General features: G+C 37.6%; 2 protein-coding genes across 3 annotated transcripts in view; both read left to right on the forward strand.

The window, feature by feature from the left end:
• The first annotated feature begins 2660 nt into the window (after positions 1–2660).
• On the forward strand, positions 2661–41699 carry KPNA3 (karyopherin subunit alpha 3). The gene is given in 18 exon segments (XM_087919419.1): positions 2661–2802; positions 14642–14686; positions 24347–24370; positions 24372–24437; positions 25587–25616; positions 25701–25753; positions 25846–25941; positions 27186–27271; positions 28348–28434; positions 28766–28935; positions 29783–29827; positions 30547–30678; positions 34396–34524; positions 35464–35568; positions 35662–35733; positions 35827–35989; positions 38152–38246; positions 38993–41699. Coding segments are annotated over 18 exon segments (1572 nt in total). The 5' UTR covers positions 2661–2727; the 3' UTR covers positions 39092–41699.
• Positions 41700–55066: 13367 nt separating this feature from the next.
• RCBTB1 (RCC1 and BTB domain containing protein 1) overlaps positions 55067–72089 on the forward strand; it is a 32986-nt gene continuing 15963 nt past the window's right edge. Inside the window, exons 1-6 of one of the 2 annotated variants that reach the window (XM_026707659.2) lie at positions 55067–55188; positions 59840–60027; positions 65005–65155; positions 66246–66412; positions 68538–68696; positions 70478–70585. In XM_026707659.2, the coding sequence (XP_026563444.1) occupies positions 59902–60027; positions 65005–65155; positions 66246–66412; positions 68538–68696; positions 70478–70585 (711 nt within the window). In that variant the 5' untranslated portion in view covers positions 55067–55188; positions 59840–59901. Of the gene's footprint in view, positions 55507–59839; positions 60028–65004; positions 65156–66245; positions 66413–68537; positions 68697–70477; positions 70586–72089 lie in introns of both variants that reach the window. The other variant, XM_087919439.1, reaches the window with a different exon arrangement.

The raw sequence follows: 72089 nt of genomic DNA on the forward strand, positions 1-72089 counted from the left end.
AAAGGCAGGATATAAATAACATAAAAGTAAATATTAGCCAGAAAACATCATTCTCTAGAAAATTAATAAACCAAATTTTTTTAGAATTACTGTATATCACTGCTAGTTGTTCAACTATCTTCCTGCAACTAGCGTGGCTGCAGTTGACTGATAGGTATTATGATTTTCACAGTCTAGAGTCTCTTGGAGATTGATTGTGAGAGCATGCCTTTCAAGATAACCGAAAACTTTAAAAAAAACAGTTCCTGGACACAGCCAATACTTTGATAAATGTAATTAACCTAAAAGAACAGCAATCATAATCATAAAAATATCTACATTTTCCTTCAAAGAACCTCATCCACATCTTTGGTATAGTTTTATCTCTTACTGCCATCCCATGGTTGTCTGAATGTTAGCTAAACAAATGAGGGAGCCTTATTTCTGTGTACAATAGTTGAAAATCTGAAAAAAAAAAATAGTCCAGATGGTGCTTTGAGGGACCACCTCTCCCTAGGTATCTCTACCCATCCCACCAGGGGTGGGTTTCTACTGGTTCTGTCCACCTCTGTAGAACCGGTTGCTCCAAAGAGTAGCAGACATAGATCCAGTTCTATGTCTGCTGCTCTTTTGGCCCACCTGCTCGCCCAGGCTCTTACCTGACCTTTATTTCCTGCTTTTTCAACTGCAGCTGCTTTGCACGACACAGCTGCGGTTGAAAAAGCAGGAAAACAGGGCTTTCCCAACCGCTGCGCACTTGCATGCAGCACTGCTCAGCTGTCCGGGCAGCTTAGCAGGTTGTAAATTGCACTCGCACGACTCACGCATTACGCTAATAGACAGAACGGGTAGTTATACCAGTCGGATCCCATCTCTGCATCCCACCTAATCTGGCAGAATGAACTGGTCCCATCAAGAATGGGACCAGGAAGAGAGTGGTTTGGTTATTCTGCCTGTTTTTTGGGACATCATCTCCACAGAGATTAGATTAGTCCTGATTCCTGGTTTGTAAGAATCTTTTGCAAGACCTTGAAGATGTGGCTGTGTTTCTGCATTGGGGGTTCGGAAACCAAGCCCACAAGTTAATTTAAGTTGATTGCTCTTTTATCTTGGCAGCTGATTATTGCTTTTTCTGTTTCTAACTGTTGTTAGCCACCCATAGTCACTGTGAAGAGATGGGCAGTTATATAAATTAAAATATATTTTAAATTGTTTGAACTGCAGCATTTAAGATCGTAATTTTATTCGGTGAAAAATATCTCTTGGCAAGATTTTGAAAGCAATATTAAATCATGCAAAGAAGAAGGAAAACCACACTTTGAGGATGCTAATATCACTATCATTAAATCAACAGAAATCCCTTAGGATCTACCAGTTTCCAAGGATGGATGGTCCTAATCCTCCATTTGCACTAAGTATGCAAATTTTGATCAAACTTGGAGATTTTTTTCAACTTGCATCCCATCTGTCTCATTTATCTGTTTATTCTCCATAACTCATAAAGCCAACTGCTGCCTTTGTTAGAAGAAAATACTTAAAGGTGGTTATATTAACTATCCATTGGAATTTCTGCATTCGATACACTGTACCAGCTAAGACCAAAAATTGGGAAACTTTTTGAAAGTTTCAGAAATCCCTTAGGATCTACCAGTTTCCAAGGATGGATGGTCCTAATCCTCCATTTGCACTAAGTATGCAAATCTAAGTTTCAGTTTTAAAAAAAAAGTCTTATCTTGGTATTTGGATCAGAGCAAATTTCTACACTTTCCCTTTTTATTGCAAACATAAACCCATAAGCCCACAGTCACATCTCAGGCATGGCTGTCTTATGGGGCAACCTCATGCCAGAGCATGAAGAATGAATTTATTTATCCAAGGCAAAACGCCTTGTGATCCCCAAGGTAGATTTTGAAATGGTCACATCATGGCTGTTGACCCATGGGATTCTTTAATAGGCTTCCGAATATTGCCAGGTATCCCAATATGAGGGGCAAAGACTAATTCCATTTCCAACTCTATTGAATACTGTATTCATGGGAGGGAAAAATCAAGCCTTACAAAATTTGTGGTTGAGCACAGCATTACTTGCAGTGAACGTTTTTAATTGTTGCTTTATATGGCAAGCTAAACAACCAGAAACATCAAATATATTTGTTTAGCCACGGTTTCTTCAATAAGACAAAATTAGTCGGGTTCCTACCTTGGCGACAAGTGATCGCCCTCGACTTATAAGACACAACGACTAGGTTCACCAAGTCTATATAACTGCTTCGCACTCTGCTGACCCCTCAAAGCCCACCGCCCGTCCCTTTAAGGCGGCTGCTAGCTAAGCTCTTCCCTGGGAGCCTCAGTGAACTTCAGACCAAGTCTTAGCGGACTTCGGCCCGGTTAAGAGGAAAACTGAGCAACTCCTTTCCCTTCAGCCTCTACTTTCCCGCTTATTCAGCCCGGCGCCAACCCTCCATTCCTGCGCCGCACGTGGGCAGCTGTCATTTCCGCTAAGAAAAGCGAGTGGAAACCACCCTAGCAAAGGCCGGCTCAGCCTCCCGGCCACTGGCGCCTGGAAATACCTCTCTGCTCCTGCAACAGGCCGGGCGGCCGAGCGCATGCGCCGCCCTCCGCCGTTTCCCGTTTGTTTCGTCACTGAGCGTCTGCCTGCCCGTTCCGCCCCCCTCCCCTTTCGCGCGCGCGCTGTCGTCGCTGCTTCAGCCGAGAGCCGCTGCCGCCGTCGCTGCCGCCGCCGTCGTCATGGCTGACAACGCCGCCGCCGGCCTGGAGAACCACCGCTTCAAGAGCTTCAAGAATAAGGGCCGCGACGTGGAGGTCTGTGCCGGCCTGGGACAGTCCTTTTCCGTCTGGTGGGGGAGTGGCTGGGTTTTACTTTCTCAGCCCGCGGGAGGCTTGGTGGCTGTGCGCCCGGTGGTGGGACCGTGGAGGCAGACGCACCGACACACGCACCGCCTCCGCCATCTGCTCTTGGGCCCGGCCTGCTTCCCTCGGCTCACCTCGACCGGCCCGGCATGGGGGAATCCGGCCCTTAAGTGGGCGGGCGGGCCGGCAGCGGGGTTTCTCAGGCTCCCTTTGTGATTCGGCTCTTTCCCCAGCCCAGACGGTGGAAGGGAGCCCGGGCTGATCGGGCTGGCTTTCAGTGCTTGTCCATGAGGCACAAATAATAAGGCTGGCGGGGCGAGAGCCTGATGAATCCTATCAATCTTGCCCACCTTCTGGTGGTGGGGAAGCAGGTCGTAATCTTTATTCCGACTCTTCACCAAGGACGCTGAAATGTGGGGCTTGGCCGATCTTCTTTGTCCTTTTTATCATTCCCCCAGAATAGTGTACATACTGGATGAATTCCGAATGAGATATTTAGGAGAGCTCTGACAGCCTATTTCTGTCACTTCTTTAGCTTCCTTATTAGTAAGGCTTTGGGAAGAGATTTACAATTTACTGTTTGCTTTCCTAATTACTTCTGATGAACCCGCTATACATCTCTCTGGAATTCCTATCAAATTTGATCTTGCTTTTAACTGTATTGTAACTCTGGATATATATATATATAGCCCATTGGGTTGGTTTGGGTCATTCTTATTTTTTGAAGAAAACGTAATTTTACCCCATAAACACATGCTTAATTCACCGTATGAGCCACAGAACACCATTTTATGTTGGTGATATCACTTGCTGCTTAACGAAAGTGAGCTTTTGTATTTTTTACCTGGCAGCAGTGCTTCACAGTTAATTACAAGTGTAAGAAGAAAGAAAAAAATCAAGTTGTTCCATGTAAGTTCAATTTTCTGAGACTGTATTCTGATTTAAAGAATAGCTCGAGGAATATGCAATATGGTAATATAGTCATAGGCTGAGTTCTTTGGTTTTGACAGTTTATGCACAAATAACCAGTGCTTAATATATTGTAGTAGTCGCTGGTCAGTTGTGGCTTGTTTAAGAAAAATGGTTAAACAAACCACAGCAGGAGCATTGCACACACTGCCTTGAGCTGTGCAGGTACAGGTAGGATATAAATCTAATAATAAATATAAGAGAAAATATATATATATATATATATATATATATATATATATATATATATATATATATTTATTTATTTATATATATATATATATATATATATATATATATATATATATATATATATATATATATATATAAAATAGCTGATTTGTTAGGCTTTATAGGCCTGCCATATAGTAGTGTATGGCAGTATACCTGGAACGCCATAGAATTCAGTTCTTTTCTTACACAAACATATTATGTATTTTTTATTTTATACTTCATCTTATGAACTAGCTACTTTGGAGATCACTGGTCCAATCCTTCAGAGATAATTATTTTTAAGGTCTCCTATTAGTAGATATTAATATTTCCCATATTTGTTGATTCTGAATCTTCCTGATTAGAAATTATAGATTCCTATAATAGTTAACGATTTTAGTATCAAAATAAGTAATGACATGACTCAGAGTTCAGAATACCCCTTTCCTTTCATTATTTGGTAACTTCAGATATAATATTGATTGATCAGTACTTTTCTCTGGGCTCTAATGATATGTAAAGTTTCTATTTTTTTTCAGTTATAGTTGTGGTGGCTAGCTAATCAAACCTTTAAAGAAATTATTGCATTTTCACATCTTAAAAAGAAGTAAAATTCTGCTTTGTACTGATATATATGTTTCCCAAGTTAATCAAATTTCACTAGGACAACTAGATGGTGCTATTCCATTTAATGTTACAGTTTAAGTGCTTAAAACATGTCCCCATTTCATTCAAAAAGCTTGACAGTCAAGATTAAAGGAGCAACTAGAAATGTTTATCCCTAAAATAGTTGAATATTGGCATAAATAAAAGAAAGGTGTATCAGTAATGTTTCTAGTGTTGTAGAGACAGCAGTAAATCATATATTTCATTGATAGTGTTTCATACTACTTAGGTATTTGGAAAAATTTTTTTCTTATTGTATCAGTCTCATTTCGATTGATTCATACTTTGTGGGCTTAAAATGTAAAATGTTGATTTTTTTAACCCATTGAGATTTCTCTCCCAAGATTTGGATTATATATCAGTGATGAGATTGTAATAGGCAAGCCATGATATTTTTTTAAAAAATAGATAGCTTTAAACTCCAAACCAGTATTAGGGAATGAAGTTAAAGAAAGCCTGAAACAAATCAAATTTTGCCTTGGAAGAAAAAAAAAAGACAACTTGGAAGGATAGAAAATATAGAAATTAATTTCTTACTGCACTCTGGGCAGAGTGATTTAAATTATATAGTTTTCAGTAATGTTCATCATATAAGCACTTTAATTAATTTAAATACATTTGCTACAGCCACTCATTCCATTAGGCTCTAGGTGGCTTGCAAAATCCAGAAATAGTACTAATGGTTAAGTATACATAAACAGGCACAGTAAAACAACCAAAATAATAAACTATACAGATTATGACTGGGGACCACAAATATCTCAGTAAACATATTAACCCAGTCCTGGGATCAGAGCTGAGTTTTAAGAGCTTTCCAAACCCCCAGAAAAGTAGATATTATTCATATTTTTCATATTTTAGGGAGTGGGAACACTGTTCCAGAAGTCAGGGGTACTGATAGGAGACATAGTTCCTTGATTCCAATAGTTGACAACATTTGATAAAGGGAACCTGGAATGCATCTAAAGGGCTTTATAGAAGATGACTTTCACCTTGAATTGCACCTGGAAGCCTACTGACAATCCATGCAGCTCATCCAGTGCCTGTTATACTGTTCACAGGACTGATTTGCAGCAGCTGAAGCTTCCAGGTGATCTCCAAGAGCAACATCATACATTGCGCATTGCAATAGTCCAATCGTGAAGGAGTTGAGGGCTCTGAAGGGCTTCTCAGTTGAGAATAAGACACAGTTGGTATATTTTCAAGCAGGAGTTGCTTACAAAGGAAGATCCCCAAGTTGCTATTTTGAATTGGAAAGTACAACCCATCCAAGACCAGTGATAAAAATATTCCCACCTCAGTGAGATCAAAAAGCTATAGTCTTGTCAGAATTGAGCCAGTCTGTTCTTCCCCATGTAGATCAGTACAGCCTGCAGAGACTGGGTCAGTACGGTGACAGCTTCATCTATGGAACCCATGGGTAAGATGTACAGCTGGATATCAACATACTGATGCCAAAGCCCAATAGTTTCATGTAGTTGTTAAACAGAAGAGGGAAGAGCATTGAGCCATCAGACACTCCACAAGTGATGAGACCAGGGCACAATCTCCTCTCCCCGATCAACACCAACTGAGACTGATCACTGAGGATTAAGGCAAACCATTCACTACAGTGTCTCTCTTTTCCAGCCCTTGCAACCAGTTCAGAAGGATACCATGGTCAATGGTATCAAAAGCCAACCTAATTTTCAGGAAATAGACCAAATATAAATTATTGCAACAAGAATATTGTTCATTGGAAAAAGCAAACTTAAGAATCCTACTGGTGCTTCCAAGTTGTAAATAATTCTGTTTTGTCACTGTGTACGTGAAAAGTGATTTGGAATCTTTCTTATTGGTTCAGGAAGTCAGGTCATATTTTTAAATAAAGTAAATTTTTAAGAATATTGATGATACAACTAGGAAATGTTTATCAAATCCCCAGTGTATTCCCCTTTTGTCCTAATTATGATATAATAGACACTATTGGATAGGAAATTGGGGTACTGTTTATGTTCAGAAAAAGAAAAGCAGTGTATTAAATTAAAAAAATCCTAAGTATCTTGGCATTCACATTATATACATACCTATGTGGAAGATTAGTGTCCAACAAGGAAGTTCATACTGTATAATAAAGATACTTCTTTAAGTATTTTTACTAACTTTTCTTCTGCATTCAGAATGCTTAGTGTAAGGATATATTAACTCTGAAACCATCAGATTATTGGCTCATTTCACACATTTTGTCCAGTAATAACCGTAGTTATCTGGAACCAGAGGCAGAGCTTTGTGGAATGATACCTACTGAAGATGCCGAAAATCAGATGAGGATTCTTTTCCTAAATATCCTGTTTTTTTCTTCATCATGTATTTGCTTCTAGTACACAATTATTTAGGGGGAAGAGGGCTTTTGTAAATCAGTGGCATTTCCTTGTTGCCCTAGTTAAGAGAAGAGTAGTACGGAGTGCTGCTTTTGAACTGATGAGAAAAGAAAGGTTGAAAAATACTTTTTCCTTTTCATCTTATCTCTTCTAGGGTAGATCACTTGTTAGTATATTCTTGCCTGAATATACAAGAAACAATTAGCAGTACAGAGTGTAGTGCATTTAATTATAGAATTTCAATCCTAGTATTTCCCAAAAAATTGTTTGGTTTTTTTTGCATATTTTTGCCTTTTAATGTGAGTCCTAATAATATATGTAAAGGGAGTCTAAGTGGAAAAAAAATAACACCAAATGTGTAGTTCTCATTGCATTTGTTTCATACTGAAGGTTAACAACATATGATGTGAAAAAGTAGTCATCCTCTTAGTGCAGTTAAAGAGATAAGCAATCCCAGCTGGGTCAGTATTTCATTACTGTAAACAATCAGAATCATAACCTTGGTGACACAATGGTTAGAGTGCAGTACTGCAGGGTACTTCTGCTGATTGCCTGTTGCCTGCAATTTGTCACTTCAAATCCCACTAGGTTCAAGGTTGACTCTGCCTTCCATCCTTCCGAGGTGGGTAAAATGACCCAAATTGTTGGGGGCAATATGCTGACTTTGTAAACTGCTTAGAGAGGGATGTAAAGCACTATAAAGTGGTATATTAATTTAAGTGCTATTGCTATTTTGATAAGTCCTGCCCAAACTTTGGTTTTCCTCATCACAGTAAAGTTTTCATTGCAACATGCCTAATTATTCAGAAGGAATCTTTGAAAATGTCAATAAAATAGTCATTGATACATAAGGTGTTGGCCTCGAGACCAGGAGGCTGTGAGTCTCACCTTCAGCTGGGTGACTTGGAGCCAGTTGCTCTGTCTCAGCCCAACCCACCTCACAGGGTTGCTATTGGTAAAATAGGAGGAAGGAGTAATATGTTTGTTTGCTGCCTTGAGTTACTTATAAAAGTAATAAAAGTAGAATAAAAACAATCTAATAAATAAAGCAAGTAAGCTCTGATCCACAGTGGCAGTGTCTTGTAATAGGGAAAATTTGAGATAATAATGAGCAAAAGAGAAATACGAAAATATTGGCTTTCTCCCATTTGGCCTCTAGATCTTTCATTTAGCTGCCATAGTTAAAATGACTGATTTATTGTCTAGGAATGTGTCCAGTCAAATTTAACGTCATCCTCATTAGCATCTTTTAATTACAATACATTACTTTGAAAGTTATCATTTAATATAGTTCATTGGCAACATCCACCCCATATATACATTTTAACAAACTTAGCAAACTCTTGAAGTTTGGCAGATGTGTTTTCATTACTTTGGACTTCTGATAATAGTTGGTTAGGGTTACGGTTTTAGCAACCATTTTCTTAATTATTTTTAAACTCCATTTTACTTATTCTGTTTCTCTTATACATATATACAAATATATACAGAACGATGTAATACTTCTTTTATTCAATATCTTGTCTGTATCTGGTCTCAGGGCTGTGATGAATAAATTTGAATTTGATATGTTTCAGAAGAGAGGGGAAAATATAAGCAAATGTAATTCATTATTACCATACTGCAAGTTGGAAGATCCTATGACTTGAAAAAGAAATGTATTATGATAGTTATGAACTGCAGGTTAGGTTCTGCAATATTGCTGCATTTTTTGTGAATATAGTGTATATGTGCATGTATAGGCAGGCATATGTATTTTATACTTATGCGTATAGCTTAATATGTATTAAGGTTCTATTGCAGCAAGCTGAAATTACAGTTTACAACATTTTCCAGTAACTACCCTTTGTTATGTCTGATAGATGGGTTAGGCTGATTCCCAACCAGCATAATATTTTGAAGCTGAAATCACAAAACATCTCGAGAATACCAGATTGAAAAAGATTGGCCCATTTATTTCCACATTGTGAATTAGGGTAGGAGAATAATACATAATAATTCCTCAGTATAGTTTATTAATGCACATCTATTGCTAATATGGTTAATCATGAGGTGGGTCTGAAGCATTTTCAATAGGAAACCCATCTTCAGGATGCTTAATTTTTTTCTTCAGACTTTCTGCAGCATCAAATTCTTGCATGCAGAAGGACTATGCTCCATTAATTATATCCCAACTGATTACACTCTTGGATGTTCAGAAATAATAACAATTAACATCTCATATAGTAAGACACAAATTAAAGCAAAGATATAGATCCCAACATTTTTGATCCTGACATTTGGTTTTTCAGCTCTTGAAACTTAACTTCAGTTATTACAACTGCAGTGACAAAGATTGTTTGCACATCATTAAATTGATACAACCTTCTTATTCACAAGAAAGAAGTCAACAGATATGCAGCATCCCAGAAGTTTACATCTGTACCCTCCCAGCCAAAAATATTCTGTAATTCTGTATTTTGCTGTGGCTGAATGCATTCAAATTGAACAATACAGAAGGGCTCTTGGAGGTCTCCTAGGCCAACCCCTCTGCTCAAGCAAAAGAACCTATACCATTCCAGACAAATGATTCTCCAATCTCTTAAAAACCTACAGTGATGGAGCACCACCTTCTGGTGGCAAGCTGTTCCTCTGATTAATCGTTCTCACTGACAGGAAATTTCTCATTCTGGATTGGATCTCACTTTGTTAAGCATTCATCTGTTACTTCTTGTCTTGCTCTCAGGTGCTTTGAAGAATACTTTGAGCCCTCTCCTCCCTGTGGTAGCCCCTCAAATATTGGAAGACTGCTATCATGTCACCTGTGTTCATTCACTTCATTAGACTAGACATTCCCAATTCCTGCAACTGTTTGTTATACGGTTTAGCATCCAGTCCCCTAATCATGTTTGTTGCTCTTTTCTACACTCTTTGCAGAGTCTCAACATCTTTTTTGTATCATGACCAAAACTGGACTCAATATAAGAACTAGATCAAATGTATAGAAGTTGACTCATTGACTCAAAGAGGACTCTGAGATTTTGTTGTAAAACATATATACAAATGGTAATGCAATAAATACCGTAACATTTCACAAAACTGTACACTTTTTCATAAAATTAATTTTACACCATTTGTGACTAATTCAAGATCAAAATAAATATTTGCTTAGCTATTCGATAATAATATTGTAATATACTACTCATGCATTGCTATACGTAGCAGTTTTTATTTTGTTTAAATGGTGGCCTCCATGCAAAGAGGAAAATCAAATCCATAGGACCTTTTGCCATAGGAGAACTTCAGGACAACTCAAAAAAAGCAGAGCATGTCTAGTTATCACAAAATGGTGACTTTTTTCTAGGGTAGAGGGGAATAAATGAAATTGGAATGCCATATTCAATAGAAGAGCACATTTATATTGCAACATATTGAGCTAGTGCGTATTATTGGCTTTTGTGACAATGAATTTTGTAAATTATGTGTTGGTAGAAGAATTACATCTTCTTGTCAATCTGGAACATAGTGTCATATAAATCTTATTTAATTCTAATATTGCAGGGTACAGAAGCCCCTTCAACATGCTGTTTTATAAAATACTACTAATATAAATGCATGTATATCTCTCTTTAGATATCTTTTCTTATTTGTAAGACAATCCCAAATATATCATCTTGACCTCTTGGTACTTTCATTGTTTATCGTAGTTATATACTAGAATTAATATTTATTTTTAACAAAATAAAAAAATGTTCTCACAGCAGTTAACAATCTGTATCAAAATAAATACAGAAAAAGTGGCATTGGGAAATTCATTGCAGATTATTTAAAAATTACAATCTATAAAAATGATCATTAAAGGAATTCCTGTCAAAACAAGTCCTCCTCCATAGTAAAGCTAGAAGGAGCCATGTAAATTCAATTAAAGAATCCAAATTAGAGCATCATTTCTAGGGAATCGTTACCTGCACTATCAAGCTGTTTTTAGGATTTTTTTCTGGTATTTAGTTGGAACCATCTTTCCTGTTAACTGAAGTTCATTATTCTATACTGTAGGTCTTGGCTGTCATCTATGTGATATTTCTTAATACTCTGCTGTTGTATGCCTTTTCTATATAACTCAGTTCCTTTATCCAATACTTTTATATTTGTTCCAGCTTGTTTAAATTAAACTATGTGTATACATGTTTCAAAGTGATTGTCCATTCCAAAGTGCATGAGAATGTTCAGGAATATGAACACAGGACATCTTTAAAGGAACCACAGAATTAATGTGATTCATTAAAACAGCAGCAAGCATGGAAAAGATGTGGCTCATTTAAAGAGCTCCTGCATAACATGTGTTCAGTGTGTGTTTCTGAGCTCTTATTGTCAATAGTTTATACTGAATCCTATGGGACTGGAAACAAAAACCTTGAAGAACTTCAAATAAATATTTTGTATTGTAGAAGAAAATAAGAGCAGCTATATGAAGTTATTAAATCTCCCCAATGAAAAATTAAGAAAAATATTGATTCAAAAAAGTAATGGTCTTCATGGTGTATATAATAGTGCTCAGAGTACAAGATGTTTTAGTACAAGAAAATAGATACTGTTTTTAACACATACAAAGAGATCTGGTAGAATTATTACTACGACAGGAATACAGCAACTATAGTGTATTTCAAGGAAGAAGTATAGCAATAGAAAGGGAAATGGAATCTACATTACGTTGTTGTTAAAAGTATTTGGATTAAAATAAATAAAAGTACAAGTAGTACTTGTAATTGAGCTTGGCAATTATGTTCATGACAGTCGTAAAGCATCATATTATTGAACTAGTTTTTACCTTTTTTGTGAGAGTCATTAATTGAACACATGGTTGTTAAGTGAACCCATTGTTTGCTGTGGACTAGGTTTTGCCAAAAAGAGAAGTATACACCTGTTTGTGGCAAAACCATCATAAATCATGGTCATGTGACTGAGCTGCTGCCAGTTCCCCAAAGTGTAGTCAAACAACTGCCAGAGGCATCCAACATCACAACTTCAAAACTGGGCTGTAAGTAGGCTTTTGGGGAGTCTGTCATAATTTTGAATGCTTGTTAAATCAAAGACAATCTGTATATTATCAACCCCCCAATCAAGAAAAATATGGATGATGTATCTGATGATTTTTGGAAGAAAAATTTCAGGCATTTGGCAAGTGGCTTGCATTTATGACTGATTGCAGCATTCCAAAGTTACATGACCATGACTTGTAAAGTTTTTTGGCCAGATTCTGGTTGGGTTTTTGCCAGTTTCTCACAAAAATGGCAATTCAGTAGAATGCATTCATGTAACAACCACATGATTCATTGTTCAGTGAGGACAACTTATACCATAAAAAAAAAATAGTAACTATGAGAATTTCAGAGGTAACATAAGGCAGTAATGAAATATACAATGCCATTTTTAAAAAAAGAAATTGATAGCTTGGCATATCTGTATAATCAAAAACATGGCTTATTTTTCATTACTAAACTGAAACATACTGGCAACAAAAATATAGTCTGCTTTACAAATGAATAGGAATGCATTCACGGTCAGCAAGAATCTCAGCTTATAATACGCAGAAACATTGTATCAAAATTATACTTCCATAATTTGTTTTGCTTCCCATTGAGTAGTCCAGTAGAAAATTATAAGCAAGACACAGGGCTATTAACCTTTTTTGCTATTTTTAAATTTTTTTATTTAATTTTTTTAATGTTTTGTTACTTTCAGTTTTTTTAAACGAATGAAATTTCTTTTGAAATGGATGAAAATCTTCTGATTTCTTGCAATTGCTCTGTAGCATTTCTTTTCTGTTATATAGGTATATTTTATGTTGTTTCCTGTAGTTGCGTATATACTATTGATCTCAACTTAAAGTTGCACTGTCACAATGAGTGTTTAAAATACAGGCTGTTTCCATCAGGTTTTGTGCAGTAAGTACATGTCATTGCTTGAGTAGGACAGATACCAAGGCTTGCTTTGTACTTTTTTTTCCTCAAAACAGCTTTTTTATCTTTGTTAGGGAATCAAGTCTCCATGTATTGATTCTTTGTCAGAACAATTTTTTCTCAGGTTTCTGGAGAGAGAAGCATAGGTAGTTCTTGTCTTATGACTACTGTTGGGATCAGAATCTTGGTCATTCAGCAAAGCAGTTGTTAAGTGAGACTCTCACATGACTGTTTGCTCAACAACCTCAATTCCAGCACTCCTGATTGCGGTTGTTCAGCTATCTCCTTGGTGGACAGAATGAAAGAGTTGCCTGCCAGGTTCAACTCTCTTTCATGTGCAGGACCCGAACTCTTCTGAAGAGCTTCAGGCAAGGAGGTCAGATCTTGGGATCTGATTTCTACTTCTTCTGCAACTCAGTGGGCGGGCTCATTCGCTCTTGAAGGGTTCCCTGTGGGAAAGCAGAATCAGTTCACCTGGAGAACTGAGATTACCCCCTGGCTGAAATTTCCCCCCTCCTTTTTATTCCCAAAGAAATGCCTGTCTTGAGGGAATTTCACTTCTGTGGTAGGCAACGGCAGCTTGCTACCTTCCTTGCTTACTTATCGAATTTCTGGGGAAACCGACAGGGAAGATTGCCAATAGCAATCACACAATTGCGAGTCACTTGGCAACTGGTCATAAGTGAGAACAGGTTGCCAAGTACCCAGCTCACCTGCGTGTGACTATGGGGGTTGTACAATAATTTGGCCAGAAGTGCTTTATGGGCTGTAAAGCACCCATTCCGTGACTGTCCTAATTTTGGATTGTTAAACAAGCAAAAGTCTGTATAGAGTAGAGCAAAGGTTTTGAAACTTCCAGACTGCAGAATCTGTTGTTAAAGGAATCCCGGAACCCACAGTCAAGAAGGAAAATTGTACTGATTGAAAATCGGTTTAATTCTCATGGAGTCTTGTCAGCTTCTTGGGATACCTTAGAGTCCCATGGAACAGAGTTTGAAAAATCCTTGATTAAAGGATTTGCACTTTAAATCATTTTCCATTTCACCATTCAAGAAAATCAACAGACCTATATACTGTAGCATGTAGTTTGATCATATGTAGTGCAATTGTGAATTTTCTAACTTTTCCAAAGGATTACATTGAGTAATTAGTATCCTCTGAGTCTGAAGGATTACTTCAGACACTGGCCTTATGGAAGTTAATTCACCCAGAGCTGCTTCTGAGAGCTTTTGGAGAGTAAATAGCCATCCTCATGCCTGTTGTATTATGATACAATTGTATTTTATCTTGATTTTAGTTTTTTCAAGTGTTTCATGTTTTTGTGATATAAATCACTAGGAAGCATTTTTTCTATCTGATGTTTTTTTTTTCCATGCAATTGTGTTGAATTCTCAGAGACTGCTTGGCGAAGTTTTTTAGAAGTGATTTGCTCTTGCATACATTCTAGGGCCAAGAGAAAGGGACTGACCCAAGGTCACCCAAGCAGGCTTTGTGCCAAGCCAGGACTAGAACTCACAGTCTCACAGCCTGATATCTTAACCACTATACCAAACTGGCTCCCATCTGATGGTTTACAAATATAGCAAACATACAAGTGCCTTAATTTCTGTACTTCATGTTAGTGACTTTATTTTTCTTTTTCAGACCATGCGAAGACATAGAAATGAAGTGACAATTGAACTTAGGAAAGTAAGTATATAATAAATTCTACACTGGGTGCATTTTCATGTTGTTGTGTTGTAGAAATATATCATTGTGTTGTAGAAATATTTCACAGATATTGTTGTTTTTTCTAATCATGGATTATTTTCCACTTAGCTAAAATGGTTCACATAGCTCTAAATATTGGCAGAGCCTTAGCTGAACCTTTGAGGTTACTGGAGAAATAGGGTAAGGAAATGCCTTCATATTTTTCCCAGTGGTACTAAGAACACTAATAGTGTCTCCTCAAAAAATAGTTTATTTTCCATAGGTTTTAATTACAGCTTCTTGGGGAGTCAGTATTAGTACATTTAACTGCAGCATTTCTTAACCCTTTATATGATAGTGTTGATGTTTATTCTAACTGTGTTTTTTACAAGTTATTAATGAGATCAATACCTAAAGTTTACAAAACCAATCAGTCACTGTTCTGGTCACTCTTGGAGTTTGCTTTTTTCAATCTTTGTTTTTACACCACCACCATTTCTGCTAGGGAACTGCAAAAATTAGGTTCCTAATGCTAACTGTTTTCAAAGCTCTGGACTGAAACACATTATTTTTCTGAAAATTTTCTGAATAAAATTTGAACTTCTAACCTGACCTAAACATTAAATATTTTCTGAATAAAATTTGAACTGCTAACCTGACCTAATGGTGTTAATGAACCTTTTCAGCACTGAGTGCTGAAACGGGACCATGCATGGGTGGGAGTGCCGAAAACCAGAAGAGCTAGTCTTCGTGCACATGGGAGCACCAAAAACTGGAACAGCAGCTCCCCCGCACATGTGTGTGCCGGGAAGCTGAGCTTCCCGTTTCTGGCATATGCATGCGTGGTGGCCAACTGGTCTTCTGGTTTCTGGCGTGCATGCGCATGCAAAGACCAGCTGGCTGGCACACATGCGCATGCCAAAAATAAGAAACTCAGCTTCACGGCGTGCACATGCATATTAGGGAGCTGCTCTTCCAGTTTCCAGCGTTCCTTACACTTGAAGATCAGCTGGCCAGGGTGCATGCACACGCTGGCACCCGAAAGAGCAACGGGCGACGGTTGGCGTGCTCAGAGAGATGGCTCTGCTCGCCACTTCCAGCATGTGTGCAATGTTCGCCATCATGGGCATAGATGAAATGCAGGTTTTAAGCACTTTGTTAAACTAAGTAATTTAATGTCAAGAGTAGAAAAGGATGAGGTAGTATATGAATAATCTGATGACCTGATATTTGTTTGAACACAAAATAAATTAAGAAGGGAGCAGAACTGTAAGACAGCAACCATTTGTAAGTCAAAGCTATAACTAAGAGAATCAGAAAAGCTTAGGCCTAGATTGATCTTGCTTCCCAATATAAAACAGCTTGCAAGTTTAGTGGCAGTGGAGACAACACTAGTCATTCTCAGTTGAAACTGCTTTGTTCTCCAGATTCATCTTAGAAGCCTTGAGAAAAACTTTGTGCCAGGATTAACCCAGTAAAGCAACTCATGAATTTTATTTTGTACAGTGCTCCTTCCTCTATGCCAGAGACACACTTTTTTTTTAACAGCTTGGTTATTTATTTATTTAGTGTATGGCACGTGTTAGCCAGGGATCACCGAGGTGGCTGGCTGCCTCTGTGAAAGGAATTTGGGGATGGCGATGTTATCTTTACCCGTAGGATGCCTGAATGCCAGTAGGCAATTGGGGGAGGCTCCTTTCTTGTCCTGCCGCAGTTTATTTTCTCACAGGAATCGAGCCACCGAGATGCCTACCTCAGCGATACACAGGCCCAGCATGTTACCATGTGATTCACCACAGCCCCTAATACAGTTGGTAATTTTAGTGTAAGCACTAGAGTGGAGGAGAAAGGTGTCTTTTCCTAAATAAGTAAAAGGCAAAAAAAAAAATGCTGAAGAAGAATAGGAAAATTGACTCAATAGATTTGCCAGGTAGTCTGTACTAACAACCATTAGAAAGAAAAGGAACACAGGTCAGTTGAGAAAAGGGTTAATGAGACAGGATTACAGCAGCTACAGTTGGGCTACTTACCTCATTCATAACACCAGATTGGAAAAAAGCTTCTTCATTTGCTTTGTGGTTCTAAGATCAAATAGAAATAATAGAAGAAAGAGTGTGGAACTCTTTTTTAATTTTCTATGCATTGTTAAAATTTGAGATGAGAGAATTATACAAAGTATTAAACTAGAAATTGGTTCAATTACGCATATAGACAGTACCCACTTCAGCATTTTCAATGATTATTTTCTTGCCATTATTTACTACTACCTGGGTTTTTTTATTTTGAACTGTACAATTCTGTATAAATGCTCTTAGAAGTAAACTCTATTGAAGTCACAGATACTTATTCCTAAGTAATGTATTTAGAGTTTAGTACAGAAATAGTGAAAAATACACAAAGTCGCCAAGTGCTGTTTTAAGTAGCAGCTGTAGCTTATACTCAGTATATTAAATATATAAGCGTGTTAAAATATGTTTAGAATTAAATAGAAGAACAAAACATTCAGAGTACAAACTATTCAGACATAAAACGGGTCTTCGTAGCCTCACTAAAACTATTCTAACCCTAATTAGAATGATTTTGATCTCAGAACAGTCCTGTAAGATCTGTTTGGCTATTTCAAGATTGGAACACTTCTGGTAAAGGTAGAATAGTGTTGAAACAGTTCTAGTGAGACTCAAAACTTTATTGGAGCTATGGACTATTTCGTCTTGAAATATAATTGTTTCTACAATAAATGCAAATTTAGCTTAGAAATGCTCCAATTTGTAAATTGATTTAAATCTATTGTAATCATTTCATTACTGTCTAAGAATGTTTAAAAAGATCTTGTTTTAACTGAATTTTTATCATCAACAAATGAAGACTCTTTATTAGCAAATCTGATAATAAAGACAAACCTTTGGGTGCTTTAGCTCAGTGGTCGCCAACTGGTGGGCTACGGCCCACTGGTAGTCTGCGAGAAAATTTTGGTGGTCCGCAGAGAAATGTCATCCCCAGAGCATCCCCCAAAGCAATTAATCCAGGCTGCATGGGAACACAAGGCTGCGCCGCCCACATGGCCCGCGGGAACCTTCCCTGCCCACTCACTCCTTACCTGGCAAACTTGCCTGCTAAGTTGCTATTTTTTCTTTTTTTTTCTTCCGACCATCAGCTGTTCTGCTGTGCTGGGAGATTTAGATTAGCTAGAAAGCAGGAGACCAGGGGGAGGAACTGGGGGGAGCCAGCTGCCAGAGCGTGCTGCAGCAGCTCCTCTTGGTTTTATTTTATTTTACAATTTTTAGTACTCCCACTGGATCCTTTTTATTTAAATAATATTTTCCGGAGAAGATAACAGCATAGACCATAACACAGACAAAAGTTTTTGTTTTACTGAGGACTAACAAGGCATGGGGAAAAGGAAGAAGCTCCATGGCACTAGCCCAGGATCTCTCCCACCAGTGAAGACTGCAAAACAACCAAGAATTGAGGAGCACTTTGCTGGCAAGAGATCTGTAAGTAAAACTAACCCCCCTCCATTTCCAACAACCTTGAGAAGTTAGAATGGGACCTGCAAAGAGATCTGACAAAACAGCAGATATTAGACTTTCCCTATCTAGTGGGGGAGGAGCAAAATGACGGCCAGATTTTTTCACAAACAACTAAGCCAGTTACAGCTGATATGGAGACTGTGATAGAGACTAAAAAGATTAACAATAATCTAATTCAAAGTGAGGAGAGCTTACCATGGGAAAATACAACAGAGTTTATGGCAAAACAATGCCTTCTCACAGCGCAAACTGTTGTCTCAATATTTGAACAATTAATGACCATCCAACACGATGTAGAGACACTAAGAAAAGATATCACTGTCTTTCTGCAAGCACAGCATCGGGCTACAGACCCCACCTCCAACGTGCTTATAGCAGCCCTGGGTAAATCCCATACTCAGGATATGGAAGAAGAAAAAGAACAAAGACTCAGGGAAACAGTTAAAAAACCTGTTTAAAAGTGGTAGCCCTCTCAAAAAAAAACAGCCGTTCTCCAGACAAGGCAACAAGAGGAGGAGGTATCAAGAGAGAAGTTTCATTGGAAGCCAGGAAAGCATCTCCCCTACAATCACATCGCTCATTGCAAACAACAGATTGCTTTGAGAATCCATATGAACAGACTTAATTACAGACGCTGGATTACTAAGAGTGCTATACTAAATTCCCTAAGCCAGCTTCTTCACTGCCACCGGGGACAGATTGATCTTCGAGCTGTGGAGAGGCTTCCTGAGGTCCCAAATTGGAAGCGGGTATTCCTGTCTTTCAAGCAGCCCACCATACCACTGATGCTGTTGAAGATGAAGGCACATCTAGCCTCCTTCCAAATTTTTCCCATCAGAGTTTTCTGTGAAAAAAAGGTTAGAGCTTTAATTGTTAACATGCAAGCTCCCACCGGCTGCTGTCTCTTCTGCATTCTCAACCTTGGAAAAAAGAGAGAAAGAAAATAGGAGTCAGCCAGCCTTGGTCAGTGAAGATCTACTTAACAGTACAGAAACGGGCCTCATTAATGCTTTTGGAGCTCTCCCAAGAAAAGAACAAGATAACATTATTCAAGCTAGAAAATTTAAAGAAATCTTTGTCACAGTAGACACTGCTGAACCGCTTATAGATCTGGTCTCCCCAATAATTGAACCTCTTCTCCCCCAGAGGGCAAGGGACTACACAAATATGAGATGGAAAACAGAAGCCAAGATACACAGGGACCACTAGAGGCTCCAGTAGAGATGGAGATACTATCATCCTTATGTGAATATCCTATGACACCTTCAGCACCACAACAAGAGATTGGGAGAGGTCCCATGACAATACCATCATCTTAATGTCGAATGAAGCATGATCTAATAACCCCTTGCTCTATACCTAGAGAAGAAGCATAGGAACGGCAAGCTCTGCTAGCTGGTGCTAAAACCCCTTATTCGGACAATTTTCCCAGGAGTCTACATAGGATTCAGATGGGTCTCCCTTCCTTTTAGAGAAAGCCTATTTCGTGCGTGATGACACCTCAGTCCATTGCAACAGCCCTTCAACTTCCCTTTGTATAAATCAAATTTCCTGATGAGCGGCAAAAGATAATCCCCTCTCCATTATAACCTGGAATATAGCAGGCTGGACTGTCCCATCAAAAAACCAACTCTTTTTTGACTACATATCACAATTTGACATCCTCTTCTTACAGGAAACCTGGACCCACTCTATCCCGGCTGCCCCAAGTAAGTTGGGTGGGAGAGCTAAAGGGGGTATTGTGACACTAGTTAATACAGACCTGCAATTTAAATGTGTATCACTGCCACCTTTTCAGCCATGGGTTGTGACTACCTTACTTTTATATAAACAGGTGGAGATCTTGCTTTTTAATATCTACATTCCTCCACTCAATAAGAAGGATTTGATCAACAAGATTTGGGATGGCATAGAAGATTTTATTCTTGGTTGTTCAGACAAATACCCCACAGCAGCAATAATTATTGGAGGGGACTTAAATGCTAGGATGGGTCCAAATGATCGAGCATTATTTAATCAATTTAAGATCCATTATGATGAGAATGTACCAGAAGAACCCCTGCCTTCCAGACAATTTAAAGACCCTAAAGCAAATTGGGCAGGTTTATATGTAAGACAGATGACTTTACGTTTGGACCTTTGTATCCTTAATGGTTCCACAAAAGACGACTACTCAGGTACCAATTCATGCCTGGGAAGAATATTTTAGAGAGCTATATACAGACCCTGACTATGTAACTAAGGAGAGCCAAATTAGTTTGGACCAAACCCTTACTGGCCCCCTGTTACACCAGGAGAGATATCCTGGTTGATCGGAACCCTCAAGGCTAATAAGGCACCAGGTGCTGATAATGTCCTGCCAGAAATAATGAAAAAGAATGCGATTTGGTGGGCTCTACTCATCTCTGTTTACATTTATAGATAAAACGGGCCGTATGCCAAGAGATTGGGGATTAGCAATTATTATACCAATTTATAAAAAAGGTAATAGAAATGACCCAGGTAATTATAGACCTATTAGCCTTCTGAGTGTTATTAGTAAATTGTAGGCCAAACACCTAAACTATAAACTTCAGGATTGGCTAATTTCCGGGGGGATAATCAAAGATGAGCAAGCTGGTTTTAGAGAAGGAAGATCTACAGTGGATCATATCTTGGTACTTCACCATCTGGTTCAAAAATACACGAACAAAAAAAAAATCCTCTCTTTTCGTGACCTTCCTTGATTCAATATCCAGGAACACCCTCGCACTACCATCAATAAACGCCTCCTTTTCCTCATATAAAAATTGTATGCTAATTCCACCTTGAAAGTGAGGTGCAATCCTCAAGGGACTTTAACGGGCCCAATACAAAAAGGGGTACGGCAGGGTTGCATCCTATCCCACTCCCCTTTTAACTTCTGCATTAACCCTCTGATCAACCTCTTACAGAACCCTGATTTACATCCTCCTAACATAGCACAATGTAAAATCCCGATTCTCCTATATGCCGACGATGCTGCTATAATTTCACAAACTCCAATAGGACTGAAGAGAGCAATTACGGCAACACTTGAATTTTGTAAACAGAATAAGCTGGTGCTTAACTTTGATAAATCAACAGTTTAGTTTTTGCTAAAAGACCTAGACAATACTCCTGGAAAATAGAAGGGTATAGTTCAGAACAGGTTAGGACATTCAGATATCTTGGGGTGGTTTTCTACTCACGAGGGGCATGGAAGGCACACCTGGATCACACATTGCAAACAGCCTATAGGTCCTCAAATGCAATGAAAAAAATTTTTTACACCAGTGGAAGGCAATTAGTACCTGCAGGCTTAAAGCTTTTTGAGGCCAAAACATGGGCACAAAATTCTGTATGGGGCACAAACAAGAATCCTTGCAAAAAAAGACTTGCTAGAACCTATATAAACCAAATTTCTGTGAGTCATCTTAGCTGCACCCAAAGGAACTCCAAATGTAAGAATTGAGACAGGCATGCCTCAAATTCAGGTAAGGGCCTGGAAGATGATGATCATTCATTGGTTAAAAATGCATTTCTTCCCAGAGGGACTGACCCCTCTAGTACTGACTGATAACTACCCATCCCTCTGGAAACAGGCAGTAGACCACAAACTGGGCTCTTATGGGCTCTCATCAGGATTCTTAATGTCCCTAGGCTTTGACCAAGCAAAGCAAGTAGTAATCAATAGAATGAAGGACATGGAGTTCCAAGAAGAATTAAATGGGTTGGCTCGCCATAGCAGGGACAGAATTAAACAGAGAGTATGGGAATCAGCAAGATATCTAAATGATCTGATCTTCCCCAAACAAAGAATAGAATTCTTCAGAGCCAGATTTAATATTCTCCCATCAGCACTCCTTCAGGGCAGGTATAAGAAAACACCAATAGCAGAACGGGTATGTATATGTGGTAAAGGAGAAGTTGAAGATATCTCACATGTTTTATTGTACTGTGAGTTATACAGAATTTATAGGTCATTGTATATTCTCCTCTAACTAGAGAGATTGCCAGGGAGGACAGAAAATTTTTATTTGATTTTCTCCTCCAGGATTCAAACCCAGCTATTACACGTGCAGTGGCAAAATTCTATGTTGCTGCAATGTCCACCAGAAAAAAATTGGTTACAGAATTATAGCTGTCAGTTTGTGACAATTTTTGGAGATAGAACAAACTTTGGAAAATTATATTTACGCACATACTTTTTGGCTGTCCACTCATATAAACCAGGGAGTGCCCCTAACTGTTTGAGAACATGTATTTTCTTAACATATGTTTTTATCCACTATTAATGTATTTTAATGTGTCAGCATTTTTTATATACATTGTTAATAGTGATGTCTATTGCTGGTCTAAGACCGTAATAAAGTTCTGTTCTATTCTACTCTACTCTGCTCTGCTCTGCTCTACTCTATTCTTGCTTTCTAGCTAATCTTTAGATCTTCGGCTCTGCTTTTAAGCAGAGCCTAACCTTCCTTAGGACTGAAGCTTCTATTATTCAGTGCAGGCTCAGGTAGCTGATGGCAGAAAGATAGATCTCTGAATGAATCTGTGATTCTGTGAGCAATTCAATCTGCCTGTATTTAAGATATTAATGTACAAGTCATGCCCAACCAGTCACATAACTACCAAGCCACACTTACAAATTAGGCCATGCCCACATGTTAAGAAATTTGAATCCCACACCTTGCCTCTGTGTGTGTGTGTGTGTGTGTGTGAGAGAGAGAGAGAGAGAGAGAGAGAGAGAGAGAGAAGTTAGATCTGGTTGTGGCTGGTTGTGGCCATGCATAGTTACTGTAGTAATGTGGCCCCACAATATAAATACATTCTCTCTCTCTCCCTCTCCCTCTCTCTCTCTCCCCCTCCCCCCTCCCAATGTCAGCAAGCCACCATCAGTCAAAATTCATATTAGTGGATTTAACATTATGAGTTTGATGGTCCCTGAGGTCCAAAATTTGGCAACCCCTGTTTTAGCTTGTCAGCAAAGGTCAAAAGAGAGGAGTAAACAACAACCTTATTTCTTATCACTTTGAGTAGTAACAACTTTTACATAAAACAGTGAGAATCTTTACCTTCTGTCATTAACTTTTACAGTGACCAAAAGTGAAAAATCTTGTCTTTTTCATTTTTACACACTTGTGATGGCTTCTCCAGATGTGGACTGAAACATGTGCTTTATCATCATTTCATCCAATATATTGCTGAATTAGTTTTGATAACATTAATGTAGGACTTGATCATCATTTTCTGTTCAGTTATAGCTCTTACAGTCATGTAATGCAATCTTTTGAGTTCTTCTCTCTCCACTCAGAACTACTAATTGAGTACTGAATTGTATTAAATTCAAAAAATATCCCAGACTGTCTAGATTTTTCCTACCTGCTTGTATGAAAGTACACAGAAGGTAACATCTTAAGCATCTGCTAGTATAAGTTCTTCTCCAGAATATTTGTCAAGATATATGCTGCAAGCTAGCCCTTGGTAAAGCAGCCATGAAGGCTTTGGAAATTAGATATAAGTACATTCTATACCCTACCTATAAAAATCAGAAAAGTACAAGTAATGGTATTCTATGTTATACTCAATTAAAGTGAAAGATGGACATTGAAAATGCAGGATAGGAAGACTATTGATACTTTCGAACTTTTGTCTTGGAGAAGACTCTTGAGAATATTGTGGACAGTCAAGAAAACTAACAAATGTGTATGCATGCTCGCCTACTGTTTCCACAGCCCAGTTGTAAACACCTCACAGCCCACTGAGGGACCATGGCCCAGAGGTTGGGGACTCCTGGTCTAAGCTACAGTGGGAATAGGTACACCATTGAAAGACCTCAAGGACAACATTAGGAACAAATTGTCATGGAGGAAATCTCTTTGTGTTGTTGCTAAGAATTGAAATCACCCTTGATGGCCCATAATCAATCAGTGCATTCACAATACTTATTTATATATTTCACATTACTTACATAGGTAACTTTTCAGTCATAGATGTAATCCTTTGTATTTAAAGGATTTATCAACTACAAAACTTTTCTGACTAATATTAACACATGCAAAGCTTATTTAAAATTTACTTTGAAGAATAAATAAACATTAAAAAGGATTAAAATATTCATTCATTACAGAACAAAAGAGATGAACATCTGTTAAAAAAAAAGAAATGTGCCCCAAGAAGAAAGTTTAGAAGATTCAGATGTTGATGCTGACTTCAAAGCAGTAAGTTATTTAATTAATGGAAACACTATTTCTAATTGGCCTTCCTTTACTCTTTCAAACTGGTCTTGGTGGATTTCCTTTTGCTTATTTCAATTATATAATCAATCAATCAATCATACAATTATATTAACAAGTTAATTCTATTAAATGAATCACTGCCTCTTTTCCATGGTGTCCAGTGCTTCATAAAGTTTAATACATTATACCCCTACAGTCACATGATTATGATTTGAGTGCTTGCCAACTAGTTCGTATTTATAGTTGCAGTTCCTTGCCGTCACGATTGTAATTTGTGACTTTCCCCAACTGGCTTCTGACAGGCAAAAACAATGGGGAAATCAAATTTGCTTAATGACTGTGATTCACTTAATGACCATGGTTTGCTTAAATGACCATGGTAAAAATGGTCAAAAAATGGTTCTGGTTATGTCAAATTTGCTTAAAAACCACATCTTTTAGCGAGCAAAAGTCTCAATTGTGATAGTAAATCAAGGACTATCTATGTTCCACTCCCAGATTTTATCCCCTTTTGACTCTATTTCACAATATTATAACATTGTTTATCATGCTGGCCAATCATGAATAATATTCTCTTCAATCCAGTTTCTCTCACTGAGAGAAGGATGTTGTAATCTTCTTAGAATAAAGAACACTTTTTGAAACCTATAAAGGAAAAGGGAAAAATATGTGGAAGACTAACTAAAGACCACATTGGTAATATTTCCTTTCTCTTTTTTTCCTTCATAAGTTATATACCAAGCTTATATTTCTTATTTTATTAATTTAGATTGAAATAGAGTGACAAAATACCTGCTAGATATTTTGGACAACCCTCTGAATTCTCACAATTGGACACATAAAAAGTATAGTAGTTGTCGTCCAGAATGATCAGCAAGGCCACATTTTGTATATCTGAGTCTAGATTATATTGCCATTAATACTTACATTGTATTGACGTTATTTCTTTTTATGTTTCATTCATTTTTGATATGATTAATAAGGAAAATGGAAACATTCATTCTGGGGTCTTGAGATACCAGTAACATTAAAATTAAACATTAACATTAAAATTCATGGGCTAGTTATTTTTCTAAGAATACTGAATTCTAATGAAAGTTGGAACTAAACAATTTCTTTCTCTTTTTTAAGCAAAATGTTACACTAGAAACTATATTACAGGTATGTTGATAACAATTATTATTAATTTCAGCTGGATTTGTTTAATACTTGATCTAATTTTTTGAAATCTGTTTGTTGCTATAGAATGCTACTAGTGATAACCCTATTATCCAGCTGAGTGCTGTTCAGGCTGCAAGGTAGGCATTTATTTTATTTGAAAGATTTAAAGCATTATTGAACTTTTCCTCATATTTTATTTTTATTGATTAGCTTTGTTTTAATTTCACAGAAAATTATTATCAAGTGATAGAAATCCTCCTATTGATGATTTAATAAAATCTGGAATTTTACCAATATTGGTTAAATGTCTAGAAAGGGATGACAAGTAAGTAGTGCTTTTTTCTGAATGTTTATAATATAAATTGAAGGGTTTTTTTCTTGAAGGATTATAGTTAAGAATCCTAAAACATTACTCTTCCTAATTTATTTTTTATTTTAACAATTGTCTGTATTAGTAATAATATTATTTCACTTGTTTAAACACATCTTAACAATACATTTAAAGATTATGATGGTTGTTTTTATTTGTTATATTACACAGTCATTCTACAAATTCTGTACAAATTGTGCTCTTTCAGCACAGTCTACATGTAGTTATAAATATCTGTATTCTTTTCTCAGTATTTTCTTTTTATTCTTGTCAGTTTTTGTTTCATGTAATAGGGCTGTCCTAATTCTAGTAGGTAAAAGTGCCTTTGGCTTCTTTTTCTCTTTGATTTATATTCTTGGAATACTGTTTTTTTCCTCAGTATAATCCTTTGTCAAGACTGCGTGTTTGTGATAGACTGTTTGACATTCTTGCAGGGTTGGTTTTGGTATTCTTACATCTTTCAGTCTTGGAGAATTCAATTTACCTTTCTTGGAAAGGGGAAAGGCAGGTTGAACATTCACAACCAGTATGTCAACTATGGGCCTAGATGATCATGTTCTAACTTATTTAATAAACAAAAATGCCCTCCTCCTAGGTCCCACCATACTGCCCTGTCCACATACTGTGGTATCCAGAGCAGTGGTCGCCAACTGGTGGTCCATGAGAAAATTTTGGTGGTCTGCAGAGCACCCCCAAAGCAATTAATCCAGGCTGCATGGGATCACAAGGCTGCACCACCCACATAGCCCGCAGGAACCCTCCACCCACTCACTCCTTACCTGGCAAACTTGCCTGCTAAGTTGTTGTTTTTCCTTTTTTTCCTGACCATCAGCTGTTCTGCTGTTCCAGGAGATTTAGATTAGCTAGAAAGCAGGAAACCGTTGGATTTCTTGCTTTCTAGCTAATCTTTAGATCTTTGGCTCAGCTTTTAAGCAGAGCCGAACCTTCCTTAGGACTGAAGCTTCTATTATGCAGTGCAGGTAGCCGATGGCAGAATCATAGATCTCTAAGTGAATCTGTGATTCTGTGAGCAACTCAATCTACCTGACTGCTTTGCCTGGTTTTTAATAGTAAATTTTTAATAGTAAAATTTAATTATAGAGAAATGAATTAATGCTTTCATAATAACCAAGCATCTCTTTGTTGCATTTTGTAGATGTCATTGCTACTATGTTGTATTTTTGTCTTTTTATAAACAGTCCTTCCTTACAGTTTGAAGCTGCTTGGGCCTTGACTAACATAGCATCAGGCACTTCTTTACAGACTCAAGCTGTTGTACAGTCTAGTAAGTGTTTTAAATATTTAATATTCAGATAAAGTACCTTTTAGCAATATAATAAACATATATAATTTCCTCTTCATCTGCATATGTAGCACATACTGTATGTAAACTTTGCATGCCATATACTGTATAACTTGTATATATTTAAGTTATCTGGGAGTAGTTTATTGGTTCTGGTGGAAAGAAACCTTGGAGCTGTGGACTGAACCATCTGTGTTTTTGATCCATATTCTCTTGGTTAGTTAAGGCCTCCTGGGAGGTACCATTTATTGGGTCCATGAAATCATTATTATTTCTTTGGAAAATGGGATGCTGCTGCCTGTTTTAAACAATTTCAGATCTGATTATGTTAAAGAGCTCCATCATTTATGAAACATGCCTATATCTTTATATCTTAATTGTTGTGTTTCTTTATATTTACTCCCATAATGTTTAGATTTGATTGGGAAAATGAATCCTACTCCCACCATGGCAATAGTCACAATGATAGTTATTATTTGAGGCCATTCCTGTGAATTAAGGCATATCTCAGTGCTCAGGTTGACATTGCCTTGCAGAAATGTTGATTATGAATGATTTTATCTATTACCCCAACCAAGAAAATGTTAATACAGATATGAATAAATGTTCACACAACCTTGAAATTAGCTCCTGGGTTAGGTGAAACCAAAATATTTTAAATGCACAATTCCCATGTAGTGACAGAAAATGAAAAAGTGTGTAGTCAGTTAGAAATTATTGTTCCAAGAAGATAGCAAATGTTTATATTATCCTTCGGTCCATTTCAGGGAGAAGAGTTTGGGAACTATCCTCTATAAATAAATAAATTCTTTTTTGCAAAGCATAATTTCTTGTGTTACAGAGCAAATAGTTATTTCTGGATGGTTAAAATAGCTTATATCTTACTATAAAAATTCACTCATTTTCCTCCTGAAATAGCATGGAATCTAGTTCCCAGTTAACATTAGATGAATTTCAACTACCAGTATTACTTTTGTGTTATTTTTGTTTCTGTTAAGTACCAAAATGCAATATGTGTCTTGAAGATCACATTTCACTGAAGCATTCCTCTGTTACAGATGCAGTACCTCTCTTCTTAAGATTGCTCCATTCACCGCATCAAAATGTTTGTGAACAAGCTGTTTGGGCCCTTGGGAATATTATTGGTAAGTAATAGTATTTTAAAAAATAAATTCATAGGCATTGAAGGCTTTAAACTCTAATCTTATACATTGGCATTACCTAATGATACTATGTTTCTCCAAGTTTTATTTTTTGTTTTCTACTGCTGCAGCAGAAGAAAGCATGTTTTGGAGAATTGAGCTTCACTTGTCATAAATAAATGCAAAATTGTGCAATAAGATTTTTGCTGAGCGGTTTCTAATGGAGAAACATAGAATCTGTGTCACAGAACATCAGTGCCCATACATGTCACTGCATACATTCCAAGAATTTGCCATTATGAATATAATTTTCTTTAAATTTTCACTTCTATAGGTGATGGTCCTCAGTGTAGAGATTATGTCATATCACTGGGAGTTGTCAAACCGCTTCTATCCTTCATCAACCCCTCCATTCCCATCACTTTTCTCCGGAACGTCACATGGGTCATTGTAAATCTCTGCAGGAATAAGGATCCCCCACCACCTATGGAGACAGTTCAGGAGGTAAATAAAGAACTACCACTGTGTACTTTTGCAGCTCAGCTGCACTGCAAGTCACTTTTCCCATAATATATGATACATTGTCTTAAGGCCTATTCATCTGAGCCTTGTTTCAATGACTAGTTATTCATTAGGTTTGTTTTCTATTTTATGTAACTGACTTCCAAGGCTAATTTTGTTAATGAAGGAAATACTGACTGCTAAGGCATATTCAGGGAAATTTCTGAAATACTGCAATTACTTGAGGAAATTTTCAAGCTTTGAATCCAGACCTGTCTGGACCTAAAATAGAAGTGTGAAAACTGTGCCTCTAAAAATTGAATCCACTGCTGTGTACTTTCTATATTACTTGAGAAATGTCCTTAACCACAGTAAGTAAGATAACCTCACTAACTTGGCCTTTGGAGATTATATAGATAGTCCCCAACTTATGGCCACAATTGAACCCAAAATTTCTATTGCTTAACGAGACACTTGTTAGGGTGAGTTTTGCCCCATTTTATGACTTTTATTGCCACAGGTGTTAAGTGAAGTTTGTAACACAGGTGTTAAGTGAATCTGGCTTCCCCATTGACTTTGCTTATCAGAAGGTCACAAAAGACGATCCCATGACCCCAGGACACTGCAACTATCATAAATACATGCCAGTTGCCAAGCATCTGAACCTTGGTCACATGACCAAGAGGATGCTACAAATATTGTAAGTGTGAAAAACGGTCATAAGTCTCTTTTTTCAGTACCATTGTAACTTCAAATGGTCACTAAACGAGTGGGTGTAGGTCAAGGACTGTGTATAGTATTTTTGCTTTCCAAATATTAATTGCCCTTGGTAATCCTTTTTTCTCAACAGATTTTACCAGCCTTGTGTGTTCTAATATACCATACAGATATAAATGTAAGTAACTCTTAAAGGAATATTCTTTCTCCTGGAGATTACTATTTACTAAGCGAATAGCTGTATTCCTTACATTTTGCCTAATTGCTGCTGTAAAAAATTACTTGCCAAACATGTTTACTTTTTCATAAATATTGCAACCTGCAGACACTTACCTAGAAATCAGTGGCAATGTGCAGGGATGCACGTGAGTCTATGTGTTAATTTTCTGTTGGTAATGATCTATAAGTGGTCCTTAAATGATAGAAGCTATGATGCAGTCAAATGACTTGTACATAAAATAACATACCATACTGATTCCTGCTGCGGGTGATGCTTTTTGTATTGCTTTTGTTCATACAATACTTATAAGTCAGAAATTCAGCTTGTAGTCATGTGTTTGGATTACTGAGTTGTTGGCACAGTTTGGTTTCATGCAAAAGTAAGGGTCAAAATTAGGAAAAATAAATTTGTAGTAGATAGGCTAAATATTTTCTCTTTGCTTGATTTCATTTAAATGTTAGTAAAATCGCCATCACTTCAAATGTTTTGGGGGTATTTCGGATAGAATTTTTTAATACTCCTTGATGAATAGAAAAAACAGCAAAGAAAATCATAGAAAGCAATTTAGAGAATACAAATAAAATCTGTACTAAATGTGAAGCTCTTGAGCATAGAAAATCTGATTCAGAAGTTAATTTTCATCTTACATTAATATATAACCTGTCCTTCTTGCACAGATTCTTGTGGACACTGTTTGGGCTTTGTCCTATCTCACAGATGGTGGGAATGAACAAATACAGATGGTGATAGATTCAGGTGTAGTACCATTTTTAGTCCCCTTGCTGAGCCATCAGGAAGTAAAAGTTCAGGTAAGCTTGGAGTATTGTACAATGCGATATGTCATTACAAAAATATATTATTATGTCAGTGACAAAAAAATTAGACATCTTTATTGGATAACATCTCTGTTTATTTGTAAGTTAAATCCACTTATTTAAAGGCAAATATATTAAATAAACATTGAAGAGTGTTTTGAATATACTTCCTCAATAAACATCATCATCATCATCATCTCCTTTTAACAACCCATTAATCGCTTGCAGGGTGCAATCTGGGCAACTGAACGGAGCTGAATGTTTACAGGCCGGATGCCCTTCCTGTCACCAATGCGTAGTTATATTCAACAGATACATACTCAACGTGCCCAGAGAGAGAAATATCTGACTCTACCTAGGATCGAACTCACAGCCTCCTGATTGTGAGGCGAGAGCTCTACCACTAGGCGACTGTACCACTCATCTTCCTTTTTTAAAAACATTTTGTTTGTTTCACTTGAAATAAAGCATGTTTATTGACTTCCTCAATAAACATGCTTCATTTCAATTGAAACAAACAGAATGTTAAAAAATTATATTTGTGTAGTTACTTATCAAGTTCATCTAAATTATATTAAAGTAACCAAAATATCTTAATAATCCCAAAGGCATGTCAGCACCTTTGACCACCCCTAATATTTGAAAAATTTGACATGCCCTAAATACGCTCTTGACTCAAGCTCAATTTCTGCTGTCCCTTAGACACATTCATGCAGTGTTTCATGGCAATAATCTTCTTCCAGGATAGTTTTACTTCCTGGTAATCAGTATTGCTCTGGGATGACCTGGTGGTTTCTCATCCCAGTGCTAATCAGGTTTAACCCTGTTCAGTTTCTGAGCCCAAATCAAGGTAAGCCAGGTGCTGAGAAAGTATTTAATGCTGATTTACATATACTTTTTTAACTTAACAGTTTAATGTATGCTTATTAAAGTTATACTCCATCTTTTAGACAAATAATTTCCTTAAGGCATAAGTGTTTTCTGATTACGTATTACATAATTTATGGATTGTGTTGGTACAAAACTGAGTAATTGTATGGTTGTTCCAAATGAAAGAAGATACAAAGTTATGTCCACAAAAGCTTGTTAGCAAATTACTATAGTCATTCCTTATTTAGTAACTACCTCAACTAGCAATTATTCACAAATAGGATGGTAATAAACAATAATTTAAAAAAAATCATTTGGGACTAATCCATACATTTACAACAAATTTTGTGTGCTGAAAACAATGCATGCTGGAGCCAGCATAGCTGGTGTAGTTATGTGAGAAAACTTTATCTGAATGAAACAGCAGCAATTATTGTTATGTGTGTGTGTGTGTGTGTGTGGTATTCAGCTTTGTTCGGGTATTTTCCCACGTCATTATAGTTGTGCTTTTAAAGTTGTAGCAACATTTCAGCAGAATCTCATCTGCCATCATCAGGCTTCTGTATTGTGTTCGTCTGTCGTCGTCACAGACGAACATCACAGACGAACATAATACAGAAGCCTGATGATGGCAGATGATATATATATATTTTCTGAGGTTCTCGCAGGTATTTGTATGTGGATCTTTGGTTATTCGGGTTTTCTCCTGCGTAAGATTGGAAGTATCTAGGCAACGTTTCAATGAAGTCTCATTCATCGTCTTCAGGCTTGTGTCTTCGGCTCTGTGCTTCGGCTCTGAGAACCACAGAGCCAAAGACACAAGCCTGAAGATGATGAATGAGACTTCATCAAAACATTGCCTAGATACTTCCAATCTTACACGGGAGAAAACCCGAATAACCAAAGATCCACATACAAATACCCACGAGAACCTCAGAAAACAAATATATATATATATATCCCTCCTTCTCTCTGTCTCTCTCTCTCTCACACACACACACACACACATACACACACACACACACACTCACTCGTCCAGTTAGAGACTATTTTGCTTAAGGACCTGATCATTGGAATAGAATTCAGTCACTAAATGAGGAGTGGGTGTATTGATATAACAACAATAATATTAAGTATTTTCCTGTTCTTCTGTTTGTGTACTTTATTCTAGGATTCAAAAAAGTAGCAGTAGTTTCATCAGCTGTATACCTCAAGTGCTTTCTGTAGCTCCTATCAGCTTCAAAAAGTTCAGACTCTTACTGTATAAATGGTTAAGTTTTAGAGTCTCTCATAGTCTGATCAAGAATACTGAAATAGCAGAATAGAGAGCTTAACAGGTCCCTAAGAAGCACAAAAGTTGCAATTTCTGAACAAAAGAAGTGCAGGCATTTTAGTGTAATATTTATACTAAGGCAAAACAGAATCACTTGAATACCATGATGTTTGTAGAACTACACAAATTAACTGAAAGATTGCATACATGAGTATTTCTTGGTTTATTGCAGATTTTTAAAAATACATATGAAACACATATTAATGTTATTAATTAGCTAAGATTTTAATAAGGTTTCTGTAATTGGGAAAAGAAATATACATGACTGTAATAAGCTGTGGGAGCTATAATTTTTTTATCCATTCCTACACAGAGCAAGCTTGTTTAGCAAATTTATCAACTGAAACAAACAGATGGCAGATATCCAATCTCTTTAGGCTTTGAAAGAATTTACAGTAGACATTCAAAAATGACTGCCATTAAGGTTGCAAAATGAGTACAATGGACTGAATTTACACTGATAAAATTACAGGTATTCTTCGACTTACAGCAGTTCATTTAGTGACTGTTCAAAGTTATGACACAAAAATGTGACATGACCATTTTTCACACTTATGACCATTCCAGCATCCATATGGTTATGTGATTTACACTGGGACATTTAACAATTGGTTCATATTTATGATGGTTGCACTGTTATGATCCCCTTTTGAGATCTTCTGACAAGTAAAGTCAATGGGGAAGCCAGATTCACTTAACAACCATTTTCCTAACTTAACAATTAAAGTGATTCACTTAATAAGTGTAGCAAGAAAAGTTGCAAAATAGGGCAAAACTCATTTAACAAATGTTTCACTTAGCAACATAAATGATGCACTCAATTGTCATAACTCAAGTTCCTTTGTTAGTTTCTTCTCTGAATTTGTACCAGAATAGCTTCTTTATCCTAAATCTGTATTTCTGAAACTTCTAAGAATTGTAATTTATTGGACCAAAAAATATACAAACGTGTATTTCTTAGTGGTGGTACACTAAAATAATTTGAGCCTTATCTAGTCCATTGTAGGATTTGTTACTTTTTAAATTATATTGCTAGGTGTCTTTCACCATTACTTCTGCCTGCGCTCAGTCAATAATTGTAGCTTCCATGAAAATAGTTGTCACAATTCAGTAAGATGCCTGTGTGTGGACATAGAATGTTTTTAAATTAAATACCACATTTTTCATTGGCATAAAGCCTAAGATTAGGCATTTTAATAGCATATTTCTTGAGCAATCTGTTCTTGTATTGATTTGACATTGTACATATGATTTGAATTTGGCATGGATTATTATTACTAACAAATCCGAAACTAACATTTTAAAAAGGGAGGGGGCAGTTCTTATATGAGCATAGAGCCAGTCAATGTTCTTTGGGAGCTTGAGGAAGGGCATGTATTTTTGAGTATCTCTGTAGTCCAATATATGTTCAACCTGTATGCATGTAGCACATTTGAAGTAGCTCTAAGAATGAAATAAGACCCTTTAAAGTACGGAGAATGTTAATTGTATCATTTCTTTAATTAAAGACTGCAGCACTAAGAGCAGTTGGCAATATAGTAACGGGTACTGATGAACAGACACAAGTTGTTCTCAATTGTGATGTCCTCTCCCATTTCCCAAATCTTTTGACACATCCTAAAGAGAAGATAAATAAGGTTAGTGCTCAATATTTTTTGTTAATCTTGTTTCATTTTTAAAAAATTTTAATGGTATGATTTATTTCCCTAATGCTAAAAGAAGTGCAAAGATTTCACACCTAGAGTAGTCCAATATTGTGCTTCTAGTCAATTTCTAACTTTGATTAGAGAAATAGTGGTATGTATTATGTAAAAAATTAACTGTGTAAGGATTGCATTTTATTTTTAGCTTGAGCAAGACAAGTACTATTTATATATTCACAAATTATAAGTTTGATCTTCATTATTAACATCTAATAAGAGTGGATTTATTTACTGGATCCAAATGATTAATACCTATTTTTAAGAGGAAAGTCCTAACAACCTTGAAGAAACCATCATACATTAACTCTTTAAAATGCATCTTTGGAGTGTAGATAGAGTCTCAGCCAATTATGAATATCCTGTTGATAAGATGGTAGGACAGGTGTTAACTGAGCAGAATCCCCAGGATTATTTTTAGACCTATTTCAATTTTCTTTATGAAATCCTCTTGATCCTCATAAGAAAAAGAAACAAAACTACTCCTAGCTATCAGTGGCTTTTGATGCCTTTCTTCATTGTAGTCTCTTGGACTTAGCTTTGTAAAAGAGATACAGTGGGTTCACCTGTATTGGTATGAGCAATCCCACAGGGTAATTGAGAAATTTCAGTTGTCTCTTTAAAGTCCTAGGAGGCATTATCTAGGTTTTTATAATTAAGTAATATACAGTGAAGCAAAAAGATGTAAAGCACAGAATATTGCTGAAATATTTTGTATTTCATTTTTTTTCTAGTTCACAGTAAAATAAAGTTAAAGCTAGGAAAGACCCTATACCTGGATGGAAGTGATCCAAGTTCCAAAGATCAGCCTATGACATATTTTGGTCCATCTAAGTTAGTTTCAAATATTTTAAGCAACTTTTGTTTTCATTGTAGGAAGCTGTTTGGTTCCTATCCAATATTACTGCAGGAAATCAGCAACAGGTTCAAGCTGTAATTGATGCTGGACTTATCCCTATGATAATTCACCAATTGGCTAAGGTCAGTCAGATACCAGATTTCCCTATTTTTATGTTTTGTTAAGCTAACATAAGATGTTAAGTTGCTAATGCAAATCATTTTTATATTGTTTAGGGTGACTTTGGCACTCAGAAAGAAGCTGCTTGGGCAATTAGTAATTTAACGATAAGTGGTAGAAAAGATCAGGTTTGTCTATCTTACAAAATTCATACAGATTTTTTTTAGAATGATTTATATCTAATACCACAAATAATTGTAAATATCTTTTGCATTGCTCAGGTTGAATATCTTGTACAGCAGAATGTAATCCCACCATTCTGTAACTTACTGTCAGTGAAAGATTCCCAAGTAGTGCAGGTGGTTCTGGATGGCCTAAAAAATATTCTAATAATGGCTGGTGATGAGGCAAGCACAATAGCAGAAATTATAGAAGAAAGTGCAGGTAAGGTTTCATTTGGTAAGATGAACTTTGACCCCCTATCCAGCGGCAGTCTCACATCAGTCATAATTGACTTATTGTGATATTTAACTGATATTGTTATTCTGATGAAAATATTGTGAGTGGAGAGTAGAGATGTACATTTTTAATTTAATCTTTTTTTTTATTTGCATGTCATGGTTAGATCACTTTTTCTGATTATTGGATCCTGTAAAATAGAATAAAAATCCTTCAGGGATTGCTCAAATGTCAGCATGTCTGACATTTCTCTATTGTTCTGTATGTTCTGCAGGTACTTAAGATTCTAGATATAATTGTTACTGTAAAATCCAGATCCTCATCTATTGGTTCTGTTTCACTTCTCAGTTTAGAATACAGCATCAATCTTGGTGATGACTGGACTAGTATCTCACCTTTTCTGAAAGACTCTTGGATTGACAATTTATGAGAAAGTACTGTATGTGGAAACATGATATGGAAATTTTGGCTTATCTTAGTAAGCTTATGCTAGGTAGCCCTCAGAGACTCCTGTTCAAAGCCTACAATATTTCAGAGGATCCCATTTTGTCCCCAAGAATTTATATTTAAAAGTGATATTTTCAAAGTTGCTGTGTATTGTGCAGAGTATAGCCTAGTCATGATTGTATCTGTATACTATTAAAACTGCCAGTGTCATGACTTTAACTGGGCAAAAAGGTGCATCACAGGGCAACAGTTTTGAACCAAGGTATGTCAGATGAGCTAACTTACAGAATGCATCAAAAATCCAGGACTCGGGACTGCCAAGGGAATGAAATTTGAAAAAGTTATGGTTGCCACAGTGCGATTGGCTGCTGCTACACTGCTGCTGTGGTCACATAACCTTCATTTTCAGCAAACCATGATAATTTTCAAATTTTAGAGTTTCTGTAAAATTTTATAGGTTTTACACATTTTTACAGGTTTTTAAAATTTCTCTCAGTCTCTTACTACCGTCCCCACTCTGCAACAGCCACTTCACCTGCCTGCAGGAAAGGAAGAGAGGAAGCACTCCCTGACCTTGCTGCTCCCCAGCCTACGGAGCGCCTCTTGCACAACCTCACACACTGTTCTTGATCAGCACCGCTCCCCCATGCAGTACTTCCTGTACAATCCCATGCACCCTGGGGCCCTAATGGGGTACAATATGTTGGAGGTAGTGGGTTGGTGGAAAACCTCCCCGCCCCCCGCCCCCCCAATCACTCTTGGCTTTTAGTCTTTAATTAATTGTTAGCTTTTATATTTATGATTTTATGGCATTGTGAACCATTTAAAGTCATGTTGGATAGTGAGATGGGTAGCATATAAATGTAATAAATAATAAAGAATGAAGTGGATAGGAGGGGAAAGGAAGTTCCCAGCCAACTTCCCACAAGGAAACTCAATGGGGAAGTCAGCAGGAAGTCAGAAGACACTCCCGCTTTCTTGCCCACCTGTGATCATTCTGTTTCTCTGTTTAGGTAAGGAAATATCTCTAACAATTACCTAACAGGTCATGGGTTGCCTAATAATAAAGGTAAAAATGTTACAGAGTTGGACTCAAAGAACACGCGTGGGTCATTGAAGTACACACATACTATTTGCACACACTGATCCAGTGAGCCCTAAAGAAAACTAGGCCAGTCTGAGATATTTTCTCAAATTCCATTCCTGCTTCGAACTCGGATTGCTCTTATCGGACCGTTGCCTTGGCTATGACTTTTCTCCTCTTCCATAAAAGCTTTGCCCAGTAGTGCATTACTCCACATTTCTACTGCTTTTTAAAATGGATTTTATTCATTTGAGGGGCAATCTTAAACACTCTTAGTTCAGGGTCAGCCCAGGTTGATTTTTACTACTGTGTAAATACATGCATTTGTGTGTGTGTGTGTGCGTGCGCGCGCAGGGGTCAAAATAAGAAAAGCAATGTCATGCCAGGAGCCATACTCATTTGTTACAGGTATTACAAGGTTGCTTATATGCATACACAAAAGGGGTGGTGCTGCAGTGTGACCAAAGCATTTCATTATTTGACCAAACTAGCAAGATACAATGGATACCTATATTTGCATTCAAAATATTCGAACTGTCTTAGGGCATGTGCCAAAACCACATGAATTGAAAATAGTAATTTGTAAAGCTAATTGTATTTTCATTTCCTTTGCTAGGTTTAGAAAAAATAGAGGCACTGCAACAACATGAGAATGAAGACATTTATAAACTAGCATTTGAGATAATAGATCAGTATTTTTCTGGTGATGATGTAAGTATCTCTGACACTTCAGAATATTATAAAATAGTATGATTATAAAAAGTTTTGCATAATATTCTGTGCCAAAATCAAGTCCTTTTATTCCCATTGAAGATACATTAACTTTCCATATACTGCATCTAGGGCTGAGCTGGGGCACTCAGTCAGTCAGTGCAGAAGTAATCTGGCCACCTACAAAAGCAAAGTATATGGCTGAGAACTGCAAATCCCAGTCATTGTGAGATGACTGCTACTTGCAGGTCAGATCCCTGTCTTCCTCATGTTTTTCAAGAGCCTTTAAAATGCCTGAATGACACTGTGGAACAGATACATCAACTTGGACATGTGCAGAGAGTTGCTGGAAAACCTCTTTCTTACTGGTTGGTGTATGCCTGTTACTAAAGGGTAGTTCTTGTCTTTATAACAAGCCTTCTTGTTAGTTTATAGGGCAAGAATATTTTCAATAGAAAATAGGGTGTTTTTTCAAAAAATGAAACATATGAAGCTTGTTTTGTCTTTTTTATTTCTCACTTTATCCTCTTCTTCCATACATCTCGCAGAATTACTTATTTAACCTAAGGGAAAATTGTCATTGTAGCTTTTCAAATGCTATGGGAACATTTCAACACTTAATATGTTTGAAGACTGACTGTAATGCCCAGATCTGAGTGAAGTTGGACCAGATGTTAGATCAGCATGTTTTCCTACTTGTATAGTGAAGATTATTACAATTACTCTAGGCTGTACTTTCTTTGCAGATTGATGAGGACCCCAGCCTCATTCCTGAAGCAACACAAGGAGGTACTTACAATTTTGATCCAACGGCCAATCTTCAAACAAAAGAATTTAATTTTTAAGCTCACGACAATGCAGCTTGACTACCCTGCATCAGTAAAATACACAACCAGATATCTACCATTGGAAAAACAGGCTCCAAGCACATGCCCCTTTGTCTGATGCTTCTAAAAGCAAGTTGTATATCAGTCATTTTGCAGTTGCCAAAAGTACCTGTCACATGGACTGTAAATGCATATGCATGGTCTCGTACACTGTTCAATTTTTTTAACAGTTTCTGCTACCTTTCCCCTGATTTTTTTTCCTTTTCCCATGAGGCCACAAGCTGATAACTGCAGTCTACAGTTTTAAGAATACCTTTTCGTGGTGGCACATTGACTCCCCACACAAGAATAGCTTTCTATGGAAATAGCGTGCTATGGATCAAGACTCTTTAGTATGATTTTGGAAGACTTCTGAGAGGCCCACTCTATTTTAATTTTTTTTGAGCCTCAACTGTTGTCCTCTACAAACATATTTTCATATATTTAATGTGGAAGATAAATAAAGGAAAAGCAAGTCAAATTATTTTCATTGGTGATACTGACATTTAAAAAAACTTCTTAAAAACTTGGTAATTAATTGGTTTAAAAACAGACTACATATATCAGTAATTGTGTTCATTACTGCCTTAGAAGCTTGGGCTTGAAGAATGAACATTGTATTTGGACTAATAAAAAGGTGACCATTATTCCTAATTTCTAAGAACAGCAAGCTGTACTTGACCACTCTTCAGCCTGTGTGTTCGTGCTTTTTTTGAAATAATGAAATGCTGTGCATGGTATTTTACCTGAGCTACCACCTATTATGGACTTGAACTTTTGTTTTTAAGCTGAAAGCAAGAGTCCAGCATTAAAGTAACAAAGCTATTCCAAATCAGCATTGGTTGACAAGAATCTTGCTTTCATCTTTCAGTAGTCAATATATTTTGGGTTTAAATTGATAACTGAATAATGTTGATTTATATTGGTTTAAACTGTGGAGCTTTCATGTTTACTGTAATTTAGTCTTAAACTATTTTTTTACTTACCAGTGCTTACGATGACGTGGTTGGCAACAAACTAGCAACTATTTTAGAAGCACCATAATAGCTTCTTTTTGGAGTATTTGGAAGAGTTATAGAAAAAATAGTCTATAAACTTATTCATATAGTTAAAATACATACTAGTTGTGTGAGGCTTTGTGGAAGCTGCAATTATTCAGCATAAGCATACATGTACAGCTCACAATGAAGACATTTACTTGAGCTGGTAAATTGGAAGTAATGGGGAAATTATCCATCCTGGCTCTAAAGAGGATTTAGGATTGCTGTGGGTAAACATGAAATTTAAACTGTGTAACTATCAGACAAACTGATATTGTTGCTGTTGTTCACTGGATGTACTTTGCTCCCAATGCCTTGATGTGAAGGGATACAAAACGTAAAAGTAACGTAGTTATTGGATGTGGGTTGTATTTACTGTGATGAAGATAACAGACAGATGCCATGAAGAAAGTTTGTTGATCAGCTGTTTTTCCACAATTAAGCAAGACATTGCAGGTGTTCATTCTTTTACTATATCTGCCAAGGTAGAGCCACTTTAAAGAGTGATCTTGTATCGCAAAGGATACAAGTATGTGTTTTAAAGTGCAAGATTTTTACTTGCTAGATAATCTGTTTTAATACAGTGTTTTGGCCTCTATTTATAGATTTTATAAATTTTAAAATCAATTTCTCTTTAAGGTGGCTCAGACTTTTCAACTCCTGTGCACATAAAATTGAGTTGAAATTCATTGTGCCTTTTTTCTTTACCCAGACATTAAATTAATTTGGTAACTGTATCCTATTAACATTATAGTCTAAAATCCTGAAATTGTGCTGTTTTTGCTGAAAACTAAGTAAAAAGAAAATCAAAATTAGATTTTGTCAATTTTGGGAATTTCAAAGCAGATATGCAGTTAATAATGTGAACAAATCTCTTTGTAAACGGTATCCTCTATGCCTATAATCTTGTCTTAGATACTTCACTCAAAATAAGACTGATGATTTTTCACTACTGTGAATAATGATTTTATTTCTTGCACTCAGTGCATCAACTTATAAACATAGGAAAATCAATTTAGAACAGTAACTTGCCTTTTTCTCAGCTCATTATCACCTTATCAGCTCTTGATAGAGATTCAACCATTTTGTATTTTTCAAAAAGGGATAAAGGCTTGGATTTAATTATCCTGCTGCACAAGAGCAGAAGTTACTTGAAACTGTGTTGAGACAATTGCTGTTTTTATTTTCACTTGTTCTTTCCCCTCTCATTCCATCTACAGTCCCCAGAAAGTGGTGCTGGAGGGGCCGGAGACCCTCCAAAGCTGCTTTTGATAGGAGATGTCAGTAGTGGGAATGGGCAATATGATCTCTAGCCCCATATGTGAGTTTCTTCCATTTATGCCATGAAATGGGGTCTTTATATTCAAGCTAAAATATATTGCTGCACTTTTAAGTTTTCAGAAGTGTTAAAATTGCATTGTGTTTTTTTTAACTCTCAGTTAACAGAGTAAATTGTTCCTTCAACAGAGGCATCTAAATGTGTTCTTAATTTTGTATTTGGGCTTAGGTTTTATAACCAATAAAAAGCTGCTATCGAATATTATAAATATGGAAGATCTTATTTTGAAAACAGTGAAAATTCATCACTGTTTAGTCTGTTGAAGGGTTTCATTTCTTTGACAATGCAGTATTTGAGTTAAAAGATGCCTTCAATGACCTGATACGATCTTTTAATTTTTTTAAATTAGTAGTTGAAGTGAGCATTTGTTTTGAATGTTCATCAAAAAGAACGTTTCATATTTGATCCAGATCTTTGCTCAGTGTCTTCTTAATATTATGAGTCCATTGATGGAAACAAAATATTATGTGATGATGTTTATAAAACATATCATTTTTGATGCATTATAAATTACTTAAGCCTCAGAGTTGATTTTAGAATGACAATAGCAGATACTTTAAAAAAAAATTCCCTATATTAATATTGTTTTCATTTTGCCCTACCCTTTACCCTTTATAAATTATAGTAAGATTTAAATTTAATTAATTTAACGGAGTTGCCTTGGGCTGCATGTAAAATATATAACGTAGGCAAGGTATATAAATAACAACTTTACTATACAGACAGTCCTCAACTTACAACAACAGTTGAGTCCAAAATTTACGTTGCTAAATTAAACAATTGTTAATTGAATTTTGCTCCATTTTACAACCTTTCTTGCCACAGTTGTTAAGTGAATCACTGCAGTTATTAGGTTAGTAACATGATTGTTAAATGAATCTGCCTTCCCCATTGACTTTGCTTGTCAGAAGGTTGCAAAAGATGATCAATCACAACAGGACATTGCAACCATCATAAATATGAACCAATTGCCAAGTATCTGAAATCTGATCATATGGCCATGGGGATGCTGCAATGGTCATAAGTGTGAAAAATGGTCATAAGTCACTCTTCAGTGGTGTCATTAATTAACTGTTGTAAGTTAGGGACTATTTACACACACACACACACAGGAGAGAGAGAGAGAATATGTATGTATGTATGTATGTATAATGTGGGGCCACATTACTACAGTAGCTATGCATGGCCACAACCAGCCTGTGGGCTGGATGTGCCTCCTCTAGGCCAGTGGCCCCCAACCTTTTGGGCACCAGGGATTAGTTCCGTGGAGAGAGGTTTTTCCGTGGATCTGAGGCGGCATGATTTCACGTGCTGCCTGCATCCCGTTACTGGGGCTTCACTTGTTTGCATGGTGCAGCTTCTGGCATGCCACGGCCCAGTGCTGGTCAGTGGAACAGGGGTTAGGGACCCCTGCTCTGGGTAGTTTAGCTGACATAAAACATATAATAAAATTAAGCCCTGAATAAAAAATGTGCTAATTAAAACAACCATTATCAGATAACTATGAAATCAGCTGTCAGAAAGTTTAAACACACTTCAAAATAACTGCTTTACCTACTTTACTAAAGCTCAAGAGGATGCTTCCAGCAATAGAGCAGGCTTGCCTGCAGGCTCCTGGCTTCTCACCTCACCTCAAATAGGGTGGGAACTAGAACATTTCCTCCCGGAAGAACACACCAGACATAGTCCTGAAACTAAAATTAAATAAAGCCACAGAGGACTGATTAATATCAGATTAATACCAGAAGTTTGACTTGCTAACCTCTTGGAAGATAGACTTAAGATTCAGAAGTTTCTTGACAGATTTGAGCACTGGCCCTTATCCAACAAGTTGCAGTTCAATGATAAGAAAAATAAGATCTTGCATTTAGGCAGGAAAAATCAAATGCACAGATAGAGAATAGGCAGTAGCTAGCTCAACAATAGTAACTGAGAGGGATGAGGGGTCTTGAGTGAATCACCACTTAAGTGTGAGCCAGCAGTGTCAAAGTAGCTGCCAAAAAAGCCAATGCAGTTCTAGGCTACCTCAACAGAGGGATAGTATCAACATCGCAGGAAGTGATAATCCAGCTTTATGTTGCACTGGTAAAACTACACTTGGAATACTGTGTACTGATTCAAAAACGATGCTGAGGCCCTAGAAAGAGTGCAGAAAAGAACAACAAAGATTATAAGAGATCTGGAGGCTATATCATACAATAAACCACTAAAGGAACTAGGTATGTTTAGCCTATTGAAAAGAAAGCTCATGAGAGAATGATAGCTGTCTTCTGATACTTAAAGAGCTGTCACAGGAAAAAGGGATTTATTTTCCATAGCACCTGATAGACAAGAAACAATGGGTGGAAGCTTGCCACAGGAAGATACAATCTGGAAAAGAAGAATTTCCTGACAGTAACAATAGAGCCCAACAAAAATTAATCGCATTAGGAAGGAAAAAAGAAGCATGGTGGCTCAATGGCTTAATGACACTGGAGATGGTCTAAGTTCGAATCCTAGCATTGTGTTGGCGGAGTGAGCTCCCATCACTTGCCTCAGCTTCTGCCACTTAGTAGTTCAAAAGCATGTTCTGTGCAAGTACCTGTGAACGTGTGAACGATTAGAATCCTGCTGGCACCGGACCTTCCCAGTTATGACACCCATTTGTAAGGTTGCTTTGGTGGAGGCAGAAGGCCTCAGATGACACTGCAGAAAAGCCTTTTTGTCTTTCTTGCACTGAGTAGCTCTCCTTCCTATGGCACAACTTAGGAAGCACACAAGCATGTACCAAACAGCTAATAAACACAGCCAAACTGCTACAATGCATTATGCGTTGTAGTTTCCTGGCTGATATAATATCATCATACACTAAAAAAAGCCTTGAAGAAATTTCAATAGGAACAGGTGTGAAATAATCGTGATTGTTAATCTGAGCTCTATTGAAATCACTACAAGATTCAGAACAAGTTTTCTTACGTTTGCTTTAGTTTTCAAATAAGTTGATATTAAGTAAAAATCACCTTCAAGAGTTGCTCTAGTGACATGTAGATATACCCCATTAAATTTTCTTCTGATGTGGAGTTTGTCATTAACACTTGGGTTTAGTTTTGTTTATAGCGTAGCATTAAACTTTCTATTTTAGCTTATTTACTTACTGAAAATCTGAAGGACTGGAAAGAAAGAAAAAACAATTTAATATAAGAAGAAACAGAATTGATGGTCTCTGAAATTGTAAGTACTTCCCCCTCCAGATTCCACCAGAATGATTGTCTTTGCAGTATCAAGGCTTTGACCACAGCTTTCAATTTTCTTTTTATTAGCCCCCATCCCAACCCCAGTATTTTCACAACACTTATGTTCTTTAAGGAAAATTATTCCTTTTGAAAATGATTCTTTGTTTAAAACAAAGTGATAATAGAACATTTTAAGCAGCAAATTATTTTGTTTTGCTTGGATTCTCTGGAATATTAAATGAGTAAAAGGAAGAAAATGGGGAAAGAACAACCAAGTGAGCAGCCTCCCTCCTTGGTTGGGGAGGAGGAATGAGCTCTTTTTAAACTGATGATAATTTTTGAACATTATAGCAACTATCCAGCTGTTGCAAAGAAAGTGGCATTTGTATTAGTAGGCTTGAATTTGTCACAAGTGTTGCACTGATCAGATTTTATATATATATGATAAACCTATTATACCATACCACATACTATGAAACCAAGTGTTAGTGCAGGATTAGTCTCTCTTAAAACATAAAGGACTATGAAATGGGTAAGCAGAGAACAGAGAAACATTTTTATGAGCAAGACCTATGAAATTCATACGGTGTACTAATAAAAAGGTACTTTTAAGCCAAATGGTATGGAATTGCAAGTAGATAAGACTAAATAAAACCTCAGTATTGGAAAAAAATTTAAACTTTTTTCAAATGCTAAAAAAAATCATCTTGCTCTGACAATTATTTCTATTCTACCTTAAATATGTTATGCTTAATATGTTAGCTTAATCAGTTCAGGGACAAAAGCCCAAATGAGCATCTGAGCAGTATCTTCTTTCCAGTTCAGGAATTGGAAAGCGGAAGAGATGATTGCAGCAAGGGAACTTGCTCAGTGGTGGGATTCAAATAATTTAACAACTGGTTCTGTGGGTGTGACTTAGTGGGCACTCTTTGTGCATGAGCAGAGGGTTTGCTTCTAGCTTTCTCCTGCAATCCTGTACTCTCCCTGTGTCTTCAACAGCTGATGTGTGGCAATCCACTGTGCTGCGCGAAGCAGCTGAGGTTGAAAAGCAGGAAATAAAGGTCAGTATAGAGCCGGGGCCGGTGGGAGGGCCCAGCAGCTGATCGTCAGAGCGAACCATTTCGCTCACAGATGATTGTTGGAGCTACCGGTTCAGCTGAACTGGGCCAAAATGGTAGAATACCCCCACTGAACTGATTTTCTGCCCTGATGATTTCTTCCAACAACCAGTTCACCAAACTGCTCAGAAAGTTAACAACTGGTTCTCCCAAAGTGGTGCAAACTGGCTGGATCCCACCACTGGAACTGCTCACTTAGCCTTCCTCTTCACTCATTACTCAACTGTCTGACACCTGCCCTAGTAGATATTATTCCCACCAGCTTCCTCTACTGTACAGTGCAAAAGACTGCTACCTACTCTTAGGAGAACTGCTTAACAGAAATAATAGTGGCAACTGTGACTGTGGGTCTCTGCAAACAGAAGTAGACAGGCCTGTGCTCTGATCCAGCATCACTCTTGTTTTTATTGAGTAAAGGTAGGGTGTAAATTTGTGTTATAACTTAGTTAAAGGTTACTGCTGAGACAGGAAACAAGATTATAATGTCTTGCGGACCTAGTTTTCTTTGCTTGATCTAGCAGTCCATTCAGGACAATCTAAAATGTTAAGACAGAGTTTTTGCTACTTTTCTGCTTCTGGTGGCTGGCTGGAGATCTGAGCACAGACTCACTGCATATAGCTGAAGAATGCAAACTAGTGTATTACAATTATTTTGGTTCTTAATTTAGTTTTAAAATGCTAAAAGACATTTTAATAAAGTGATTGCAATATTTGATTGTAAGAAGTTGCAATGATTCTATAAACTAGCAAACTATTGCTTATGATCAACGAGTAAACATTGAAAAATGTTTACAAATTTATTAATCACATTATACAGTAGGGTTTTCCTTTGAGTAATAACTTTTTGAAGAACAAAATATTCCTTTCTATTTTTATAAACCTTTGTTTCTTCAACCAAATGATTTTTGTGATAATTTACACTTTATCTTTGTACATTTCCTCTTTAAGTTGAGTCCTAAACACAAAGATTTGAAACTCAATGCAAAAAGTAGTATTCTTTTAGTAATTCCTTTCTTAAAAAGATATGGCTTATGGAACAGGAAGGGGGTAATTTTCCCCCTTCTTGAAACTTTATTTTTCCATCCATTTACTCCAAAAATATGGGGCATCTTCTGGAAAAGATTCCCTCTTTCCTATTCTGTTGAAGAAAATCTTGCATCTGCTGGGGAAATTAGTTCAATTTTATCTAAACAGCAATTGTGTATAATGCTAATTTAAGCTTTCTTGAATGATGTTTCCTACAGAAAAAAAAATCAGGTAATAAACCACAAATGTGCTTCTGATAGCTTTTGATTAAGACTAACAATAAAACAAAAATCTTGAACTGATTTAGTAATCTCAGGAAATTGATGCATTGGTTGATACACCATGCCTATTTTTAGTAAATCGAGTGCTGATCATGGGAAATAATGATTTCATTTAAAAGTTATCCATTCCATTTGTTTGGACAAGATAGCAAAATTACAACTCTTAGGTAGGTCGACAAGTGCTTAAACAATTAATCTTCGCAACTGTGAAATAAATGGCTCTGCATCAGCTTGGCAGGACAACTGAGTAAACCACCTGGGCTTTGTCCAGGAGCTTCTGCTGCTCCATGTCATGAAAAAGATGAGATTGCAAAAGTGGGTTTGTTGCTCTGGGGATTCATCAAACCTAGAAGGGGTGGAAAAATCCAAAGAAGGCAAAGTCAGGCTTCAAAAACCTTAAAAAACGAGGGTGGGCCAAAACTAACCATGTTAGATTTAACATGAATGAACTCTTGGATTTACATACCCAGGAATTTTTTTAAAAAAACAGGTATAAGAGTACAAAAACCTGATTTTGGAGCAGAACAGGCAAAAAGGATTTAAGCATGGAGCAGAAACTGAAATGAGCCAGTAGATTTTTAAGACACGTACCAAGAAACAGGCAGATCATAGGAAGTGATTTTTTTTTCCCCTTCTGTATTTATCAGGTTTTAGGCACCACAACTTAAGTACATTGTCAACTAGAACCTGTTTAGAGGAGAAATGGCACATGCCTAGAAGTGCTACATTCTGAAGAAAGATTTCATGGTCGTCAAAAGACTTGGTTACTGGAAATGACCACCTTTCCGTTTTTTAATAAGTAGTTTTGCTCAGCAAGTCTTTGTCTATGATACTTTAGTTTTGTTTCATTTTTCCTGCCTTCAAGCAGGGGTGGGATTCTACCAGTTCACACCTATTCACTAGAACTGGTTGTTAACATTCTAAGCAGTTCAGAGAACTGGTTGTTAGAAGAAATTACTGGCCTAATCCTGTAAGGAAGGCAGGAAGGAAACATTCTGGTGTTCCTTACAGAAACTGCCTCTCCGATAACCCTGATTACATTCTTGGCAGGATTAGACTTCCTGTCTCAGGAATGTCTCTGGAGTTTGTTTCCCCTCCTTTGCTGGTACTTTGCTTGTGTGGAGTAACCATTCAAGTTACACTGGTACTGAAAAAATGACTTATAACCATTTTTCACACTTATGACTATTGCAGCATCCCCACAGTCATGAGAGGCCAGGCGAGGAGATGCGTGCCTCGATGTGAGTGATGTTGAGTTGGTTGGTCATGCCCAGCCAGTCACATTACCACCAAGCCACGCCCACCAACTAAGCCATGCCCACAGAACCGGTTATTAAAAAAAATGAATGCCACCCCTGCCTTCAAGTCAGGTTTGACTCCTCACAATTGCCCGCAGTTTTCCTGAGAAAGTTTTTGGGAAATGGTTTGCCCCACTCCCGTTTAAGGCTAATTAGACTAAGGTCACCCAGCCAGTTTTCATACCTAGGGCAGGACTAAAAGTCATGGTCTCCCTTTTTCTAGCCTTTACCACTGCACTACACTAAACTGGGTCTCACAATACCATATGCCTCCCCATTAAATTATCTCAACTATTTTTTCTTCCAGTTAGGATTTTTGAGTCAATACTTTATCATAATCCAAGACAATAAAGAAGATTATTTGGTTGCAGCATTGCCCTTTTCACTTGGCTTGGATCCTGTCTCTGCTTCTCAACTTGGAGAGGCAGGAAGCCAATTCTGCCAGGACCTGTAAGTGAATCAACTCTCTTCCCCAATACAAGGATGGGAGGGTGATACTCTTGTGTCTGTCCTATCACACAATTTCACTTGACTGGAGCCAGCTAGATCTGGCCATGGCATGATTACCATGTTGGAGATGGCAAAACCATTGCGAGGGACCAACCAATACCTTGTTTGGACATCAGTGGTGGCAGCTTTAGAGTGACAGGTCACAGCTGGATCTGTCCAATGAGTATCGAGACGATTCCCTGAAGTGAGTCAGTTGCTTAATATGATTAAACAAGTTATTTAGGAAATGCACAGGGTTTGTGTATATGTGTGTATGTGCATGTACAGCTTTAAAAAGCAGCAAAAAAATAATCCTAGCAGAAGATCCAAGAAATTCAGGAGATGTAAGAACAGATCTTGCTACCCTGACTTCTTACAAATCCCTGAGTGTTTCATTTTTTTACTGTGAAGACAGAAAATAATGGAAAGACTTCAATTCCCACAACTGGATCAAGGAAGTGAATTAAGTCACTCAGATACTATTGTCAGACCATTGTTTAAATAAATGTATTCAGTATATTGTATTAGCAATATATTAAATATAATGCATTAAGTATTATAAAGCTATAAAACAATCTAAAGTTGATCTTAAACAGTGCGATAAATATAAAAATGATAAAAGGTCAAGATAGAGAATGACACAAATAAGAACTACAGATAAACATACTATGGTATATAGTATATTTCCTTACCTAACACTTGTACATCCTCCCCAACCATGTTGTGACTCTCAGGCATCCTCACATACCCATGCACACCATCCGCAACCAGAGCCACACCCCAACACAATCTCATTGACCTGCCCAGCTCCTCTTAGTGAACCCCCATCCACTCTTCCCAACCAGTGTGGCACCTCTCATGCACTCTTGACCAACCCACATGGAAAACCTCCCCCGACCAGCCTGATGCCTCTTATTGGAGGACACACAAGATGTCAGGATGTGCTATAGAGGTTGGGGAGACTGCAAGGGAGTACAGTGTGGGTCAGGAAGTGTGCATGAATGTGCACAAGAGGATGCCATGTTGGTTAGGGAAAGTATGTGGTGGTGTGCCAGAGGTGCTATGTGGATTGCAGAGGGTGCATAAAAGTGAGCACGTGGCAACTACTAGGAAGCTGTCAGGGAGCATTGGAAATCTTGTTCAACTTTCAACTTTCTGCTGGCTTCTCCACTGACTTGCAGGAAGCCATCTGGAAATTTTGGAAATAATTATCATGTGGCACTGAAGCAAGAGCAATGCAGCATTGCTGAAGCTGCCACAACTTCCCCAAATTTCATTCCACGGGAGTCATGGTTCATGGCATTTTGTAAGTGAGCCCATTTGAAGTGTCTTGGTTCAAAAATTGTTGCCCTGTGACATACGATTTCATCCAATTCAAGGTTACAAATTAACAGGACTTCCGGTTTGCAGGGCTTCGGCGGCAGGCAGGAATGCACGATCACGTGCGGTTTCTTCCTGGGCTCGCTGCTGGAGCGTCCCAAGCCAGTCTGGCTTTGGGGCTAAGCCACCCCGTAGAAGTGGCAAAGAGGGGGGAGATCCCAGCAGGGTCGAGGAAAGCTGCATCTTTCCTCTCCAGCTGGCTAAACTCCCTTTCCCGAAGGCGGATGAGCGGCGGTCAGAAATGGCCGCCTCAAAGAAACACTCACTGGGAAAAGAAAGTGCAGGAGGAAGTTAAGAAGTGAAAGTTTTGGCTGACTGGGATAAGAAGCAACAATCAAGGTATCCTGGAATTTAAATCTTAAAAAAGATACATCACTCCCAAAGAAGATTTGGAAGCAGCAAATGAAAGGGAAAAGGGAAAGTTTTTTTTCTTTCACTCTCCTTCCTTACGTTGACAGTGAATAGAGATGAATGAGAAATCGGAAAAACCCGTTTTGGCATCAAGAGGTAATTAAACTGGATAATTAAATGTCAAGGGGACAATAAGGATTTCTGAATATAAAAAAAATAATATTTTTTTTTGGTAAGTGGGAAGGGAGAGGAAAAGAATAAGAGTAGGATTTGGAAGGAGAAGACTGCCTGGAATTTCAAAGATTCTGATTAAATTCTAATAAGACTTCTAAAAGATACATCTTAACTGGAACTTTGTAACTAAATAGTAACCCCAGGAAGAGAAAGTGAAAAAAGAAGAAAGTGTTAAAAGAAACAGCTTGTGTGTATTTGGATTGCTTGGTGACTTTGGAACTTTTGGAAATTATATTTGAATGACTAAAAACACTTGGGTGGTTGTTTGAAATTTTTTTTTACAATGGCATCACTTGTGGATGAACTGAAAATGGAATTTAAAAAATATAAAGAAGAAGAAGAAGAAGGGAAGGGCTCTCTTGGCTCCATTTTTCAATTCTTAGAAATGGCGATTTGTACCTATGAGAAACTACAAGAAAAGACTGCGCAACTAGAAGATTGGGACAAAGAAGAAGCCATCTTTGATGAACAAGTAACTTTACTTAGGGAAGAAGGGGGAAAGGGGGGAAAGAGAATAGAGACTTTAAGACCCCAAAAAACAACCCAAAAAGGGAAAAATAAGGTGAAAAGTGGATATGTTAGAAAGCAACAGGAAATGGGAACACAGAAGAGGGAAATGGAGATGGAGAGACAAGGGGGTAAAAAGGACAGAGAGAAGAAGCTAGGGAGGAAGGAAGGGAAGAGAAGCTACAGAGGTGTGGAGCAAGATGTAAAGAAACAGGACTTATTTAGAGTAATGGGTAAAAATTTAACTGAAAAAGTGATTCTGCAAAGGTACATAATATTGTATTGTTATATTTGTAGTAGAAATAATGTTAGAAAATTGGAAATAACATATGATTAAAAAGTGGGATAAAATAGTCAGTGTAATTTAGTGAAACTTTTGTGAACAAAATAAATGAAATGAAATAAATGAGAGAATTGAACTAGGAAGGAATAGGAACATTTTAATGATATAATGTTTTAAAATATGACTGAAGTGGGGGGGAAGTAATTATGGAAAGTTTATAAGTGTTCCCATAGAAGTATGATACTTATTTGAAAAGTAATGTGTAAATTTTTTAAGATTTAAATGAATACTAATATTAACAATAGATTTGAATTGGTATGGATTGTTGTTTTAATTATATTATATATTTATAATTCTTTCTCTTTTTAAAATATAGTGTGTAACTTTAGAACGTACTAAGCAGAATCCGAATGGAAGTTATGCATTATACTAAGTGTTATAAATTTAGGGGAAAGATATAAAGGCGTCATACTCCAATCAGTGATTACAGGAGAAATTTTGTTTAATGAGAAAAAATAATAGACAGCTGGAAACAGGACAGACAAAGAATATAAGTATAATGATCTGAATTAAGATGAAATAAATAAATAAAATAAAATTAAGAAAGTTAAAAGAGGGTAGAAGCTATATAGAAAATGCAGAATGGTAATAAGATATGGAATGGTATATAAAATGAACATGAATTTGAATTTGTGTCTGCACGAAGAGATGTAACCCGGGATCAAGCTGCTTTCAAAAAAGATGTTTTATGTTTTGTTTGTTTATGTTTGTTTTTAAAAATCAATAAAAAAATTATTTAAAAAAAGGTTACAAATTAACAGACAAAATGGTTTAGAAGCAGAAGTGGTATTCAGCGGGTTCTGACCAGTTCTGGAGAACCAGTAACAGAAATTTTGGGTAGTTCGGAGAACTGGCAAATACCACCTATGACTGGCCCCACCCTCAACTATTCTCTGCCTCCCGAGTCCCAGCTGATTGGCTGAGTCTTCTTCTGTGTTGCCCTACACAAGAGAACGAAGCTGGAAAGCAGGTTAGCGGGATATGGAGGGAATGGGAGTTTGCAGTATCCTTCCCCTGCCACGCCCACTATGCCATGCCCACCAAGCCACGCCCACAGAACCGGTAAAATTTTTTGAATCCCAGTACTGTTTAGAAGAATATAAATATACTATATCTCTGTAATAAATAGCAATTAAATAATTAGATTCTAAAACTTCAACTGTTCTTTTTAATATGCCTAGGAAAATACAAAAATGTTTCCTTGGTGTGAAAAGAGCATAATGCAGGTATGGTAGTGGTATCAGAGAAAACATCCTTTCTCAAATTTTACTCTTTTGCCACAATGGATAGGTGCAGAAATACATGATTAGAGAAATACATGTTTCTCTAGAGAGAAACATTGAGAAATGCATGTTTTAAATAGTCATTTATCCTACCATTTTACTGATTTATGAGATTATTAATCAAAACATCAAGTATATATTAAAAACAAATGCATTAAAAAAGCTAAGCATGCCAGTTCTGCAGAAGCAGCATAACAACACAGAGACAGAAACAAAATTAATCACTGTAATTTGAAATCACTGGGCGAAGAAACTATTGTTTACACGGGGCAGCCAGAAAGTTCTCAACATGATATCAAGCAAGTCTTTTAAGAAAACGTTTTATTAGTACAGCAACCATTGAAAATGTCTTTCCAGCATCTTCAAATGAGAGGAAAGACTGGAGGATGAGGATGATTAACAGAATGAGCAGGCAGTGGAGATAGGTAGTTTTTGGATAGTTGCTCCTAAATGCCCAAAGTTCAGGGCATGTTTGCTGCCAACAACAGCGCTGGGTTGTTATTAACGGGCTAACAAGAATCTCTTCTTTCCACTCCAATCTGCAGGTATGCCCTACGATTAAAATAAAAGAGCTGCCTGTGAAATATTACTATGATGCAGTCCTAGGAAATGAAAGAGTGGGCAGAGTATGCTTATTCAGGACAACTTTTAAAATCTACTATCCTACATAAGCCAGCCAAGTGTGCTTGATTCAACAAGCCACGATTCAAGCTAGGTTTTTCCAGTGCATCGTGAGAAACTAGAGTATTTTTTCCTCTCTCTCTCTAAAATGAGTTAACAAATAACAGATAATCAGAGTTGGAAGGGACCTTGTAGGTCATCTAGTCCAACCCCCTGCCCAAGCAGGAGACCCTACACCATTTCTGACAAATGGCAGTCCAATCTCTTCTTGAAAGTCTCAAGTGATGGCACTCCCACAACTTCCCAGGGCAAGCTGTTCCATTCGTTGATTGTTCTCACTGTCAGAAGGTTCCTCCTTATTTCCAGGTTAAATCTCTCCTTGTTCAGTTTCCATCCATTATTCCTTGTCTGGCCTTCAGGTGCTTTACAAAATAGCTTGACTCCTTCCTCCCTGTGGCAGCCCCTCAGATATTGGAAGACCACTATCATGTCTCCCCTGGTCCTTCTCTTTACTAGACTAGCCAAGCCCAGTTCCTGCAACCATTCGTTGTATGTTTTAGCCTCCAGTCCCCTAATCATCCTGGTTGGTCTTCTCTGTACTTTTTCTAGAGTCTCAACATCTTTTTTATAATGTGGTGACCAAAACTGGATGCAGTACTCTAGGCTTGGTCTTACTAAGGCTTGATAGAGTGATATTAGTACCTCACTTGATCTCGATTATATCCCTGTTAATACAATTTAGGATTGCACTAGCTTTTTTGGCTGCTGCTACACACTGCTGGCTCATATTTAGCTGGTTGTCCAGTTGGGAGTTCTATGACAGAAATGGTTCTTTGGACTTTGTGGACCTTTTGCATTATTTTTCTTTGATCAGAGCACAAAGAACAGAACAGGCCAACGATTGGAGAGCAGCTGTTGCCTTCTGCCGTGGGTACCCCCCAAAATGATGAAAAACCGAGGTGGAGACGGAGGCAGAGGGGCGGGAAAGATCTGGACTGCAAAGCCCCAGGCAACTGCTGGATGACAGCGTTATAAAGAGATACAAAAGCTTCATCTTTTTTTTTTTTTTTTTTGGCCAATTGGCGCTGTCCGCAACATTGTAGCCCAGATTTACTAGTGGTAAGGAGGACCTACTTTGCATAATATAATATAATATAATATAATATAATATAATATAATATAATATAATATAATATAATATAATATAATATAATATAATATAATAATATAATATAATATAATAATATAATATAATATAATATAATATAATATATAAAATAAATATTATAGATAGATAAATAAATAAGAAAACCAAAAGCACCAAAATAGCTTCTTCTTGCCCCGTCTTTCTCGCTCATAGCGTCACCAGAGCGAATCGGAAGAAGGCAATACAGAAAGACGCGCAAAGAAGACAAAGCCGCCGGCATTGTAAATCTCACGCGTTGCCCGCGGCGCATGCGCCCCTGGGTGTGGGTCAGTGCCTTATCTCCTCCGCTTCCTGCCGGCCCCCGGGGCAGCTCGGTGGAGTCGGCGCTTTGCAAAAACCGGCCACAGGTGAGGAGAGGCGGGAGGGTCGGCTGGGCGGGGCTGCGCTCCCGGTTTAAAAGAGGCGCCGAAGGAGCCTCCGCCCTCTTCTTCCCTCCCCGCCTGGCGAAGCGCCTCTTGCTTTTTTGGGCTGCCCTGCGCTAAGCTGGTTCCGACTGTTTTCTTGCCTGCAAGCAGTCGGGAAGTGGGAGGGAGGGGGTGCCTTCACAGACTGTGGCAGCTGCACACACACACACACACACACACACACCACCACCCCCGTTTCTCTTCGGTGACTTCCTGCAGAAAGAACGGGCTGGCCTCTTTTTCTCCTATCCTGTCACGCATGTAAGTGGAGGAATAGCGGAAACGTCTGGCTCTGGCGTATAATGGGAAAAGCGAGGAGGAAGGAGGGGAGGAGGATCCGTTTGGCTGCAGTTTTGGGAAATAAACATCGCACGCCTCGGGCTCTTCCGGGTTGGCTCGAGTCTTCGGGGAGGGGTGGAAATCTTGGTGGGGAATCAGGAGGTCCGGGACACGGGCACCAGCTGGGTTTTCTTTTTAAAAAAATCCAAGATTTCGTTCTCAAGTAAAGCCAGATTCTACACAAAAGACCCAGATTTTTTTTTAAAAAAAACAAAACCCCACAATAAATCAGTTTTGAACTAAATTATTTTACCTATTTAATACGTATTATATAATGTAAACAGAGAACAGGTTACAGTTTTAAAGTTAAAAAACAAAACCTAGAAACCCAGACAGGCATTGAAAACCTCAGATCCGGGTTTAAAAAAAAACCAGCATTGGCAACCCTGCCCCGGAGCCACGAACTGCGACTGGGGCTCCTTCCCTGAACTTTACGAGGGAGTGGAACGTCTGTGAACTGAGAAAAAAGATCGCATCGTGATTAATAGCTTGTTCAGAAATCTAAGGAAGAACATATGTGTTTATATGTTTCCTGGACTTGCTTTCCTATATAAGCAAGGGTAGTATGCTGGGATTGATGTGAGTTACTGAATGAGAAATACACCTCTCATCAACAGTGTTGTACCTTATGATTCTTGACGAATGTTTCTTTTCTTTTATGTATACCGAGAGCATCTATTCTGTTCTATTAGAATTCTATTCTATTCTATCTTCTAAGCACAAGCCTTACTTGCTATAGTACGATAACTTTCTGAAAGGGAAAAAAACTCCTGCAAGGTTTTTTGCTGATGTCCTGATGCATTTATTTGTGCATCCTGAGTTTGGAGCATCTCATACTTCATCCCTTCAAATAATTAAATGAGACTTAAACTTAAGGGGCTCAATTGTTTAATATGCTGGTACGTTTTATTAATGTTACTTTGCACAATATTTGCAGATTGTGAATGTGCTGAGAAATTATTTCTGACTCATGCTAAGCATTCGGAAACCTCTAGTATTGATCCTCTATTCTGTTATGTCTAGCTTTTTTATATTCGTATTTATCTATTTTGTTCTTTAATGCTTTTGTAATAGGTTTATTATGACTTATATTAGCACTTAAGATGCTGGAAAGATTCAATAGTGTTAAGAGATTTATGTAGGACTGTAATGCTTTTTAGAATGTAGCTTGAAAAAATGCTGGTACCAAGAAGGTCTATGAGAATAATGCATTGATAGTTATGAGTTCCTGTTTTCCTGCAAGTGATACAAGCAGCCTTGCTCTTTTTTCAGATAATTGTATATACATGCAGCAAATATAAGGAAAAAATTAAGCCCCAGAATAAATTGGGGGAAAAATACACTGCTCAAAAAAATAAAGGGAACACTTAAACAACACAATGTAACTCCAAGTCAATCCCACTTCTGTGAAATCATACTGTCCACTTAGGTAGCAACACTGATTGACAATTCCACATGCTGTTGTGCAAATGGAATAGACAACAGGTGGCAAGCATAGGCAGTTAGCAAGACATCCCCAATAAAGGAGTGGTTCTGCAGGTGATGACCACAGATCACTTCTCAGTTTCTATGCTTTCTGGCTCATGGTTCACTTTTGAATGCTGGCAGTGCTTTCACTCTAGTGGTAGCATGAGACGGAGTCTACAACCCACACAAGTGGCTCAGGTAGTGCAGCTCATCCAGGATGGCACATCAATGTGAGCTGTGGCAAGAAGGTTTGCTGTGTCTGTCAGCGTAGTGTCCAGAGCATGGAGGCGCTACCAGGAGACAGGCCAGTACATCAGGAGACATGGAGGAGGCTGTAGGAGGGCAACAACCCAGCATCAGGACTGCTACCTCTGCCTTTGTGTAAGGAGGGACAGGAGGAGCACTGCCAGAGCCCTGCAAAATGACCTCCAGCTGGCCACAAATGTGCATGTGGCTGCTCAAATGGTCAGAAACAGACTCCATGAGGGTGGTATGAGGGCCCGATGTCCACAGGTGGGGGTTGTGCTTACAGCCCAACACCATACAGGACATTTGGCATTTGCCAGAGAACACCAAGATTGGCAAATTCGCCACTGCCGCCCTATTCTCTTCACAGATGAAAGCAGGTTTGCACTGAGCACATGTGACAGAGGTGACAGGGTCTGGAGATGCCGTGGAGAACCTTCTGCCTGCAACCATGACTGGTTTGGCAGTGGGTCAGTAATGGTGTGGGGTGGCATTTCTTTAGGGGGCCTCACAGCCCTCCATGTGCTCTCCAGATGTAGCCTGACTGCCATTAGTACCAAGATGAGGTCCTCAGACCCCTTGTAAGACCATATGCTGGTGCGGTTGGCCCTGGGTTCCTCCTAATGCAAGACAATGCTAGACCTCATGTGGCTGGAGTGTGTCAACAGTTCCTGCAAGATGAAGGCATTGATGCTATGGACTGGCCCGCCCGTTCCCCAGACCTGAATCCAATTGAGCGCATCTGGGACATGTCTCGCTCCATCCACCAATGCCAGGTTGCACCACAGACTGTCCAGGAGTTGGGAGATACTTTAGTCCAGGTGTGGGAAGAGATCCTCAGGAGACCATCCGCCACCTCATCAGGAGCATGTCCAGGCGTTGTAGGGAGGTCATACAGGCACGTGGAGGCCACACACACTACTGAGCCTCATTTTGACTTGTTTTAAGGACATTACATCCAAGTTGGATCAGCCTGTAGTGTTTTTTTCCCCTTTAATTTTGAGTGTAGCTCCAAATCCAGACCTTCATGGGTTGCTAAATTTGATTTCCATTGATAATTTTTGTGTGATTTTGTTGTCAGCACATTCAACTATGTAATGAACAAAGTATTTACTAAGAATATTTCATTCATTCAGATCTAGGATGTCTTATTTTTGTGTTCCCTTTATTTTTTTGAGCAGTGTAAATTAGTTCAGGATGAATACTAAGGGAGTATTCATATATGGGAGCTTTCTCTGAGAGAGGGGTATTGTTAATAATAGGTTCTTGTAGTATTAGAGAAGGGTAATGATGTAAATTGGCCAAGAAATCTTCAGACCAGGAAAAAGGACCTAATTTAGAATACCTCTCCTCCTTATCACACCCTACTCCTTCCACCTGTTGGGAAAAAAATTGTAACAATAGTTTTTGTTAAAAATCTTGGTGCTGTAAAAGAATCCTTGACCTTTTTTTCAGGGCAAGCAGAATAAACATGGATGCTACTTATCAAAATAAATGTCCTAATTTGTATTATTATTTGTAATCACACATATACAAGTATACTTTCTGACAAATTCATTGAGGTGTCATGTAGCATTACACAGCACTTTTGTCCTGGCAAAATTCCCAGTTATAATCCATTTCCTTTTGTGAGTAGTTTTCAGTGAATTTCCGGCAAGGCAGGGTGTGTGGCTACTTGTTTTCTTGTCTAGATCACAATGCTTCAGGAATTGAAGTTAAACACGAGGGAGGTGCCAAGTCAGTAGGATCAGGGAAGAGGATACAGTACTTGCATTTATCCAAACGGAATCAACATTTGGTCCAGATTTTTTGCCGGACAGCGAGTTTCATGCACTGTTCTACCACATTCACTGATTTTCTATAGCTTATACATTTAACATTTTTCCCATCAAATGGGGATATATTTAGAGTCATAGATATTGATGAGTAGTTGACAGTTACCTTGGTGAATTTATGTACCTATACTGTAATCACAAGGATATTGCGCCAATAATGCAAAATGTGATAGGCAAAACCTTTTCAGGCATGAGACTTTAACACTAGTGGCAAACAAAACAACAACAACAACAACAACAAAAAAGCAAGAGCCCAGCATTTGGCAGAAAGTGACCTGCAGCGATTTCCAAGGATAGAGATATTTCTGGGTCTCTCTTACAAACTTGGCAGTGCTCTCTAGTTTTGGGAGCTGCAACTTGGATTTATTATGTAGCTATTTAATACTTAATGTTTATATTAATATTTAATGCCATTTTGTATAACTTTTTGGTGTCGTACATTTTGAGTCTTCCTTAAAAAACAATTCTTTCCTTCCAAATTAAAAAAAAAATGTTTCCTTGAATTTCCAGTTTTCATGTCTTGTAAAAACGGATAGTAAAGTTATTTACACATTTATTTTAATTATTTTGCCCTTCCCTCTTTGGATCATCTCGCTAATAACATTTGGAGCAGCCCTAAGATCATCATGACACCCATGAAAGACCCCACCACAGAAATAGATTTTATTCATACTTGAATAAGAATGGATTCTCTTTTTCCCCCCCAGAGAATACTATAAGACATTTTAAATGACAGATAAAATAACATATTCATAACTCCAGCAAAGCTATGATGGAGGTCGGGAAATGGCCTATATTTACATTGCTTTCACCTCAAGAAATGGCAACAATTAAAAAAGCATGTGTATTTGGAACATCTGCCAATGAAGCTATATACATCACCCACAGCGATGAGGTAAGATTATGGTACTTACATAGGTGTGTTCACTTTCTTTGCCTATAACATTGTTTGAATATCTAGTGGGTAATATAAAAATAGCAAACTTTTGTTTTAAGATTGTAATAGCGTGCATGTACAATTAATATTTAAAACAAAAATTGCAGGGTTTAAAAAATATGAATATTGCAGTTTCTTTGTTACAGCTAAAATTAATATTTGTGACCTGCTGAAAAATAAAACTGAGCCTAGAGTACTTCCCACTGATCAAATATGTATTGCGTCTCTTGCCTCAGAAAAAAAAGATTTTATAAAAAAGGTCATAAATAGGATTCACTTCCTACTTTACTTTGGTTCTCTTTCAAATACCCTGTATATAATTACAGAACACATATTTTGTAATCCCAAAACAAAACCCTTTTTTTCAAGAAGAATGTCCTGTGCTCCTATCTACATGGAGGGCTTCATCAGGGAGTAGACAATAGGACTCCATTCTGAATCTGAAGCCAAGGGGAATCCAAGCAATGAATTCATCCCATGAAATCAGTCCAGGTTCTTAGTCTTTCTTTGCTGCACATCTCCATTTCTGCTTTTTTTTTTTTTTAAAGTACTGTAGCTGGGACATATCAAGAAGAAATTGGGCTTGGGAAGGCTGCTCTGTGGTTTTTACTTTTGAATTTCCTGTCTATGTAATTTACCGTATTTTTTGCGCTATAAAACGCTCCGGACTATAAGATGTACATTAGCAGGAGGAAAACTAGAAAAAAAAAATCTGCATCCTTGCAGCAAACAGCCTGGTCAGCTTCAGCACATTATTGCAGCCCCAGCACATGGCTCATCAGGGTTCCTCTCTGTTGCACCCACCACTGGTCAACTGAGCTGAGTTGCTGCCGCCGGCAGGGAACACTGGAGCCTTCGCTGCCAAGCAGCTGATTGACGGTTGGATCGGTCTTCTGGAATACTGCCGATCAGCTGTTCTAGACAGCAGGGATAGCCACCTCCACCTATTGCTGCCTGTTAGCCACCAGCCATTCGCTGCCTGCCCATTCATGGCTGCTGTTCGCTTCCGCTGCCGCCCAGCAGCAGCAAATGGGCAGCGGCAAATGGCAGCAGCAAATGGGCAGCAGTGGCGATCCCTGCCACCTAGAACACCTGATCTGTGGTATTCCACTACCAGTCAGCTGCAATATTTGCTCTATAAGATGTACCCACTTTTGCGGGGGAGGGGGGAGCGTGTCTTATAGTGCGAAAAATACGGTACTTGCATAGAGGTTCAGTGCTTTGGATCTGCAAATGGCCCAATAGATTTAATGTTCTGGAAATTAATTTGATGCCTTCTATCCGAACGATCGGATATCCAAAAATTTCACATGAAATAACCGATTTCCTCACTTTCCATTCAGCAGAAATCTAGCAGGAAATCACAAGATGAAACTGCTGTGTTACATAAACCCTCTTTTGATCTCATTCCAGAACACAGTTGAGTTGCTTTGGTTTCTGAGTTGACTTGCCTTTTTGCAAAAATCCTAAAGTGTCATTGGTCCCCTAGCCTAGAAAACTAATGAAGGTCCACTAATGTCAATGGTTTTAAGCTTTGAGCCCCTGTTTAATGCTTGACTTGTGTGGCATTTCTTATTTAGAGGTGGGATGGAGGAGAGAAGTAGCTTGTTCTAAACAGCTCGATTCCAGGCATCCATGAAGTTTGAAGCAGACAGGAGGTCTAGAGAAAGATAGGCTTCGAACAAGGGAGAGTGATTCAGAGCATTTAAAAAGGTATGCATGCATGGAGGAACTCTAAAGAAGGAAGCTAGAGTCTGTTCAGGTTCGGGAGAATTGAGAAACACTAGAAAATTAATGACTTGGTAGAAGAAAAAAGGAGAGAAAGAGAAAATCCCAGTCCAAAACATGGATGTATCTTCAGCTGCCTTATTCGTTGCTATGGGAGAGTGGACCAATGCAAAGGTCTTTTTCTGTGCTTTTTCTTAAAGGCATCTTTAAATTTTGAATAATAGGCCAGGTATCGATAGGAAAAGGAGTGGAACAAAAAAGTGTCTAGTTTTATTTAGATGATAATTTAACACACTTAATATGATTGTTTTTTTAATAGAAAAGGTATTTTCCCTTTATTAAATAAGGAGATTATAAATGATGAAGTAAAATGTATATATGTATAACAAGGATAAGTTGGATGTATTGTGCTGTATTCTTATAATTAAAATTAAAAATAAATTTAAAAAAAAATCCCCCCAAAAAGATTACAGTTTTTAACAACTTGGGTTATTTATTTGAAAGCCAAATTTGGATATTATTGTGGCCAAACCTTCATACTGCACATTTTTATTGTCTTCCACCACCACATTTGGTGTCCACCTTTCACGGTGGCCAAATCAGGCGGGATTGCTCCAGAGTGATCAATCTCTACTTTATTGAGATAGGCAATGGCAAACGGAATCTTGAAAAGCCTGATTGTGTTGACTTTTCCCTCCCTCTTATACTCAAAGGAGTTAAGGATAAGTTCAGCTTAAGTTTCTTTTCAGCCTTTCTCTTTCTGTTTTGGGCTTGAAGCATGTTGCTGATTGTTGCATTATTTCTCCAAGGTCACCTACATCTAAACAAGAGCAAGTTGCTTGACAAGTTAGAGCAGGGGTCTCCAACCCTGGCTACTTTAAGACTAGTGGACTTCAACTCCTAGAGTTCCTCAGCCAGCTGAGGAATTCTGTGAGTTGAAGTCCACAAGTCTTGAAAGTAGCCAAGGTTGGAGACCCCTGTGTTAGAGTACAAATCACACGGGCATAGATGTCCTCTTAACAGATGGAAATACCTATATGGGGACTGTTATTACTATCCACATCAGGTGTTAGATAAAATATATTTTGGTCACTCCTTCATATATGAAGGGAAACTTTACAAGATCTGACTGGTTTCAAACCAGAAATCAGCCAGGAACTCAGCAAGTTGAAATAAATAACAATTTAAAATAAATAATTACCCAAGTGTTATGAAACACTGCAGATTAAGAAAGTACTTCAAACTCTGCTATAGGAAGCTAATTTGCTACTCTGTACAAAAGTAGCTACATATTCTTGTGTTTTCACATAGCAAAGATTAATTAGAGATTTTGATGGCAAACCCAATCAGTTAAATGAAAATCTCACTCATGCGCAGTTTGCTGGATGTTGAATGTTATTTGGGGTCCATGTTATGTCGGAAAACATATTTTTCCAAGCATGGTGCCCAATATTGAGCTAATCCTTTTAAAGATATGTTGCAGCTACACTGAAGATTGAAGGTGACATCTTAGAAGGTGACATCTTAGTACAAGTGTTTTTTTTTTTTAAAGCTCCTTTCAAACAGCAATGAAATACTTTGGATGGAAGGTTTGATCTTTAAACAAACCCATCAAAGAACTGGGCCTTTAAAACATACTCTTATTAACATACTCTTATTTTTTCATTCAATGTATCACCAGTTTAGCTTAATTCCTGATGGGCATGTCCATGTGATTTTTGCCAACAGTCCTCCTCTTCCCTCCATAGCTTTAGCATTCCTGTTGGTCTTGCCTTCAAATATTGAACGTGAAATATGTGCTGAGGTTTTTGACATCAGCCAGTTGAATGGATGCTACTCTTACCTTTATTGATTTCAGTGAAATCTTATTTTAGCATACTGTATTAATTGTGGGAAGGGATGTCAATTTTTTTTTTTTTGTAAATATCCACTGGGCTTGGGAGGTGTACAATGCGGGCCTGAGCCTGTGCTAGGTCTCCCAAGCCTCCCCCATTTCGGAGGCATCTTGTGCTCCACTTAACAACTGCAGTGGGAAGAGCAGGGATTGGGGTTGTTAAGTAAGGCGATTACATGGGCACCTCATTTAACAGCCATCATGGTTTGTGACCAGAGTGGGTAGGCTCCATTATGGTTGTAAGTCGAGGACTACCTGTATTTAGAATAAAGAAAAGAGGAAAAAAAAGAAGAAAAAGGCAGAAAAAGAAGTGAAATAGAGTTAGTTTCTGATTTTCTTAATAGCAGTTGTAGATAAAGATTCTTTTACGCTATGATGACAGCATGACTTACATTTTTTTGTATAATCTATTTTCTAATCATTTTATTTTCATGAAAAAATATTTATATTTATAATCAACATTAAGTTTAGATAATATCTTTTCTCTGATCGAAGCTGTCAATTTGATCACATCAGAAGTCCCATTTGCATCCATTCCTCTACTGTGGATAATGTTGATTTCCCCCCCCCCCTCCCCTTGGTGGATATAATCTCCCTGCAGGCATCATTTATAAAAAACAGTTCCATGGCTTTTTCTGAAATGTTTATTGATCAGTCCCAAAAGCAAAGTGTCTAGTTTTAATTATATAGTAAGCTTTAAAATCTTCTGGATTAATGCATGTAGTTTAGTCCAATTTTTTTTAAAAAAATTGCACATCCGTCAAGCATAATAAAACGTATCCTCTTGTTTACATTTCCAACATAAATTTCAAGTACCTTTATATATTCTAGACAATATTTCCAGTGACATATACCAACAATTTATCATTTTATAAAAATTATCTTTAAGATTATAACAATGTAAATTTCAGTCTTTTGAACCACAAAGCATTTCACTCTGAGGGGATAGAATATTGATGGTTCCTGGGTTTGATAGGAAAATCATAAAAATTCAGACCCACTTACATCATTATGGATCTATCCATCATTATTCGAAGTAAAACAGAGAAAATGTAATCTGGTAACTTGGAAGCATTTTTAGCTTGAAACTGTTTCAAGCCCAAAACACTTCCAAATAGCCTGTCTTAATTTGAAATGATGTATAGACTCTTAAACCTGATTTATCTTCTAACCGTCCCTTATTCCATATTTATTATAAATCTCAGTTTCATTGCAAATCTGTTATATACCGCAAAATCAATTTAGAATTTTTTTAACGTGCCATAAATAAACATATCCATGTTAGCTCATTGGTTTTGCTTTTTTTTTTCCAGGTTTTTGTATTTGGACTAAATTGCAGTAACTGTCTGGGAACTGGAGATAATCAGAGTACTATTGTACCCAAAAAACTTGAGAGTTTATGCGGAAAGAGGATCTGCAGTCTTAGCTATGGAAGTGGGCCGCATGTGATCCTTAGTACAGAAGGTGGGGAACTTTTTCTGAGTAGTATTAGAGGCACCTGATTCTTACTTAGGGAATTGGAGCATGCAAAATGGTTGTAATGAGGAAAATTTGCTTCTGTCAGTGGGGCCCATCATCTTGGTGTCACTTTTCTTCCCCTCAGCTAGGCAGTACAGATCTTTTGCAGCCATGGGCTACATCTTTTTTGGTGAGTTTTTCTCAGTGACTGAGAGTCATAGGATGATGGCAGCATAATTACATCTCCACAGAAGACAGAAATTGAATGTTCACTCCTTTTTATTTTTATTATTTTAATACTGTATGATGAAACAGCATTCCTTGTGTCAACAAGTATTTAGAAGTTAGGTTTTTAAAAACTAAAGTAAGTGCATGTTTAAAGCCTGTTGAAAGTTTAATTTGCCATCATGCTGGATAACATGCTCATTTGTGTTCCTTTAATTGATAAATTATATCCCATCAAGTTGCTGTCAACTCTTTTCAACCAATAGATTTTCTGCAAGACCATTTTTCTCCCACCCAGCTCCAGATCTTCCAACCATGCACCCATTGTTGTTGTAACTAAGTTCAGCCATCAATTTTGCTTCTGGTCATCCTCTTTCTTCTCTCTTCATTTTTCCCAGCATTATAAACTTCTCAAGAGAGTCAGATCTTTTCATAATGAAGTTCCTTAGTTAAAATAGCTGTAATGTTTAACATGGATAAATGTAGGTGATAAGCTTTAAAGATGGAGAGTATATAATTTCCATTCTCTACGCTAATCTCCATTCTCTAGCTACAGAAAGAATGTGTGTGTTTAATTTTAGCAAATTGTTGTTTAACTTTTTCCCAGTCAAGCAATGCCAATTCATTCAAGTTCTCCAGTATCTCTGCCTTATTGTCCCATAAAACAAGTCATTAGAGAAATGACCATAATAACCATCATAATGAGTAGATAAAGAAGCCAAACCCAATCTACACAACTGATTGGCTCTGTGACCAAGCATAATGATAGTGATTATTGAAATGCAATAATCTTGTTTTGTGTGAGTAGGTGTACAAATGTTGTTGCCTAATTGCATTTTTCACTGTCCTTGCTTTGTTTATTTTTGGGTAGATGGTGAAGTTTATGCCTGGGGACATAATGGATATAGTCAGCTTGGGAATGGGACAACCAACCAGGGTGTGACGCCTATTCAGATTTCTACTAATTTGCTTGTTAAGAAAATAACCGAAGTAGCTTGTGGTTCCCACCATTCTCTTGCATTATCATCTGATGGAGATGTAAGTTCTGTTTTTCTAACTAGCTATTCAGGTTTTTGCTGTTAAGAATGTACTTTTGTTTGGTAAATGTTTGAACATTGTCCTTGAAGAAGGGGTATTGATACTATGATTAATCTGTGTTTTCTTGGTGAAATATTTCAGATTTTATCTTAACAATAAAACTTTGTATATTTATAGAGGAAATAAGCTACTCTTGGCAATCTGATTTCATGGGGGTTTTATATTTTGTACAAGTATTCAGTAGCAATCATAAAAAACAAGATTTCAGGTATAAAAATAGAGGTTGAATGGCCTTTATCTGATTCAGTGCCCAGTGAGACAGTGACTTATTTTCTTTTGGTCTAGTGGAAGCTTTCTGATTCAAAAATGAAACTTGGAATAATGATGCTTGAATTTCCCCTTTGCTTGGGAAATTGTAAGTGCTGAAATTTCTAAATTGTTCAGCTGGATAGAATACATTTTATGGATATACTATACCTGTTTTAGTAAGAAGAGGACCAGTTTCAGGAAAATAGGTGCAGAAATTTGGAACTTGGCTCTTTTAAATTGTGTGGGTATGTGTTTAAGGAATGCGTCTGACTCTGGGAGAACATTTGGAGGCATTGTGGTCTCTTCTGTGAAACTCAGCCTATTTAATTTCATATCTGTCAGGCACTAGAGTTTATTTGTTTTGCATGAAGGGGATAATGTTCCATTTCAAGTCTTGAAAATTACAGTTAAGTTTTGAAGACATTAGATATAATCCTTTGAAAATTGCCTAGTATGAAAGTGCCTAGTATGAAACCTTCGCCAAGGAGATAATTTTTGATATGTAGATCCTGTTGCTAGTTTACCTTTTATCATTGTTCATGAGTTGAAGGCTGTTTTTTGAGTTGACCCTTCCTTCCTTCCTTCCTTCCTTCCTTCCTTCCTTCCTTCCTTCCTTCCTTCCTTCCTTCCTTCCTTCCTTCCTTCCTTCCTTCCTTCCTTCCTCATGCATCATAGTGTTGTAGCATTCTTCCTCCTCCTCTAGTAATGAGGATTGGGCCATCTAACCGTAATGAGCACCCAGGCTTGCACTGTCAGTTTTTTTTTTCTTAGAGGAAGAATTAGGAAGAAGAGAGACCACCCTCATATTGCTGTAAGCATACTTGGGGCTTTGTTTAAAGTAGAATACAGTTATCTTTTTTCCTTCATTTCTATGTGACTTTTTTTCCCTTTTGAAAAATGCAGAAAAGACTTGGTGGATAGAAGACAACCCACCTTTAATGCATGGGCCCTACTTTAGAATGAAAAGAAGTCAGGAAAAATCAGAGAAGAAAGATTGTGTTGTCCATCCTCTACCAGTGAATGCTGGAAGCTGAGAAAAATGCAGTTGGACACAGGAGGAAGGCAAACAACTCAAAGTTGATGGCTGCCTTTTCCTTTATCCTGTGAATCTGGGCCATTCCTTCACTTAGGGCTGAACATTTACATTTAACTTGTAAAACTGTGTTTAAACTGTCTGTCCTGGGGGTGTTGGGGAGAGTAGTAACAGGCATTGATTCCAAATGGGATCCCTCTTGACTGGGTTCCTGCTCTAGTTTCCTGCAGAAAAATGTTCGCTTTCTAACTGAAGGTTTTGCCTGGATGTTACAAGGTAAAATGCACGCACTCTTTCGTTAGCCAAGAGTGATTTGCATGATTTCTTCTGTCCATCACATTACGGCTAGCAAAGGACTTAAATTGGAGGTCTTCTAGTCCAGCTCCCTCCTAGACTTTGACAATATTCCTTCATATGAATTCTTTGCACTTACTTCAAATTACCTCCCCGTTCCACTTAAATAGACTTTTTGGTGGATTCATTGATGAGAAATTAAGTCAAAACTCTTCCCCTACTCCAGGCAGTTACTTCTTTTTCAAGTGGGTCCTTCTATGTGAAGTATGTTAGAAGAGGCTTTATGTTGCCAGCAATTAGAATGTTAATCACATCAGTACTTTGAAGTATATCATAAATGACCATGCTATTTGTCTGTGGCTTGTAAAACGAGTTACTTTGGTACCTGCACTGTTAAACAGTATATGCTTTGGAGAAATGTTTCTGTTCACGTAGTAAAGTTTGTGGTATGCTTTCTTGCTGTCTCTCCCTCTTTTCCTTTGTTAAAAGGTATATGCCTGGGGCTATAACAACTGTGGGCAAGTTGGGTCAGGATCAACTGCAAACCAGCCAACTCCTCGCAGAGTCTCCAATTGTTTACAGGCTAAGGTAGCAGTCAGCATTGCCTGCGGTCAAACTTCTTCCGTTGTGGTCATAGATAATGGGGAGGTAAGCCTTTGGTGGCCTTCCACATTTGCCTCTGTTTCTGCAAACAGAAGTGTTCCTGTATAAGTATTTCATGGAAAATGCACAACAATGTTGTTTAGTTATTGGGTGTTTTTTTAAAAAAAATCCATCTACTTGTTCTGCAGGTCAAGATTACATTTTACTTTCTTGCACAAGGATGTTTTCATTCTTTCTGAAGATAATTGTGGAGGATTTTCTGGTGGTAGTGAAAATGGCATATATTGGTGAAGTGGGGAGCAATTTTCAGTCACTTTCCCTCCCTTGCATTTTTTAAAAATTATCTGGAGGATATGAACTAGCCCAAAATTTATAGATTAGCCAAACCCTCAAAATTTTTCCAGTTCAATTTGGAAAAAATGCTTAACAAGAGAATATTTTTCAAATAAAATAGAAAATTATGAGAAGTTTTAAAGTAGCAAGTGTCTATCTCTATTCAGCGAGAAAATCTTCTGTCTCAAAGCTTTGAAATTCAGCCAATTGCACGCGAAGAGTAATATTTGAAGTGAACCCAAAAATAAAATAGAAATGTGTGATGTGGGGAGATGAGGTAAGGAGCTGCAGAATGAAGACAAACCTTGTTCTTGCGCTTCTGGAGACTGGCTTAATTCAAAGAAAGAATTACGCTTTTGTTCTCTTTAAACACATGTCCAATGAAAATAAATTCAGAAGTAGATATGAGCAATTCAGATAAGTTTTCTGAAATTCTGCAGCCTTGGTAATACCTGGGAAAAGATGGCTAGTCTTCAATCCGTGAGACCTTTTGATTTACATCTCTTATCATTCTTTATAGCTTTATTATCCAGAGATCCCAGGGCTGTTTTCCAAATAGTACAGGCCTTTAATACTCATTTAAGGAGTGTTGGTACCGGATCTAGGATTCAGTGACAATAAGCTCAAACCTGTGTGAATGCCAACAGGTTTTACTGGAATAAACTAGAGAGTTACAGATGAAAAGGAAATAGACCAGTTTGTGCTTCTTTGGTTTGTCAGAAACTTCCAGAATGATAGGGGACAAGTTGCCTGGAACTGGCTGCAAGCTGCATAGCATCTTCCTGGGTCATAACTTAGCCAGCTGATCGACTGCCCAAGATAACTTTAAGTGTAAGGTATGGTCCCTGGACTACAATACCTAGAGTCAGCCCAATGACATTTCTTGTCAATGGCAGGTAGCCTTTCTTCCAAGTATCTTAAGTGAAGTATTATCTTTAACGACTAAAATGCTGGTATTCATCCCCCTCTCTGCAGGTGCTGAACTAGGGAGTTCATGCTAATTCTCTTTATCTTAATTGTTACTAGTAGTGATAGAGATAAAAGGCTCAGAAACGGGTGATTGCATAAAAAGTGCAGTCACTTCTGAAGTACCGTAACTGTTACAAGCATAGGTATAGAATATCGGACTTATATATGCCAATAGAAAGCAGATCATACTATTACACTTTATCTTCCACAATGGAGAGTAGCATTGATTCAATCCTTCTTGGATTGGACTTGTATACAGACTTGTGTCCCTCCCAAATAATCTGTAAACTATGGAAGACATTTTTGCCTCTGTAAAAAAAACACCTTAATATAAAATTAAGATTTCTCCTCTGAAATAATAAAAGTATATTTATGAACATAGGTAATGAGAAAGGAAATAGTACAGAATTTAAAATAAGGTCTCCTTTTGAACTTCTACTAGTTTAGCACTTCTGTTCTCCCAGAACAGGAGATGTTTGGGTAGAAATAAAGTATATGGCTAATTAACCTCCTCCTCACTCCAGGTCTATGGCTGGGGTTACAACGGCAATGGACAACTTGGTCTGGGAAATAATGGCAATCAGTTAACTCCATGCCGAGTGGCAGCGCTTCAAGGTGTATGTGTGATGCAGGTGAGTATAGAGATCTGTGTTTTCTGTTACTTGAATGATTGTTGGGAAATTGTCCCTAATCTGGGGAAGATTCATTGTTAAGGTGATAAGGGAAGTGTAAACACAACCCCGCTAATCTCTTCCAATTCTCATTTTGTAATAAATGGATAGGAAATCACATGCCTTTAAAGCATGCAGACAACTGCATTCTTAGATGTTCCTAGAGAATGACCTTGGGATATTTAGAGCAAATGAAACAAAAAGTTTCCTGAAAGCTTGAGCGAAATCAAGTGTAGCCAAATCAGTTTTAGTCCCTTGGCCTTTATCTTTTGCCCTTCATAGTTTATAAGCAATCCTGTCCTTTTTCTTCAGTACATTATAGATAGCTCTGTTGAATTTCTACAGCTTAAGTATGCCATTTGTGGACAAGAACTAAGAGGCACCAGAGGAGATGATAGCATAGATTGGTCTGTGCTGTTGCCTGGCACAATAATTGCTTTCACAACATTTGGAATCTGCATAATATACAACATGTAATATCTGAAGTGCAAAGTCAGAGCTGTGGTACAGGCATTCTTGAACATTTTGTGTTTCAGCTTTCCAGCATGTTTGATGTCTTGGCTTCTGTAATAGCAGGCACTAGCAGGAACAATTAAAGAGTACAGGTAGTCCTTGACTTATCACCACAACTGAGCCAGAAATTCTGGCCGTGAGTCATTGCAGCTCTAAGTTGAGTTACCATATATGACCAGACTCAATTATATAACTATTTTTTACAACGTTAAGCGACTTACTGCATCACAGCCATAAGTTTTTTATCCCGCTTATCCAATGGTGCCTTTGCTAGAAAACAAAAAAAAAATGTTGCAAAATGTGATCACATGATTGCTGGATGCTGCAAACAGCTATAAATGCAAGCCCACTCCCAAGCACCCAAAACACAAATACATGAGTGCAAGGGTAGTGCAGCAGTCATAACTTCATGGATGGGTTATAACTAACCTTTTTCAAGTTTGTTATAACTTTGAACTATCATTTAGCTGCGGTTCTAAATCAAGAACTACCTGTATATGCTTCAGATGTCCTGTGAATACCTCACCTCTGCTCTTCATTAAAGCAGCCCACATTTTGCAGACTTGGAGATTATAAAAGGAAGCTGCTACCTAAGGGAACCCACTCATTATAATTAAGGTGAATTCATAAACCATAAATATCCTTTTTCAGTCTTGTGTGGGAACCTGGAAAAGATTGATCTTATTTCATGAAGAGCAGAAAGATGCTATGTTCGCTAGAGGTCGTTGTTTCCCTCTAATAATTGTGGAAGTGTGCACAGCCCTAGCAGGGGTATAGATTTGGGATTGAAGAATTACCAATCAGTTTTTAGAGACTAGCCCAATTGATATGGTATAAATATGGTATAAAACTGTTAATAACTGAAGTTTTTATGCCTTCTGTAAGGGTTTCTCTTCTAGCATATCAAGCATGCAGCTTGTATTATGCTTCAGTGATAAACCCCTTTCACTGC

Source organism: Pseudonaja textilis, chromosome 1 (genome assembly GCF_049901715.1).
Source record: "Pseudonaja textilis isolate UNSWEBS1 chromosome 1, rPseTex1.2, whole genome shotgun sequence".
Taxonomy (NCBI): domain Eukaryota; kingdom Metazoa; phylum Chordata; class Lepidosauria; order Squamata; family Elapidae; genus Pseudonaja; species Pseudonaja textilis.